Source organism: Antennarius striatus, chromosome 13, assembly GCF_040054535.1.
Source record: "Antennarius striatus isolate MH-2024 chromosome 13, ASM4005453v1, whole genome shotgun sequence".
NCBI classification, from domain to species: Eukaryota; Metazoa; Chordata; class Actinopteri; order Lophiiformes; family Antennariidae; genus Antennarius; species Antennarius striatus.
This window is the reverse complement of record NC_090788.1, coordinates 11,481,330-11,552,764: the sequence shown is the minus strand read 5'-3', so window position 1 is coordinate 11,552,764 and position 71,435 is coordinate 11,481,330. Positions and strand designations below refer to the sequence as shown.

Below are 71,435 nucleotides of genomic sequence, written 5' to 3'. Positions count from 1 at the left end.
GTGGAATGTCAACATCGACCACTTCTGTCTCAATGTGGCATTTAGTGTGCCCTATTTTGGCAGGCAGTTTCACTTTTCTGGTGGAAAATACTGTTGCCATCTCCAAAACGAAATGGTCTTGAACTGGGATTTTCTTTGTTCTTCATTTTGTTTGTCTGCTCTTGACTAAGGCAATTAACATAGCTGTCAAGCCATTTTTTTTCCACATACTGTACGAGTGCATGCAGTGTCTATGATGGCCGATCCCAGGGATTCAGTTACGAAAATCTCAGAGTCAGACATGGCGTTATTTGTCAACAACGTGATGTTAACTTCATCTACATTTTCGTCTTCAGTTAATCTCACTAGCTTGTTTTTCTTGTTGGGACAGTCCTTGGCCCCATGAAATGTGCTTTGACACACAGCACATCGTGACCGCTTACCAAACCTGTCCAATGGGTTGGTTCCCGGTAACGGTGTCCTTTCATTCCTTTGTTGAAACGTTGTGTTCCGTCTTCCTTGTCGTTGCTGTCCCTGATGTTATTCTGTGAAGAAAGCTGCATCCTGTTGGTTCAGTTGTATCCCGGGCGTCGAACATGTCACCGTCTTCCCTCCGAAGATCCGCTTGAGTGCTGACTTCATCGAGGCAAACTTTAAGTCGGGGCACGCCGTTAGTGCAAGCTGTCTGTTTTTCTCATTGAGGCAGGCCGTGTCCAACAGCTTGAACGCTAGCACCGCATCTGGAAGCTCCATGTTATACTTTTTCATTTGGTTGTATCGCTGCTCAAAGTCAATTATGTAGTCTGCCATTGAAACCGAACTGTCTTTCATTAAACGATCGAACTGCGCATACGCTTCGTATGCCAGGTCCTTTTCCTCTTGTTGAAACACACCATCCAGTTTGTCTAACAATGTCTGCATACCGTTATCCTTATCAAAGTCATCTACTGGTATTTCCATAGCGATTTCTTTGGCTCGTCCTTCCAGTCCCAAAGCCACGGCCAGTGCTTGCTTCTTCCTGTCGAGTTTGGTGACTCGCGCCCATATATTAACTTCATTTTTCCAACATTCATACGGCCTGGTTTTGTCAAACTTCGGTGGTACTCTGTAGTTTGCAGCCAGTGTGGTGGAAAGTTTTTAATATAATAAAATAATACAATAATATAACAAAATAATATCATTTAATTGAACCAAAGATCTGGAGTGTTGTGTGTGTCATATGTAAGATAAGCTTAAAGTATTCTGCTCAAAGTGTGCATTTCTAAGTGTGTAATCATGTGAAGTATTCTGCTCAAAGTGTGCATGTCTAAGTGTGTAATCATGTGATACCCCAACAGTTAACCGACACTGGATGCAACCCTTTGTGTCCTCGCTTCACCTTGTTTCTGTACTTTTCCATGATGAGCTATTTCCTTGTCTGATAAGGACAATAATAGGCAGAGGCAGAGGGGCGAGTGCCGAGAGTCGACGATGAGCCGTGAGCGAGCTAACTACTTGCCCTCTCTCACTCTCCCCGCTGCAGCTGGTAAAACTTACTTAAACAGTTCCCAAGTGCCTGTTGCTTTCTACAGTCAGCCCCTTTCTAGCTCTCCCACAACGTTCGGGCCTGATCTTAGACCCAACACATATTATTCAGCACTTGTGAAGGTGGCCCCAGGATGTCTCGAGGTCATGAAGACGCTGCATGAAAATAATTCCTGTTAGACCATATTTGGAAATGCTTGCATGTCTGTGGTTATCCTTGGAAGAAGTTATACACTGACAGAAGCGGCTAGCCAGATCATTTCATACACTGTACCTGAAATTAGAATGCATGTTTCTGCACAGGGTCATCCATCGAATGTCTGCAACAGATCCTCACAGGGTTTGCATGACTAATTATATTATGTCATCAAATAGTTTTGTGAAACTGTCTACTTGATATTTTTGGTAACGTCTGGAGGTCATGACGTACCAACTGAGAGCCCGTAAAGAATTGGTTGAATGCAGATGGGCCAAGGTTAATACCTCCCCCTAGTCACACCTGTAGGGTATAAAAAGAGATGTGATCCATTTTCTAGTTTGTACTTGAAGTTTTTTTACCTGTACCCAGAGTACTCTGCAACAACACACCGGAGGACTTTTTCATCATCTCCAGAGCTCTCATCATGCTTAGATAAGTATTTGTTGAACTTTTCCGTTTGTTGAACCTGTCTGTCTGTCAATATCATCGATCAGCACTTTGGTCGACTGCGGTTGTGGTAAAGTGCTCAACAAATAAAGTTTGGATTGGATTGGATTGGATTGGATGATGTTATTGAACTCATACTCAACCTATTGATGATATTATTGTACTACTTCTCAACCTAAACATGACTTGAATGGACAAATAAATACCTTGGATTTTACACTGTCTCCTGTCCTTAAGAAAAACAAAACCCCACCACACCAGCTTTAAACCATCCTCTGCTACCTATGTTGATATCCGCTTAGTAAAAATGACGTTTATTCAGTTTAATTGACTTTTATTTCTCCACAGCAGCAACCGACATACAAACAGGTTTCCTCTCAAGACCATCACAACATCAAACTCATGCGCTCGCTGCAAATGCGCACCACACATGCAATGCCGTAAAGGAGAACTACATGGAACTGTCATAAAGTGTGCAATATAGAACAACACATGTTAACAGTCATCAACTAAAGTGCATAGGACATTTTTGTAACACCAGATTTTCCTAAAGTTATTTAGGTCTTTTGTCATTTTATAGAAACCAAATTCTAGTTTTAAGCGACATCTGATGTTACAGCAAAAAACAGTAGCTGCTTCTTGAACAGTATTGTTTTCAATTCTCCTCCTCCTGGACACATAAATTGCGAGTTTTGCCTCTCCAGAAATAAAATTTAAAAGCTGCCACTTTCTCTGATTCGATTTATTGTACCCAGCACCGTAGATTGATTTCCTGATACTAAAATTTTCACTGAACAAATTAAAAACATTCATTAGAAGAGTGAAGAGCACTGCAAGTCTCCCACACTCACTGAAAGCATGAAAGACTGTTTCACGAAGGGGACAGTAGGGACACTGGCTGGACACAGCAGGGTTAAAAACAGAGATAAAAGCATTGAAACCGATGGCACCATGTAAAATCCTTCACTGGAGGTCGGCTGTTTTTTTCTTGAGGGGAGGATTGTATAAAAGTCTCCACTGTGGGTCAGGTCCATTTCCCGTCATCCTGTTGGCCCAGGTAGTGGGTGCTCTGTCACACAGGCTTCTCTTGTTGATTACTTTTACACATTGTTTGTACAGTATTTTTTTGTTGGCCGTCTGCAGGCTGATTTGTCGTTCATCTCCGAGGAGAGGACCCTCCAGTTCTCCAAACAGGGAACTGATGTGTACCTCAGGGAAAGGATCTTTGCTGTCTGGCACAGTCCCTGTACTATAGTCCAGGAGGAGGCTTCTCTCCTTCCCGGAGAGTCTTTGCCTCCACAGTTGTAGCACCCTCTGAGCCACCCTGGTGGACTGAATGTTCAGCAGGGAGCTCACAGCCTGGGCATCCGCCAATGCTGGCCCGGCGTTGTCCACCAGCTGCTGGAGGGTCATGGTCCTGGTTCTGCAAAGCACTGCAGACAGCCCAGGTGTGGCTCCGCTGCAGACATCCAGCCTGGCTCCATGCACTAGTGGTTCCTTCAGTAACCAAACACCATGATAAAACGGAGGCAAACCATTTAACTTTAGAAACTTAGAGTCCATTAAAAACCGTGCAGCATCCAGGTCCAAGTTACTCACACGTTTGAATATGCAGCTGGCCACCTCTCTCCACGTCAGATCTGCTGGTCTGGTCAGAAACCACTGGATGAACTGTAATCTGAACGAGGCTGTTCTACTAGCCAGGTGGATGAGGCCCTGTCCCCCCTCCTCTCTTGATAAAAACAACACTCCTTGAGGCACCCAATGCAGCCCATCCCAGAAAAAGTGAACAAGTTTGGTCTGGATTGGGGCTAGAAGCCCTGATGGAGGTTCCATACAGGTCAAGTGGTGCCACAGCTGCGAGGCCACCAGGTTGTTTATCAATAAAACTCGACCTCTGTACGACATTCTGGGGAGCTACCATTTCCATTTCTTAAGTTTCCCTTCTATTTTTTCAATGACGCCCTCCCAGTTCTTCCTGGTTGTTGTCTCATTTCCCAGGTATACACCGAGATATTTGAGACCATCAGTCTTCCAACACAAGTTTTGAGGAAGAACCGGGAGGTTGCCATGCCACTCACCAACAGCAAAGGCTTCACTTTTGTTCCAGTTTACTTTTGCAGCAGTTAAAACATTGAATGAGTTTGTCAAACCCACCAATAAATGCTGGTCTCGTTTCATTAGATCAGGAAAAGGCATTTGACCGTGTTGAGCACAGCTTCCTATGGAAAACTATGGAGTAGTTTGGGTTGAGCACCAAGTTTATTGCCAAGATCCAGGTGTACATTGAGAGTATACTGAATTTTAACGGCAGTTTGTGTGCCCCCTTCAGGGTGCATCAGGGCATCCGGCAGGGCTGTGCTCTGTCTGGGATGCTCTACGCACTCTCTCTGGAACCCCTCCTCTGTAAAATCCGGAAAAGCATCGACGGTTTGATTTCACCTGGTGTTAGAGAGAGCATTCTTTTATCTGCCTATGCTGATGATGTTGTTTTTAGAAAGAAAGAAAGAAAATGAAATTTTTTTGATTTTTAAAATCACATTTATTCATTAAGTCAGTATTACAAGATAGTTACGTTAACAACATCTAAGAGATTCACTCAAATATGAACACACACTTAAAAAATTTATACCATCAATTTATACATGTTTCTTCCATTACTGTCACTGAGGCTGATTGGGTCTGAGTCGTTCGAGCAAAGAGACAAACTCTCTACAGGGAAAGGGTTTGATGAATCGGGTTTCTTAGGCCTCTACAATAAGAATTTATCAAAGTCAATTGCTGTGGGGTGAGTTGGCTCTTCCAGCTCCTCAACAGTTTTCCGATGAGTCTCACTGGGGTCACGCCCACAGTCGAGGATAAAGCAGTAGTGCCATCCAGGGTGGGATCACAAATCTCCACCACACGTCCAAACATGGAGATTTTAGCAGCGATGAATTTGGACTCCACTGATGTTTCTGCAAAAGTTCTTACATTGAAAAGTCCTCCTTTGATAGATAGATAGATAGATAGATAGATAGATAGATAGATAGATAGATAGATAGATAGATAGATAGATAGATAGATAGATAGATAGATAGATAGATAGATAGATAGATAGATAGATAGATAGATAGATAGATAGATAGATAGATAGATAGATAGATAGATAGATAGATACTTTATTAATCCCGGAGGAAATTGTATATATCCACTGCTCAGGCATTACATAACGAATAATACTGGATAAACACCAGGAGAAAAAGAAACACTGACATCACAGGACATACCACAAGACATACACTACACTAACAGACACATGCAGCACTAACAGGACTTATATAATAAACTATGACTAAAATATAAACAGTATAAAATTAAAATATAAACAGTATAAAATTAAAAATAAATAAATGAATATATATATATATAAACAGTATAAAATTAAATTAAATTAAATCCATTCAACCCCGTGCTGACCTCGCCACCTCTCCCCCGCTCCTCCTGAGAGAGTCATTGTACCCCCTGATGGCACGGGGCACGAAGGAGGACCTCAGCCTCTCTGTGGAGGCGCTGTGTGACAGCAGTCTGCCGCTGAAGGTGCTTCTCTGCTGGGAGAAGGTGGTGTGTAGGGGGTGGCTGGTGTTGTTCATGATGGCCTTAATTTTAGACATGGTCCTGCTCTCCAGAAGCATATCCACAGAGTCCAGGCTCAGCCCGACCACTGAGCCCGCTCTGCGGATGAGTCTGTTCAGACGGTCCATATCTCTTTTCCTGGCCCCCCCACCCCAACACACAATGGCGTATGACAGCACACTGGAGATTATGGACTGATAGAACATGAGAAGGAGCTTAGGACAGATGTTGAAGGAGGCCAGCCTCCTCAGGAAGTACATCTGCCCCTTCTTGTACACACAGTTCGAGTTGAGTGACCAGTGAAGTCTGTTATCTAGCTGCAATCTCAGGTACTTATAGTTTTCTACCACCTCCACCTCACTGCCTTTGATGATCACTGATAACAGGTTCCTTTAAAAACCAATAGAGTGATTCAGAATCCTGTGCCCTCTTCTTGGACAAAAGTCCCCAGATTCCAAAAAATTAACCAATAACCTAACACAAGCTTCTCACTCAGCACAGAACACAATAAATTCTTGAGACACCACAAATTCCTGAAAGTTTCCAAATTGTTCATTGATTTGTAATAATTAAAATCAATCATAATTCTCGTTTGGACCATTCTGCATGAAACAGTTCCTCATAGAAACCTATGGCGCATGTGGTTGTTGGCAGGATCCTGTTCGTGACGCCATTTGTGGTGGAGAGAGGTTTTCTTAAGACAGGACAAGGTATGTAAGTACAAGATATTTATTTGTCAATTCAAATCATACATAGGTTGAGGAGAAGTTCAACAGTGTCATCGATGATGCAGAGAAACAATGTAAACAGATACTTATCTAATGAGATCTCTGGTAATGACATCCCGGGAGTTGAGCTAGCCCTCAACTCAACTGAAGTCTTTGTCGAGGTCTTATAGCCAAGCTGTGCCGTGCGTATGTACGTGGTGGCGGTCACTGGACTCACTGGCAACTGACCACATGTCAAACCAACCCTGTGTCAAACTGACATCAATACGTTATCTTTGCAAAACACATTATGCAAGTATGGTGATAAGTCTACTGCCAATATTCATCTGAAAAGCAAACACTCTGCCTATCATCAAGGTCAGATAGTCTCTACGACTCTGTCAACTTCTCTAACACATATGCATTTGCTATAGTGTGTATTTTATTATTTTTTATTTTATTTTAAACATTACACCACACGTTTCCACGGATTTCTGCACTGTTCTGCAGCACTGTACCATCCTTGAATTGCATAGAGTAGATCAACCTCCTCTGTCTGTTTTCCCTCTCCAGCCCAAAAGAGAGAGGGAGCATCCATCAGACTAGTGTTACTGAACTTACTGCGTACCACGGCGCCCCTCGGAGACAAGCGCAGCCGCTGAGCTAAAGCACGCTTTTGGTGTTTGAGGGCTGTAATGTGCCCTCTTTTTCCTGTAGACTTTGCTTAAGTCTGCAGTTCTGCCACGTGTCTCTCCAGATCTCTGATAGACCTGACCAAGTCACCGGAGACATTCTGAGTGTACTGTAGATACAAATTTGACTTCACTTTTGCCTATATCCCACCATTGCTGCAGTAAGCTAAAATCACTTTTTTGTTTTTTAAAACTATTCCAAAAAGCAATAAAAGCTGTTTTAAAACATCAGTCAGATCAAAGTGTTGTATTATAATCGGGGCTTTCAAACGGTTCATGGAACGAAAACAACAACCGGAAACTTTTGGTATTTTGGCAGGAACGAAAATGAAAACTCTATATTTTTTAATGTTCCGGAACAGAATCGGAACAGAAGGGGGTTTCGTATAGACCCTTATTTGACCCATGAATTCATGATCGCGTGATGATCGCGTGATTATGGCGTGTTGTTCCTACTAACATGGGAGGGGCATGGAAAAAAAAAAGGGGTGTGGAAAAACACATCTATATACAGTATATGGTATATACTATACCTGGCACAACTCATTCAGGGGAAAAAAGACAACATGGAAGATTTTGTGTTCAGGAAAAAGACTTTGCAGCTTGATGGTGGCCGTATATTGGCCATAGAGTTTAGAAGTAGTGGGCTGATCCCCTTCGTCGATCTATACAGCTTATGAAACAACGCCTGAAACCCTTCATCTGAGAATCTATGCAACTGAGTTTGAAAAACTGAAGACGTCTATTGAAGAATTTATCGATTACATGCGACGAGCCGACACCTATGGAAGTGTACTACTTGACTGTATGCCTGTGAGTATAGCCTTGAAATCAGATTCGTTGGCACGGCCTCTGGGGGGTGCTTTCCTCATTGACTGTTCCAGATCTCACTTCTAGTTGTTGGTGAGATATCGTGCCAAATACCATAACGGGGACAGACCAAAGACTGTGGTGGAGAAAGAGCACTACTATCCAATTCAACTAGTGTTCAAGCTGCTAGACTTCCCCCATCTGCACAGTCTCTTACAGGAAATTGATCAGTTTTTCAGTGGGGAAAGATTGAAGCGAAAACGTCAGTTGTTGGAAAAGCGTGTAACAGTCCGATCTGGAGCTGTTCTTAATGATATTTCGTACAAGCGACGTCTAACCCTAACGTCTAGGAGAGGTGGCAGTAGAGTTTCTGACTGGGTTGTTCAACAGGATCTTAGACAGTTAGAAGATGCCTGAGGAATGGAAGAGAAGTGTGCTGGTGCCCATTTTTAAGAACAAGGGAGATGTGCAGAGTTGTGGCAACTACAGAGGAATAAAGCTGATGAGCCATACAATGAAGTTATGGGAGAGAGTAGTGGAAGCTAGACTAAGGGCAGAAGTGAACATTTGTGAGCAGCAGTATGGTTTCATGCCAAAAAAGAGTACTACAGATAGAGTATTTGCTTTGAGGATGTTGATAGAGAAGTACAGAGAAGGCCAGAGGGAGCTGCATTGTGCTTTTGTAGATATGGAGAAAGCTTATGACAGGGTGCCCAGAGAGGAACCGTGGTATTGTATGAGGAAGTCTGGAGTGGCAGAGAAGTATGTTAGAGCGGTGCAGGACATGTATGAGGACTGTAAGACAGTGGTGAGGTGTGCTGTAGGTGTGACAGAGGAGTTCAAGGTGGAGGTGGGACTGCATCAGGGATCAGCTCTGAGCCCCTTCTTGTTTGCTATGGTGATGGACAGGCTGACAGACGAGGTTAGACAGGAATCTCCATGGACTATGATGTTTGCAGATGACATTGTAATCTGTAGTGAGAGCAGGGAACAGGTGGAGGAGAAGCTAGAGAGGTGGAGGTTTGTCCTGGAAAGGAGAGGAATGAAGGTTAGCCGCAGTAAGACAGAGTACATGTGTGAATGAGAGGGACCCAAGTGGAAGAGTGAGGTTACAGGGAGAAGAGATCAAGAAGGTGGAAGATTTTAAGTACTTAGGCTCAACAGTCCAGAGCAATGGAGAGTGTGGAAAAGAGGTGAAAAAGCGTGTACAGGCAGGATGGAACGGGTGGAGGAAAGTGTCAGGTGTGATGTGTGATAGAAGAGTTTCAGCTAAAATGAAAGAAAAGGTGTACAAAACTGGGGTGCGACCAGCGATGTTGTTTGGTCTAGAGACAGTGTCACTGAAGAAAAGACAGGAGACAGAGCTAGAGGTAGCAGAGATGAAGATGCTGAGGTTCTCTCTGGGAGTGACCAGGAAGGATAGGATCAGGAATAGTACATCAGAGGGACAGCACATGTTAGAGGTTTTGGAGATAAAGTCAGAGAGGCCAGACTGAGATGGTTTGGACATGTCCAGAGGAGAGATAGTGAATATATTGGTAGAAGGATGCTGAGTTTTGAACTGCCAGGCAGGAGGCCTAGAGGAAGACCAAAGAGGAGGTTTATGGATGTAATGAGGGAAGACATGAAGGTAGTTGGTGTGAGAGAAGAGGATTCAAAGGACAGGGCTAGATGGAGGAAATTGATTCGCTGTGGCGACCCCTGAAGGGAAAAGCCGAAAGGAAAAGAAGAAGAAACTAATTGCTTTAGTTGCCAATTTAAAAGTCCTTAAGTTAACGTATTTTGCGCACCATTCGGCTCATTGTACAAAGAGGCGCAGTCTAAATAACGGAGTCTATCTCTGTACTTTAACCGGACACACGGCGCACCTTATTGGTCGGTGCATGCTAGCTAACAAGATACACCGACATTATTTTTTAAATATGTTTTCATTTCTTTATTTTTTGATAAATCTGTGCTAAATCTTTCGAAGTCCTCATCTTCGGTCTGCATTGAATAGTTTGGCAATTTCACTATCGCTGACCGTATGGTTTCCGGGTGGCTGTCCGGTAATTTAACTTAATTTTTTATTTAATATAATGTTTTGATCCTCGAAGGGAAATTAAGAACGCACACTCTAGCTAATGATTCAAACGCATGCATATGTATATTCTGCATTATGCAGTGTGTACAGGCCCCTGTAGCACACACATACACAGAGGGGCCTGTAGGCATTAAAGGGAGGTAGAGTGGCAGGCAGCTCCATCTTGGTGCGCCTTAAATGAGCAACTTGTAAAGGGGATGGCACCTTGCTCAAGGGCGCCTTGGCAGTGCTCCAGAAGTGAGCTGACACCTCCCACTGTCAGCTCACTTTTGGGTGTTTTCTTTTTGGGCAGGAGCGGGAATTGAAGCGCTGATGTCAGAACATTGGACAACCTGCTCTACCGCCCCCTCTACCACTGAGCCACTGCTGCCCCCCTTTAGCATGTTGTTTTGTTTACCCTAACATGGAGCTTGCAACACTACTGCAACAAGCTCTAATGTTAAGAAGAACCTGGTGTAGAACAGGTTTGTCAGTCTGATGGTAGAGCCTGTTCTGTCAACAATGAGAAACTCAATAAATAAAAACATACAGATGCTGTAAAATAATTTGACAACCTGAACCTGAAGCTTTGTAGACCAGAATAAACCTGATCAGTTCGACTGAAAACAGGTCAGAGGAGGGTGAATGGCAGGTTGTTGTGAAGGTGTCACAGCTGCTCTGTCCAGACCCAGCAGATCGGGCTTCTCCCATTCAGATGGTGTGCGTCCTGATAATGTGTACACACATTATCAGGTCGTGTGTCCTAATAATGTGTGTGTCCTGATGTTTTTCCTGTAGGTGCTGCATTGGGCCCTCTGCTGGCTGGGTTGATCTCTCCCACCGGATGGAACCACGTTTTTTTGAACGGCAGCGGGAATCGAACCGCCGATCTTGAAATCATAGGACGACCCACTCTGCTGCCCGCTTTACCACTGAGCCACTGCCGCCCTTTGATGATGCCGGCTTTTGCAAAACATCGGACAAAAGTCGAAGCAGATACGTTAGTCCAGGCATCCGCAATCCACCACATATTGTGGGGGTGTAACTCGCTCGGCACTGCCTCCAGTCCTGGTAAACTTGTGTTAACGTCTCTCATCCATCACTCCACGACGCACACAGCTCAACTTTAAAGGCTGTTTACACCAATGTCCATGTGATCTGTAAAACCAGATGGCAATATGGAACAGTTCTTAAAAACATTAAAATGGTGGTTAAAACAATAAAATCTGTCTAGATCAGCAGTCCCCATTCACTAATCCTCATCATTGTAATTATTATTATTTGATTGAATTGTTCACCCTTTTATTGGAAATGATCTGTATTTCTCCTACGTTGAATGCACTAATTGTAAATCGCCATATTTCAAAATTAAGATAATCAGTGCAGTCACTTGAATCGACTTTTTAATATAATTATTTCTTACAATTATTTCGTTTACAGAGATGTTGATTATCACTTTATGAAAAAAAAGGTTATTATCTGTTGATGTCTGCATTTCACATAAAACCACTGCGGATGATTTATTATTAGACTACAGCTGTCCTGGCGTCATTAACGATTATCGAGCAAATGAAGGCCTGTCCGTGGAGATATTGTCTTAGATGTAACCGGTCCGTGGCGCAAAAAAGGTTGGGGACAGCTGGGTTAGTTTACGCTGTTTCTGACATGAATTTTCACAAATTCGCCTCCTGCCCACGTGGGGGCAGCAACACAGCGAGAATCTATCATACCAAGGAAGAAGTAAGCGATCGAGCGAAACTCAAATCTTTCTTTACGTAATTCTGAGTAGCGACTCTTTTCTTGTTGTCGTGAAACTTGTAAACTTTCCAAAGTATATTAATGTATCTTTCCATAAAACTGTGTAATTAACTTTAATCCAATAACAGTTAAGGTGGTCACTCCGGTAGTGAACTTGCATCATCCTGAATTAACCTAAGCTGTCGTACCGATGAGTGCTAACGCTCTGGGACCGTCGTCAAGGGGCCGGCATACTGAGCTAGGCGGCCGGAGAAAAGGGCACATGGCCTGTAGAGCTGTCGATGTGTTGGCCGGGAGGAACCTGGCTGTGGTTGCCGTGGGAGCCTGGGTGGAGGGTGGACAACATTTCTTGGACCACCCGTGTGTAAGTTTGGCAGCTAACTCCTTTTAACTACCGTGCGTAAGCTTGGCTGTTGGTCGGCTTCTGGTGAAGGAAGCTTGGGTTTGGTTTACATGCACCTTTTCTTCTTGATTTTGACTTGGTTTAATCCCCAGACACGAATGTAAGTCATAAACGCGAAATATCTTTGTCTCTTTTCACATTGTCATGTAATAACCAAACATGGAGGTGACTAACAAGGCTCTTTTCCTTTCGGCTTTGCCCATGGGGGGGCGCCACAGCGAATCTGTTGTCTCCATCTAACCCTGTCTAACAAGGGTTCCTCCCTAATATAACAAATTATATGTGAAATGTACAGTGCGCATTCGCGCATCAATGCTCGCGACTTCACATCATCGCGGATTTTTGGTAGACAGTCACGTGATACCCGCATTCTAAGTGATTCATGTACAGCACCGAGATGAAGGAGATAGCAATGCTAAGCTGCAGTTCTAGAGTGCCCCGCCTTCCTCCTCATCCCTTGGACTTCCTCTAGCTGTCCAGCCCATCCAAGTAATCAGCATCCTTCAAAGAAGCAGAGCCAAAGCTAAAGCCAAGTCAAACAGAGAGTGTGTCCTAATCACGGGCATGAAGAGCTGGACTTATGGAGCCCTCCCCCCACTGGGGGGGGCATTGCTGTGCAGCCATTGACTCAAGATTAGAGCTTTTTCTTCCGATAGCCATTCAAGTTCAGCTTTAATGGTTGAAAGCACAGAGAAAACGCCTACTCGTCATGGATAGATGAATATTTTATGGGAAAGAACTGTGAAAACATCCCCAGTAATATCTGAGTGGAGATGGTGTGTTTGCGTTTCCTTTTTTCACATTCAAATGTTGCAGTCAAAATGTCTCATCCACCAAAGCATGCAGAGAAGATAGCGCTTCTGATGTGTAAGTTCTGACAAATTAACATATCTTGGCTTGCACTAGGAGCGAGTATGACTAAGCCACTGTGGCTCAGTGTAAAAGAATTGAGAAAGCCACAAAAAGCCACACTGTGTCCAAGACAGTGGCGCACGGGCGGACGACCAACGCTCATCGCGGGGGGGTGGGGTCCTGGGGGCCTCCCCTGGGAAATTTTTTTGAAAATGGGGTTGTTTTCCTGCATTCTGAGGGCAAAATCTTCTGTTCAGTTTACCTACAAAAATACACTAAAGTCAACAGTTCAAGCTGAACTATCTTTATTTCTGTCCTACTTTATGCAGGTATGAATGTGAGATTCAACAATTGAAAACTTGCATTCACTATGTGAAGATACAGTCATACAAAATATTACTCAATGTTTACTTGTAAGTTTTACTTAGACTAGAAGACATTTTAACTTTGACCACCACCAAAACCATTGGTATGCCATAGTTTATTTTATTTAATTCAACATCATTTTTCATTTCAATTTAAAAAGGCATGAAAAATAGCAAGCGAGGTGAATACATATTTACATGCATCGCTGGTTAGTCCTGCCGGTCATAGGTATCAAAAGTCTAAGACTACAAACAAGTATTGATAATATCTTTCATTTACCTTCTGATAGGTCTGTCACCACTCCTATCCCCTCTCAGCATTCACCATTTGTTTATTAATGAGGACTTCAACACAAACTCTACTATAAAACACTGGATTCTTTTGATCGATCGCCCTCGCCTTGTTGTACACAAATTTGCAGGTTCAGCTTGTAAAAAAACAATATTTTGTTTTTCATTGGACGAGGGGTCATGACCCAAGTGCATATTTAATGATCAGGAGCGTTCGGGTCACTTCGGCTATTTCCGTCGGCAGGCGGACATAGCGGCACTAGCGCCGCTCGCTAGCGGAAATAGCGAAAGCCGCTCGCTAGCGGAAATAGTGAGCGCCGCTACCGAGCGACAAAGTTTTAAGTTTTAGCCTTTTTTCCGTAAAAATCAGAACGCCACTGTGGCTACACAGTTTAAAAACCTTGTAGCCAATCTGGAATTTACTTCGCCTATGGCGAAGTTGCGAGTGGCTAGGGCAAGCCCAGCATCTGGAAGTGCGCTCCGTTCCGTGAGTCTCGGACTTCCGTGAGACACCAAAGTGCTTTAAACAGTCGATAAGAGTGTGGGAAACGGTAATACAGATAGGAAGTGGTTTCATATTAGTATGGGGAGGGCTCATAAACATTTAAATTACTGTAATCAATAAGATGCATAGTTTGTCGCTATATCGCAGAATTCCTGGAACGCATTAACCGAGGCGCACTGTATCTATTTATGAAAGTAATTTCGGAGATTGCATGTGTGTATATACATGGTTATATGAATAGATGTGTGTATGTACTGTATGTCTGTGTATATACACACAAAGAAATGCATCTATGTATACAACTGTGTGTATAAGTTACATTCTGCATTTGCAGGATTGCAAATCCGTTTGATCTACTGTGTTATACAGCAAATTTCAGTGCAGATGGAGGTCTGACTAACTCTAACTTGCTCTAATCCTTCTTTCCTTGTCTTAATTTAGATTCTTGCTTCATTAACTGAGGAGATCCAAGCAATAAAGAGGAAAGAAAATGAAGAGAACCTTGAGCGATTTCAAGATGAGGTTCGCCGTCGTGTGACACACCAAGCTCAAGTCAACAAGATGAGACAGCAACTAATGGTGAAGCATTAGTGGGAGAGTACTAACGTCATAGGGGTCAAGAGTTGAGTGGGGTGTCCTAGGTTAAGTGTTGCTAATGTTTTACTTTTCATAGTTTTTATTGGAATAACAGTTGTCCAATTAAAACTGGTTCTATATAATCTTTCACCATCTAATCAATGAATTGACTGATTGTTTGCATTCCACTCAGTCATTGTGAAGCATAGATGACCGTTCTGCTGTTGCTACTGCCTGACTGATGTACTAAGAACAAAACTGTGTGTGTGTATAACTGTACAGATGAAACCTGACAGCTGGATTCCACTCCAACCAAATCAAGCAGAGTCTGGTGGTGAGAGGCTGATGTCTTCAGGTGCTTCACAACACACAGCCTCTCCTGAGGTAAGAAGGTTAATATATAATATTATGTTATATATATATTTGAGTTTGATGTGTGTACATGTGTGAAAAGTATTGTTTGTGAGATTTGGTTTTATTTTACAGATTTTAACCAGTACAGGTATTATCTAACATTTGGCATTCAGTGCAAGGCTTTATTTTGAAATGGAGCTGACCATTATGACAGGAAATAATATCGCAAAGAATAGTCCAAAGTTTTGATCGGAGGCCATGTTCAGGCTTTTGGGTGAATTACAGATTCAAAGTTTTGAAGGGAGAGGAGCCTGCTAGCTGCAGCCTGGGGCTTTTACTCGTCACATGTCGTTGAATATATAGCCAAATATGAAAGATCAGTGTCTTCAAAATGTCCAACTCTGCACATGTCTTCTTTGGAGTTCTCTGACGTTATTGACTGTTGTTGGCCAATACTGGCTTATTTTTTTCAAGCTTTAAATCACAAATAGTATCATCCTCAAAGATTCTGTATTTGTCTTGATCTTGTTTATATTGTGGAAAATCAAACTCACTGACCCAGACACACTCATTTTCAGAATGACAATATGTCCTCAATGCGGGAGTGATGAATAACAAGAGTACATGAAAGTGTGACTGTGATGAATCTGGAAGATAATATTTTACATCCCGCTTCAAAGCGGTGATGTATTGTAATTGTCAGTGTTCGTGTGTTCGTCCTGTTAGGGTTTTGCTCTGAACAAAATCCTCTTTGGTTCATTAGCTCGGTTGAGAGGTGTATCTTTAATGATGAGACAACTGGTATTTCAAAAAGGTTTACTGAAGAAGTTCAGCAGTTTACAAGTTTGTGAGGATACAGCTCTGGGCTCTCCCACAGACACAGCAACAAACCTCTGGAAAAGATCCTTGAACGTTCATTTACCGCGATCTTTATGGTGTTTGGGTTAGACTCTCCTTGAAGGATGAGCTCATCAGAATGTTCACTGACCATGATCTTGATGGTGTCTGCCATGGTGTCTGCCATAAGTTCTCTCTGAGAACTCATAAGTTCTGCTTGAGAACTTATGAGCTCACCAGCCACCTGACTTAGCCTCTTGTGTATCGGTTATCTGTGTGTTATGCATGCTCTGTATGTCTGTGTTTAGAAAACTATGTGGTAGACAAGGACTATGTGTTTTGCCATCTTTGTCTGTGTAAGCAGATGCGTTTTGGTGGCGTTTTAGTGGCAAGGTCAGCACGTGGTTGAATGGAATTTATTTTTATACTGTTTATATTTTAATTTTATACTGTTTATATTTTAGTTATAGTTTAGTATATGTCCTGTTAATGCTACATGTGTCTGTTAGTGTAGTGTATGTCTTGTATATCCTGTGATGTCAGTGTTTCTTTTTTCCCCCCTGGTTTTTACCCCATATTTATTCATTAATGCCTAATCTATCTATCTATCTATCTATCTATCTATCTATCTATCTATCTATCTATCTATCTATCTATCTATCTATCTATCTATCTATCTTTTCATTTATTTATTTATCGTGGTTATTTCCATGGTTAAATAGAAATTCCCAACAGTTCGTTAGTCTGTTTGTTAGTCCACCAAATATCTTTGCAACTGTTGCAGATAGAAAGATGAAACAAAAAGCGCATTACTCAGGCGGCAAAGGGGATGAAAATGAGATGATGATCTTGACCTTGAGAAAATTAGGTCATGGTCAAATTTCAACTTTTGTGCACTCAGGAACCGAAAAAGATAGAAAGACAAGGGAGAAGGCCAGTGTAAGACCGTAGATCAAAGCTAGTGCTTTGATCCACCTATGCACTAGCTTTTGATCTATGGTCAAAGCTAGTAGGTCAGGATAAGTTGTGGGACATTGCAGTCTTTGACTGCTTTGTTTCCATGTATTTCCAGTCCAGGGAAGGCATGAAGCAGGTCAGACTCAGACTGGCTGCCTGTCAGATGATCCAACTCGAGGGAATGAAGGCCAACCTTCCTGGAGGCGAATGGAACTTTTGTCCAACCAGACATGTGAGCATCTGTGTTTCACATAAGTTCCCCCTTCTGACAGCTCCAGTTTCTATACTTGTCTGTTTTTTCTCACGTCGTGTGGAATAAAATACATTTCCTCTACATCAACAGAATGTTGGAGCTCACATGGCAAGAACAGATCCCGAAGTGGAAGAGGAAGATGATGGTCATTTAAGCAGTCACCACAAATATCCCCTTGTTCAGCAAAAGGTTGATGAATACCCACAACGCATCAGTGTGGTGGCTGTATGTTATAACCAGTTTTATTTTCTTTTTTATAAACTCACTTAGGATCCATGCAGATATTTACGAAAAAGTATATTTGGTCCCATGTCAGCCAACAGTGGTTCAGAGAGTTTTCTATTTCATTTTAGTTGCATGAAATCAAGCAGTAATGTAATACATGATAACATATTGGATATTTTGGCAAACAGATGTAGAGACTTTGTTTTGGACCAGAGTCAAACTCCAAACTTCTGTGGCGTTAGTTTTTCTGCACCTGCATCAAACGTTCCCACTAGGTGTCACACTCGACTCAGCAGCTGTAACCTCTGAACCAATAAATGAGAGTGTAGACAGATGTCAAGTGTATATTTGCAAGTCAGTGAGTTTTACAAAAGACATTCCTGCAGTTGTTTCACAGTTAAATCTGTGTTAATGAAGGTGTTCAAACAGACACAGAAGAGTTGACTATGTATTGTTTATTGTAGGAACAAACCAGAGCTACATTACTGAAGTATTGTAATGTGAATCATAACCTCAGCGTAATCTGCACCAACCTGATACCCCTTAGTGTTTTGTCTTAGTTATAATAGTGCTGTGTACACACCTGATAATACAGGTCAGTCAGTCATGTTCAGATTACCACCGCTATATCCGCCGCAGCGGGTTACTGAAACGCATGCTCTTGGAGGTGGGAGGAAGCCGGAGAACCCGGAGAGAACCCACGCAGATACAGGGAGAGCATGCGAACTCCGCACAGAGTGGGACTCGAACCCGGGTCCACTGTGTTGTAACCACTGCGCCACCGTGCCGCCACATAATACAGGTCTTTCCAACAAAGTACAGGAAGGTACCACCCCCGTGGTGCTGCAAGCCAATCAGATGTTCCTCCTCACTAGCTGCATGCTGCTAGCTCTCTAAACCTAATAAATGCTGGTTAGCATGTTGATTTTCTAGTTTACATGATATCACATCAGTTTGTGCACCAGAATCCAATGAACAAACACAAATCTTCCCAAGCATACAAACAACATACATATTAGTGATGTGATGCCGTTCAAAATAAGTGACCCCCAATACACACAACTGTTTGAAGTAATTGCTCATCGAAATTTCAGATTTTGACTTAATCCACAGATTTAGAGTTTTTCTTCAGAATCAAAGTAATCCTGCCTTCCATGTTTAAGAAAAGAACAACTTATAGCTGCCAGAGGGACATCGCTGAAGCACATTTAAATAAAACAATGTGAGATACGGGTCCCTGAGATGTACATATCTTTAACCTTGACGTGTTTTATATGTGTAGTTCAGGATACAACTAGGCTGAAACCTTCGACGTGCTAATACTTCTTTCAATCTTACAGTAGATGAGAAATCAGTTCAATGTGAGACAGACACTCTATGATAGGACTACTACTATAGTCCAGAGTAGTCGTGTCTGGAGGGATGTGTGTTGAATCAATAATTACAACAGTTCAACCTTTAAACTGCTTTTATACAGTCAAACTGTTATATCAGCTTTAAAAGAAGTGCGATGATTCATTTACCCCAAGTCTGATGACATGATGGAAAAAAAAAAAATCGAAGTTAATGACACCTTGTGACTCACTACATGTCTAGGCTGCCAACAGGGAATGACTACAAACTTGGTACCTGTCCATGCATTGTTAAAAGGCTGTGTGTCATTTAATTCAGATCTATGGTCATGAATGTTTTTGGGATTCAGTTCTGAAGTGTCTTAAAATGTGGTCCAATGGAAGTCACTGAATCTATGTATGCTCTCAGTCCTGTCTGGTTTAAAACAATGGGACCACATCCATTATTATAACCTGACACTCTCCTTGACTCTTTCAGTTTAGCAGTCCTGTATTACAGGAGTCTGACAAATCCCAGCCTGAACCTGGTCTCCAGCCTAACGTAAGCATCCCGCGGATCCTGTGGCCTCTGTCTGACCCAGAGGAAGCGAAAAAACAGGTAGAGATATGTCCACCAATTTTTTACTTCACTCTTCAATCCCAGTCAGACTTAATGTTCCGATAACCCTCTGTAGCATCAGTCTCAGTTCCTGATGCACCGCCGTCGCCACATGAACATTGAGAGGGAGCAAGTAAAGGAGAACAGGAAACACAGGAAACACCTGCAGAGATCGGCGAGGTAACTGCAGCATTCTCTCTGAAATCACTTATTTTTTGTACCTCAATCTATGTTTAATGTATCAAATAATGAACCTCTGTAGTGTGGCTGTGTAAATTTGTTGCAAGTGCTGAGTACAGAAGCTATATTCTGATATTAGATTTCAAAATGAGAAAAAATGTGCCTCAGCATAACTTTCATACTATTAAATACTTATCTGATTGAATCTGCATATGCTTGTAAGTGAGCAATTCCTTTCAAATGTCTTAAACATGAAGAATCAAAGCAGAGAAGGAGCAGCTTCGTCTGAGGGAGGAGAGAAGGCTTGAGAGAGTTCATCACCTGACTGAGGCCAGACAGAGGCTGGAGGAGAGAGACATGCTGATTCTGGAGAAACTGAAGCTGGAGGAGGAGGAAGAGAAGGTGGCAGAGCTGCAGCTGAAGAAAAATGAGCATGAAGGGAAAGAAGCAACAAGGTAATTCATGGATGAATTTGTCAAAGCAAGGCTGATTTTACAGTCTTCAAGTCAGAAGACTATCATTATTATCATTACAGCTGAATGTTTCCATTCAGCTGTAATGATAGCAAATTTTACCTAGCAACAGGAACATGAATTGAATCTCTTCTCTACTCGAGAAGTTACTTGGAAAGACTAAACAAAAACTTGAATTGCTAATGATCTTACTGCCCCTCCTTGGAATTGGTTGGGCTTCAGCCAAAGCTTACCTGTGCACCTCTAAGAGAGTAACAGGTGGCACAAGTGTGTTTGGTCTGTGTAGGGAAGGAGGAAATTTCTAATTGTGATCCAGACTGAGCACCCAAAAGCTTTGCATGAAGATAAATGTAGTTGTTCTGACATGTACATTTGTATAATGGTAACCACAAAATACTCATTTATTTAAAAATGTCATAAACTTTTTAAGCTAGGAGTCGTGTGTCGCCACCTCTGAGTGACTTGTCTTGACCAATCAAATGAGGGTAGATGTTAAATTTGCTGCGCTGTGTTTGTGAAATGTGTCATCCACACACTGTAGGAAGCAGTGTCGTATTACAGCCCAATTGATGTCTAGTTCTGGTTCCGTCTGTCTGTGTGTATTGAAATGAACTGAACATGTGTATGAGATGTGGTTGTTTTCTAGAATTTTTCTGCTTCTGTCTGTTATTTCCTGAGCCTCTTGTGACATCAGTGTTTATTCATATAGCACCCATCAGATACAAATGTTTTATTCATCCATGGACGTACATGAAATATAAGACGTTACGAGTCATTAAGAAAAACAAACCACAGCATTTATATTCATGTTTCCAGACATTGAAATAAGATAAGAGTTTAAGCAAACCTCAGATATTCAGGTCTGCTGTATGGAAGCAAATTCTGCTCCTCCTGGTTTGGTATGAAACATCAAATGGCTGGGCTGAGGGCTCTGGAGGCTTTATAACATTTTAATAAACAATAAAACTGTAAACTGAATCGTCTAAATAATTGCTCGTCGGTCCATCCATCTAGTTGTTATGAGTCGGCATGAAGCACTGGCACGCCCTCAAAAGCAAACAGCCTGAGTGTACTCTGCAGGTTCGTGGAGGCTCTGAGAGCACAGGTGAAGGAGAGGCTATCCCAGGAGAAGCTGGAGTTGCCTCCTCTCTGCTACTGTGCCTCCTCTTTCTGGGACTCCCACCCCGACACCTGCGCCAACAACTGTGTGTTCCACAACAATCCCAAAGGTGATCACAACACACACTGTCATCTGCCTCAGCACTACTCACTCTACCAATGAGCTTCAGGAGAACTGAACATGAAAACGTGCCTGTGGAGTGCCTCCTCCATCAGGTCCTTGTCACCCTGAAGGATAGATCTAAGCAGCTGGATGCAAAACAAACAGCTTTACCATCAGCAGCTGTATTCCAGAATAGTTGTCTTGACTCAACTGTCAATGTGTGACCTTAATGCCTGTGTTTGTATTCACAGCCTCAAGAGATTTTTATTTATACTGTACCTGAACTTGTTAGAACTGAAGTAGCTTCTTTGATAAACCGTCTTCAGACCCTAGACACAATCCAGCCTTCAGCGACTTACATGAAAACATTAACACAATATTGACACTCATCTCTGTTCCGCAGAATATGCCAAGGCGTTGCATTCAACAATGATGAGTTTGGATTTGCAATAAAGGGAGAACTGTGGTGGTCTGGTGGAAACATTCTGCCTCGGAAAGGAAGAGGCCAACATGTTCGAAGAATAAAGTGTGAGATCAGAGGAGATGATTGCGATCAGAGTAGCCTCATTCTAGACAGAGGCAATCGTGTTGTTGATGCTGTTCTAGGCTGACTGAAATATCCCATCAGATATAAGGCAGATCACCAGGACATTTTTATCCAGCACTACCCACGTTGTTCCAATGGAAAGCACAGATACTACGATTTCTACAAAATGTCAACTATACTGACCAAAGTGGAAAAAGAAAAACTTTTTGAAGCAGCTGACAGTTCCTGCTGAGCAAAGGCTGTACAATAGCCCTGAATGTGATGCATTGTTTGTATGATTTATATTTTTTAACTGCTCAGGTCCAGGAGGCTGACATCTGCTCATAAATGGTAGAAAACCTCATCATTTTAAAGATGCCCAAGTTACAGAGTAGGGACTGATGACACGGAGACCTTTTGCATATTAATTAATGAAAGATGGCTCCATTAATGCACAGCTAATTCAGCGTTACTATTTATGCTATTAGCTTTATTACATCCCGCTTCAAAGCGGTGATGTATTGTGATTGTCATTGTTTGTTTGTTCATTTTTAGTATGTCCACCAAATATCTTCACAACCCTTGCAGATAGAAAGATTAAACAAAAGGCACATTACTCAGGGAGCAAAGGGGATTAAAATGAGATGATAACCTTGACCTTGAGAAAAATAGGTCAAGGTCAAATTTCAACTTTTGGACACTCAGGAACCTGATAAGATAAAGAGACAAGGGAGAAGGCCAGTGTGAGTAAGACCATAGATCAAAGCACTAGTTTTGATCTGTGTACTAGCTTTGATCTATGGTCAAAGCCAGTGCACAGCTTTGACCTACCCTGAAAGGTCAAAGCTATGCACTTGTCAGATACTACTTTCAGGGTACCCTGACCTACCCTTCGTGGGACGTTGCAGTCTCTGACTGCCTTGTTACATCCCACTTCAAAATGGTGATGTAATTGTCAGTGTTTGTGTGTTCGTCCGTCCGTTAGTCCACCAAATATCTTGGCAACCGTTGCAGATACAAAGATTAAACAAAAAGCACATTACTCGGGTGGCAAAGGGGATGAAATGAGATGATTACCTTGAAAAATCTAGGTCAAGGTCAAATTTTAACTTTTGTACACTCAGGAACTGGATAAGATAGAAAGCTTTACGAGGGAGGCCAGTGTGAGTAAGACCGTAGATCTTGCAGTGTGTGTCTCTGATGTCTTTTCTGTTATAAATGTACATTTTGTGCATAAATTTATTTGATTCAACCTCACAGGAATTCACTTGGTTTATTTATCAACCATACATTTGCAATGTTTGTTGGTGTGCTTCTATAAGTGATTATTCAAGTTAATTCACATGATCAATGTATATTTTTAAAGTTTAAAGTCAGGCTGCCTAATGTACCCTTCAGCTTATGATCAAGTCACATCACATGATGTCCAAAATCCAGTCTGAAAGAGGTCTGAAGTAAATCTCTTGACACCACAAAAAAGATGTCTTCATCTAGGAGAGACTATCAGGGAAATTCTAGAAGATTTCCGGGAGGATCAGCCATTGGCGGTTCGATTCCCGCTCCAGCCAGACGTCTTCGGAGTGCGAGCTGACAGTGGGAGGTGTCAGCTCACCTCCCAGCCACTGCCGAGGCGCCCTTGAGGAAGGCGCCACCCCCCCCCCCCACAAGCTGCTCATTGGGGTGCACCCCCGAAGTCGCGACCCGTCCCTCCACGTCTCTTGTACTGGTTGTCATTAACTGCATGCCTACAGGCCCCTAGTGTGGGTTGTGTTCAGGGGCCTGTATACGATATTTGTGTGTGTGTATTCTGACTAACACATATATACAGTATATACTGTATATGAATGTACAAAAAAAACGAGTGGAAAACATAATTTCCCCATTGTATGGACGAATAAAAGTGGATTTGATTTGATTTTTTTTTTGGTATTGTTTGATTACGTCCCGCCTTGAAGCGGTGATGTATTGTAATCATCAGCGTTTGTGTGTTCTTAAAACCGTCCTTCCATATCTTCGTAACCGTTGCAGATAGAAAGATGAATGAAAAAAATGTATTACTCAGGCAGCAAAGGGGATGAAAATAAGGTGATGGCCTTGACCTTGAGAAAACTATATCAAGGTCAAGGCCAATTTTAACTTTTGTAGACTCAGGAACTGGATAAGATAGAAAGCTTTACGAGGGAGGCCAGTGTAAGACCGTAGATCAACTGCTTTGATCTATGAAAGTAGGTCAGAGCAGTAGCTTTGATTTTTGACCTACGCAAGTAGGTAAATTTTGAATTCAGGTGTGTTGCGGGATGTGTCAGTCTCTGCTTTGGTTCTTGATTTAGATTTTTTTTTTGTTGCATCAGTGTGACTGCTGGATAAACTCAAGTCAAGCACATTACGTGATACAAACTTAGCATTTTTCGTGTCTCATTTGTGTAATTATATAAAAAGTGTAAACATGAGCTATTTCTCTATAATAGGTACCATTTTTATCGTCATTAAAAAGTAGTGCCAATTCTTTTATCCAATAGTGAACCCCTGACTATCTCACGTAGTTTTGATACAGAGCAGACATTTAGGGAGGAACTTTTCTTCGGAACAGGAACAGATCTGTTAATGCTAAACTCGTGCACTGGTCGTGGGGTGTCACGCTCCCCCCACGTCGAAGGGGTCTCTGTTCGTGAGACCTTCAGGAACTAGCGGAAAATTCAGCGCTCTCACCCTCAGCTGTTTCCGTCCACCATGACCGTCACGTGGTCGCCTGGACGCTTCGTGTGGAATTTTGTGTGGCATATTCTTCGTCTGCTATTAATAATTCTACGTCTCGCGGACCTGGCTGGTTAGAGGCAGGCCGTCGCCCCCCCCCGTCCCGTCCCGCCCGGACCTTATAAACAACCCGTACAGTATGGAGAACTGCTAGTCTTCTGCGGACCGTGTCACCCAACAAAAGACTGCATGGCTGTTATTCCATTCGTGTAGACCTTTATTTACCGGACTTTGTTACACGAAGAAACACGGATCGTGGGCGCCCCCCGCAGCCGCAGCTCTCTGACTGCCGACTTCGGTTGTTTCAAGTACTGTACAAGAAATTCTCTACAACCGGTTCGCGGAATGCTGTGACTACGGGAAATGCCTGGAACCAAGATTTAATCTGAGGCGGTCTACAAATTTCACGATGAAGTCGAAGTCGAGCCTGGCTCCCGGCATTCGACTGATCACGGCCTTTTCTCGGGACAGTTGGTAAGTTTCCTCTTCTTTTAGTGAGTCCTGTTCAGGATCCAGTGGACACACTGCTGCTCTGACTTATCGCCCTTCGATGAATCATTGACCCGATCGCCACAAAACCCTATTTAACATTGTTAACACAGTGAGTTCATTATGAGTAACTTCATTATCAGTGTCACACAGCGTGTAATAAACACGTTACCACCTCGGTTTCTCCCGGACGTCTACGTCTGCTTTGTGAGATTCGAACCAAAACGCTCAGAAAACTTCGGTATCATTCAGATTTGACCGATTCCAGCATGTTCGGAATCGGTCAAACAAGAATCACGATTTTACTCACAACTCAGTTTGTAGTTGTGATCTGGTGCTATAAGAATTAAAGTCATGGTGAAAACAATAATAATAAATGGAGAAACTGATTAAAATTTAATAATCAGTTTCTCCATTCCGATGAGATGAGCCTTAACATTATTTACTTAACTTTTCTTCACACATCTAATATCTTTCTTTTGCTACCAATAAACTTTTAATTACAGGAGAGGAAACAAGTCTAAATTCTGATCGTCTTATCAATTTGATTAATCAACCTATTATCACCAGTGATTGCAGTAATTTAATCTTAAAACTAAAGCTTTGTTATGAGGTTTTTAACATATTTAATGGCATTACACGTCTGTTACCAAACACTTTGAATCACAGTATGACGTGCCTATGTTAATTACAGCCCTTTGTCTCGCTGCCCTGCCATGTTTCTGATCTATGTGATAAAACATGTACTGAAGCAAGGGAAGCAAGAGGAGATCATAACCCTGGTTGTTGTTTACACTACCAGTACTAAACGTACTATGCTACCAGTACTGAACGTACAGTACTACCAGTCCTATCACGTTCTTAATTTCCCTTCGGGGATTATAACAGTATATATATATTTTTAAATTAAACCTAGTCTACCCTCCTAAACTAGCTGGAGAAGCATTTAATAGATAGATACTTTATTAATCCCAGAGGAAATTGCACATATCCACTGCTCAGACATTACATAATGAATAAATACTGTACTATTTGGTCTAGAGACAGTGTCACTGAGGAAAAGACAAAAAACAGAGCTGGAGGTAGCAGAGATGAAGATGCTTAGGTTCTCTTTGGGAGTGACCAAGATGGATAGGATCAGGAATGAGTACATCAGAGGGACAGCACATGTTTGAGGTTTTGGAAATAAAGTCAGAGGCCAGACTGAGATGGTTTGGACATGTTCAGAGGAGAGATAGTGAATATATTGGTAGAAGGATGCTGAATTTTAAACTGCCAGGCAGGAGGCCTATAGACGACAAAAAAGGAGGTTTATGGATGTCGTGAAAGAGGATATGAAGGTAGATTGTGTGAGAGAAGGGGGATGCAGACGACAGGGTTAGATGGAGGCAACTGATTCGCTGTGGCGCCCCCTGAAGGGAAAAGCCGAAAGGAGAAGACTCCAGAAATGTAGAGGCTCTTTTGAATGGAAATTGCAACTAGTAAAGCATAAGTAGCTGTGAGTACCTTAAGTAAATATGTAAATACAGCTTGATTTTTTCCTCTCAAGGATGGTAAAAATTTGTCTACGTGATCTAAAACCATCATCAGTTACCTTACATCTCCCAGTACGACGTTCTGGTAGCAGCTTGTCTTCTTGCTGGTGTGTGTGTGTGTGTCATTCATGTAGTTTAAAGGCATTTATAAATCAGTGCATAATTCAAATTATAGTCGTTTCTATGCATTCTGAAGTCTTCTGTGTCAATAATGCTGTGTTATGTCGCATGAAGTAAACAGATGTTTTCTGTGTCTTAATCCTGTCGTCTTTAATCTGTATTTTGCAGGTATCGTGGTTTCATTCTCCTCTTGACCTTCTTGTTCTACACGGCCTACCATCTGTCTCGGAAACCTATCAGCATTGTCAAGGTGACTGCAGCTCTTATCTACTTGTAGTGTACCCGGTTCACACCGTTCTGATGGAAACCTGCCAAATACAGGCAGTGGGTTTCCTGCTGACTGAGCTGCTGCCTGGATCCTTCATGTGCAGAAATAAGGAATAGGAAAGGTCATGTTCCTGTTATTGAAGCGTTGCGCCAAAATCAAGCTGCAGATTAACACCAGATGAAGTTTGAAATCCAGACCCCAGAGCCCCGCCCACACGATGACAGATTTGTTTTGAAAACGATTCGCGTCCACACGACAGCGTTTTCAAAGAAATCTCCTTCCACACGTAAACGCATCAGTGCGTTTTCGAAGACTGCTATAAGCCGTGGTGGCAGTATTGAGTCAGATTTTATCCAATCAAGTGTTTTGTTGTCACAACCACACAGGCCCATAAATATGACGTCACAGAGGTTTTCGTCGAATGCAAAACGTCAGCGTTTTTAAAAAGTTGCGGATGTACCATCCACACGACAACGCAGACCCAGCGTTTTTTTTAAAAATCCACCTAGGACAGCGTTTTCAAAAAAGTTGCGTTTTCGTTCTGGATATCTGCGTTGTCGTGTGGACGGAAGGCTTAAACGCAACAAAAAAGTTGCATTTTCAAAAAGTTCCGGCATCGCCTAAGTTTCTTTTTTCTTGGTGGACATTCCTGAAGTTAAAACCTCAGGCTGTGACAGGCAAATGGCTGCTTTAAATAATGTCATCAGAGTTATTATTCCTAACACAGCAGGTTTATCAGGCTCTGCTGAATATCTGAAAATAGAAGTTTTGTACTTGATGTCTGTTCCTTAACTTCAGTATGTGTTGAAGCGCATATAATGTTGTCTGGTTACAGTGTAGCATTGTAGCCTAAACCCTCATTCCATATTTCATGCAGGCCCAGTGTAACAACACAGTTGTGTGGACTTCATGGCAGCTGAGTGGGGCTGTATTAATATTTACTATGCATTAATAAGAATGAATATGTCACGGCTTCATCTGCCTTTCTGTTTTCCCTGGTGATCAGAGTCAGCTGCACAGGAACTGTTCTACCGTCATCCATCCTGCAGACCTCAACATAACCAACAATGCGACATGGTGTGACTGGGCTCCCTTCGGTAAGTCCTTTACTTTACACTGGTTTGATGATCGCTGTATGAGAGCATACCAGAAACATGTTGTTCATCATACTTGTAATGAAGCAGATAAATAAAATCTAAAACTAAATTAATATGATGAATCAAAGCAGAGGAATAATTTACAGTGTACTCCTCCCCACACACACACCCTCCCCCCTCCTAATGAGTCTCCCTGGAAAGTTTCACCATCGTTCACACCTAGAGTACAGTGAAACTGATGCTAATGCTAGTGAGTCACATGATGCCTCATCAAGCAAACAAACCACTTATGTTTACAATTAAGGTAACATGCCATAATAGCCCTTTTCATTCAGCTCCTCAGCTCTAGGTGTGTCTTTAATGACTGTGGTTTAGATATCTGATCTTGTTAGAACTGAAGCCTCAGTGATTAAATGTCTTCAGACCCCGTTCAGAATTCTCTAATCAGATCCCACCTGCAGGGCTTTCACAATGGAAAGGTGTCAGAAGACTGTATAAATGAATAGATTTATGATTAAATCTTGTTGTCAGGTACAGAAAGTGAAGAATTCCACTCAGTGTTTCAGATTTTCTTGTTTTCATGAAACAACAACTTTGGTAATCGTCCCCAGTTTCCCAAGGCTGAATCCAGAGGACATCAAGAGCTCTGAGCTCTGTGGAAGTTATTAAATTCACTGTGTGCATCATGTTATTTATTATTCTCTGTTTATTTTGTTAATACAGTGATACATCTACTTACGAATGTCTCTACTTATGAAATTTTTTACTTACGAAATTTCTCAGCAGGAAAATATTACCTCGACTTATGGAAGAAATTTCGACTTACGTAATGTAAAAACACAGTATCGGCTGATACTCGAATACTGATTTTCTACTTACGTAATTTCTTCCGGAACCAGTTAATTTCGTAAGTAGAGGTACCACTGTACTCTCTTTTCTTTACACTCAAAGACACATCACACTGTAACAGATGGATTAAATTAACTTTAATAATTAATGTCAACATACTTAATGACGAAAAACATTCAGACTGCCTCTTCATCCTGACACAAATATATTCTTGTTTTGACAGATAAAACTATCTGTCTGTCTAATAACAAGATACATGCAAATATTTGTTTGAAATGTGTTCTGATAAACTCCCCAGAAGCAAACCGTCCTTCAGTAAGGTGTTGCTCTCAGACTTTGACATTTTGTGCATGTATTAGTACGAGGAGCTGAGTTCAGTGATTAACCTCACCACACTGGGAGTATCTAGGTTTGGGACAGTGTCTAAGGGCTTTTCATTTAAATTTTGCCCTGATGATCCAGAGCTGATCCATTGGTTCATCTGACTGAGCAGCATCACGCTGTCGATCATGCTGCACCTCTGCCCTTAAGGGTTCTGTCAAATTTTAATGAAGCGGGAATTGAACTGCCGATATCTGATCAGAAGGCGTCCTCTCTACCACTGAGCCACTGCCGCCCCAATAACAGCAATAATACAGGAGAAACAAAAGGAACAGCATAATAATACTTAAATACATGGTATAAAGAAATCAATAAGACAAAAAGAAAATAAAAAATTTTGGCTTTAAGAAGATTTGCGGTATTATTCACACTGGCCTTCTCCCTCGTTCTTTCTATCTTATCCGGTTCCTGAGTGTACAAAAGTTGAAAATTGACCTTGACCTAGTTTTCTCAAGGTCAGGGTCATCATCTCAATTTCATCCCCTTTGCCGCCCGAGTAATGTGCTTTTTGTTTCATCTTTCTATCTGCAACGGTTGCATTAGCTAGGCTGCCTGCCGGCAGAGTTGTCTGATGGCAGAGCAGCGGTACCAGGCTTCGATAACGTAGCGAAACAGGGAATTTAGAACAATTCTATTCATAAAGTTTGACTGACTGACTGATCTCACTATTTCCCAACTACTTTGGTGCCAGAAAGAACCCATTTTAAACTTAATTGGTCCAAAAAATGGCATTGTGCTGTCATCTGGATTCTAGTGACGGTCCATTCTATTAGTTTGCGGAAACACACGGAGAAACTTGCATAAAGGTGAATGAAAACCCCCCAAAGCTGAACTTCCAGCCTTTTCTGAAATTTCAAGAGCAGAGTAACTGCTAGACAAAGGTGCCTGGTGTGCTAATTGATTTGTAAATGCAGTTGATACCTGAAACAACACGTTAGAGGGGGGGGGGGGGGGGGCATTTAGGCTTGTGTATTCTGTCTGCAGCAACGTGCTGTGAGATTCAGGGCGGTGAGACACCAACGTGAAAGTCAGTTCTATGAGTAAAACAGTGTCGCATTTGCCAGTAAATTAGCAGCCTGACATTAAAAACTAGTTTAAAAAATAGTTTAGGACACATAGCAGCAAATAGCTGCACCTCACCTATGACTGGACCACCGATCGATCGAAACAGTATTTAATTAATATACGAAGGCGAATGTAGGAACTTAAATATCTGCTTCGGACTTCCATTCGTAATGAATTTAACCAGTTTTTAATGTAAGGTTTTTTAATATGCGTGTTGACTTTTTTCTAAAATGACAAAGTGATCAAGCGATCAGGTTTCCTTGATGAGGCGCAGAAGGGCTTCATTGAAACAACTATAGGGTCATTCACAGCTGACTTAGGCCCCGTCCACACGATGACGGATTTTTTTGAAAACGCAACTTTTTGAAAACACATTGAAAACAATTTGCGTCCACACAGCAGCGTTTTCAAAAAAAATTGAACTTTTTGAAAACGCTGTCATGTCGACGCGAATTGTTTTCGATGTGTTTTCAAAAAGTTGCGTTTTTAAAAAAATTTGTCATCGTGTGGACGGGGCCACAGTCATGAATGCTCTGGTTAGTGGACGGATAGCGCAACTACAGCCAGTAGTTTTTTCAAATCTATTTTAATTTTTTTATGCGCCTTATAATCCCGTGCGCCTTATATATGAAATAAATTATAGAATAAACAATTCATTAAAGGTGCGCCTTATAATCCAGTGCGCCGTATAGTGCAGAAAATACTGTATTTGAATAAGCTCACTTGAAAAGTCTCACGCTGTCACCAACTCCACCTGTCAATCAAGCGCCCAACCAATCACAGCGCATCTGCCAGAAGGAATCACGTGAATAATGTAGCATAAGGCATCTGCTATGAAATAAATAAACATGGACTTCCCAGTCAACATAACTTCAGAGTGTCATAACTGTTCCAACAATTTTCATATTTTTGAGCAGAGACTCCAAACTACAGGAACGACACAGAAAGTGGCAATGACTTCTGAGTGAAACATGCTGGCTAGCACGAACGGTCTGTCCAGCTATGGTTTCCGTTTGGAATGGTACAATCGATGATGTACTGGGCTTGCGCTAGCCATTCGCCACATCGCCATAGGCCACATCGCCATAGGCTTGTAAATTCCAGACTGGCTACAAGGTTTTTAGCCTGTGTAGCCACAGTGGCGTTCTTAGTTTTAGGAAATAAAGGCTAAAGCTTACAACTTTTTTGGACTCGCGAAATCCCTGAGCGATAACAAAGTTTTTCTCTCGCTAGCACCGCTATTTCTGTCAGCAAATAGTGGACAATGAAAAACAAAAAGATTGGGGAACAGGTTCTGAACAGCATGTGTTACAACCCCACCCCCATATATCACACATAGGTGACAGAGGGCCATAAACCCCATACATTAGAGTTGCACTGGTTTCCATTGATACCAACACCTCCCATACTTCATGTGTGACTGTGGGACACTAACAGCCCTCCATACATCACAGGTATACAGTTCACCATCAGGCACTAACCCTGTGTTGTCTGTCTAGACCAAGACAACTACCAGACGCTGTTTGGAGTCCTAGATAACTCATTCCTGGTCGCCTATGCCATCGGCATGTTTATCAGGTAAGTGTGACTTAATAGAAATTATCTCATCTTCCTCTCCCAATGCTTTTTGTTGTGAAGAGTCATCATCGCCTCTTGTGTTCACAGTGGGATCTTCGGAGAGCGTTTGCCTCTGCGCTACTACCTGAGCGCTGGGATGTTGATGAGTGGATTGTTCACGTGTCTTTTTGGCCTGGGCTTCTACTGGAACATCCACTCGTTGGGGTACTATGCCCTCATTCAGGTAAAGATGAGGGCATAGCACTGTCTACACCTGTATGCACGTGTAGACAGTTCTTTATTCTGTTTCGACTGGCCATACCCCCCCCCCCTCGTACTTGCTGTCCCAGTACCACACGGAACAAACACAAGCCCCCTCCTGACCCCATGTACGTTGAGAAGTTAAATAGAGAGGATAAATTAGACCTAAAACACACAGATTCCTTGAGGTAACATTTGAAGTTGTTGCTTGATACAGAACTTATTTTACTTACAAATATTTCCCTCGGAACTGTCAGCGGGTTGACATCCTGTCTGTGGTGCAGGTGTGCCCCCCCCCCCGCTTAAATCTGGAATTGGAACCTTTAAACCTCAGGAGCCTTTGAACAGCTCTCCACCTGCAGAACTTCTGCGTTTGACCTGATCTTATTAGAGATGGAGGTCTCAGCAGAGTGTCAGATTCCCAACATGCAGTTATGTTTTAAATACTTTTGCTGACTACTGATACAGTTGATGCTGCCGAACAATTTAAAGAACCCTCAGATCATGTCTGCTATGATTTGCTGATGGGAACCAAACTGGAGATTTTGATTTATTTACTGTGAAAGGTTGCCATCATAGAGCAAAAGTAAAATATATGAAATTTACAATGATGTAAACCAAAAAAACTGGAAGTAGAGAATGTTTGAATGTCATCCACCACCAAAACTGTCAAGCTGCACTCCTGTGTCCTCTCCTTCCTCTTCCATTAGCTCTGTAGGCCCATATTTTGGAGACTCTATCAGCAAAAAGTTGCTTTTTTGCAGCAAACTAACACAAATGGGTTTCTCCCTCTCTGCAGGTTATGAATGGCCTCATGCAGACGACAGGCTGGCCATCAGTGGTGGCTTGTGTCGGAAACTGGTTTGGGAAGGGGAAGTGAGTAATGTATGCTTCCTGCTGACTGTGCAGTCTAAGATAACCAGCTGACTGTATGTATTTGTTGCACAGACAGCATTTGCATTTTTGGGCTGACACACATGTGTATTTATACCAAGCTAGATTCCATATTGTACATACAGTCATGAGATTGATATAAATTTATATCTCATTGTCAGAAAAGTATCGTATACGCTGAACTGTTCCTCACACTTGGTTTACCTTAATAAAATGTGCTTTATGAATAAAACTGCCCTCAACTCATGCACTTGTGTTTCCATCATCAGACGCGGCCTCATCATGGGTGTGTGGAACTCTCACACCTCCGTGGGAAACATCCTGGGCTCCCTGATTGCTGGCGTCTACGTCTCCTCTGCGTGGGGATTGTCCTTCATTGTCCCTGGACTCATCATCGCCTCCACCGGCATCTTGTGCTTCTTCTTCCTTGTTGAAAGTTAGTTTTACCTGATCAGTGACACTCACTTAGTAAGCTCACAACTGGATGTCTTTCACAGCCACATGATGTGTTGCTTAAAGGAAAACAGCAGGCTCTACGTGGTTCATTAATCTGAGCAGTTCCACATTTAAGGCTGGGAGGGTTTGTCTATTGTCCAAAGTGATCGCTGAGGCAGTGCTTCACTAAGCAAAGGCCTCTCCATCCCCTCTCTTTGAGTTTTAGTCTCTGTCGGTGGTGCGTTTGCTGCAGTTCAGCAGTGGATCAGAGCGTGTCAGCTGCTGTTTCAGGATGTGTGTGTTGTGTGTTCAGCATCTGCCACAAGCGCTGGTAAACAAAAAGTGGACGGTGGAGTTTTACTCCTTGCAAAGAATCGCTCAAAGATATAGGTCACAACATGAAAGTATTCACCTCTTGAATTGATTGTTCATTTATGTTACAAATTTCCAAGTTCTAAAACTCCCACATGATTAATGTACAACAACATAAGAGGAACTCCAAAAATCTTCACATTGAAAAACCAAAAACAAAATGATGTTCCTGATTAAATAAAACAGAATAGACTATTGAGCATTAAAAGGCTTAAATGGTAACATCAGTCATTTCAGTCGGGCGGTACGATGGCGCAATGGGTACTGCTGTTACCTTCGTAGGTTCTTTATGGGTTCTCCACCCCCCACCCCCCCAAAAAAGCAACCAGGTTAGGTGAATTGGTCATTTTAAATTGTCTGTAGGTGTCAGTGTGTGCGTAGATGTTTGCCTTTTGTGTGGCCCTGTGGTGAGCTGGCGCCTCATCCAGGGTGTACCGAACTACAATCGTCTTGTGTACAAGAAAATGAATCATTCCAGTTCAGAGTTAACATTGAAGAGGTTTAACACAAGAGCATATGCTGGAACCTGAGTCGTTCTTACAGGCTGTATGTTAAAGCTTACTTTTAATATCATGTTCCTTCTTGAGCCTGAGTGATTTCAATCATCAGTTGCTGTTTCAATGTATATTTTCCCTGTTTCTGTTTGTTCTTATATTTAAATGCTACTGTAACATTTAAATTTACCAGTTCTATCCGTCCATCCGTCCACCCGTTTGCGTCTCAGTTTCACCTCTTCCTCTCTTCTCCAGAACCTGAAGATGTCAACTGCTCCCCTCCGCAGCATCATGTGAGTTCAAACAGAAACATTACTCTCTCTAGTTAATCTGTATCAAGACAGTTCAAAGTAATGCAGGTTTATCTTGTAGAATGATCAAGAAAAAGGTGAGAGGGAGCCTCTTTTGCAGAACCGTGTTGACATACCCGTGAACGGTGACGCCATCCATGAGTCAGTGGAGGTTATGGAGGAGAACACCAAGGCCATCAGCTTCTGTGGAGCTCTCTGTATACCAGTAAGTAGAAACCGTGACAGCTGGATTCTCTTTGATGAAATTTACCAGGTGACGTATTTGGTGACAGAATTATTGATGGTGTATTTCATGATTTGAGTTTTACTCTCAAAGAATGTTTCATATTGTAATTTGGCACAATAGCTCTGAACCTTTTTCAGGGCGTGCACTGCCTCTCAACCAATAGCTGATCAGCTGGGATCAATCCTAGAAAGTATGAGTTGTTGTAGAAAAGATGGATTTATAAGGTTGTGCCGAAGAACTGCAGCAAGTGTCTACAATTTGGATACACATTCGGCGCCCTCTGGTGTTAGAATTATGAATGACATGCTATTTTATGAACAACAGGATTATTGACATTTTCCTTGAAACTAAAACAAGATACTGTTATTAGATAAAAATAGACCATAGATGATTTTTATCCTGACCAAAACTAGATTTACAAAATCAAATTTGTGAAATTTGGCAACATCATAATTATTTTTCTATTATTTTCTCTAGTCAGTACAAATGAAAATGAAATAATAACTTGAAAATCTAATAATTTGACTAGAACAACAATGATACTGTACTCTGTGGTAGAGGCCACAAATTTCTAGAGTGAGATGATAGATCTGTTTACTGACAAAGGGTGGTACAATACTGCTCATCGGTGCTTAGTCACGTCTGACCCGCTGGCACAAAGCTTAATACACATTTTAAAGTGTGCATGTTAAATGTGCATGTTTTAATATGCATGTTTAAAGTATTTAATATGCACCTTTAACATGTGCATGTTAAATTCAAATTTGTATAAAAATTCAGTAAACTTTTTGTCTTATCTCTTCATTTTTTTGTGACACCAGTGCCTGTTTGGATAGTTTTAATTTGAAACTGGGCTTGTGGTAGCCATTCACCACTTCGCCATAGGCGAAGTAAATTTCATATGGCTACAAGGTTTTTAGCCTGTGTAGCCACAGTGGCGTTCTTTTTTTTAGGAAAAAAGGCTGAAACTTACAACTTTTTTGGACTCGCGAAAATCTCCGAGCGATAACATAGGAAAACAAACTTTTTCTCTCGCTAGGCGGAGTGCATCTTCTTCTTCTTCGTCTTCTTCTTCATCGACGCGCATGCAGACAGAAATAGCCGAAGTGACCCGAACGCTCCCCATCATTTTGAACGCTCCCGATCAATATGCACTCGGGTCATGACCTCCTCTCGTTCAATGAAAAAAAGGATTCTATTTTTTCAAACTAAACCCGCGAATTGGTGTACAACAAGGCGAGGATGATTGATCGAAAGAAAATTAGAATAGTGTTTTATAGTAGATTTTGTGTTAAAATTGTAATTGAACAACAAATGGTGAATGCTGAGAAGGGGGTAGGAGTGGTGACAGACCTATCAGAAGGTAAATGAAAGATATTATCACTACATTTTTGTGGTCTTAGACTTTTGCCGGTCATTCCTATGACAGGCAGGAATGACCAGTGATGCAAGTAAATGTGTATTCACCTCGCTTGCCATAATAGCAAGTAAAACTTGCAAGTAAACATTGGGTAATATTTTGTATGACTGTATCTTCACATAGTGAATGCAAGTTTTCAATTGTTGAATCTCACATTTATACCTGCATAAAGTAGGATAGAAAAAAAGATAGTTAAGCTTGAACTGTTGACTTTAGTGTATTTTTGTAAATAAACTGAACAGAAGATTTTGCCATCAGAATGCACCAGAATGCAGGTAAACAACCCCACTTTCTGAAAAAATTCCCAGGGGAGGTGTGTAACTGTCACTAGTGAAAATGTAATTTCAGCTACAGTAGTCCCTCGTTATTAGTTAAAGATTAATTTATTCATGAATGTTGCGTAAACATCCAATATTTTCATAAGATTTAAGAGGATGATGCTGAATAATAATTGTTATTAATATTTAGCTCTTTTGTTTGTCTGGGTTTCTTGGCTGTGTCTGTCGTGTGTTGATGAAACCCATGTTCTTTCTGTCTCACAGGGAGTCATGGAGTTCTCTCTATGCCTGCTGTTCGCCAAGCTAGTTAGCTACACCTTCCTGTACTGGCTTCCTCTTTACATCTCCAATGTTGGTCAGTCCTGACACACAAGTAGAAATAATCTGAATATTCTTTCAATCTAATAATGTCTCCTGTCCAAAACCTCACGTTTCACTGAACATTCTTTTTGTTTTTCATTGGCAGCACATTTTGACGCAAGGGAGGCAGGAGACATGTCAACATTGTTTGATGTAGGAGGAATCGTGGGTAAGCTTTGAACTGTGGCCAATCAAATATACCATGTGATCAGAATGTTAGTAGCCTGTTCGTGATGTCAGGTCACAATTTAGCCTGTGGCTAACATCAGTATTAACGGTATTACAGAGCCACTGCATGTTGTGTGTTTTTAGAAACTGAAGATGATGCTTTCTGTGTACAGGAGGCATCATGGCAGGTCTGGTGTCTGACTACACCGGTGGGAGGGCCACAACTTGTTGTGCTATGCTGCTGTGTGCTGCTCCAATGGTGAGTGTCCCAAAGGTCCTTATGTCATGACGGCACAGTTGTCGTCTCATGCAGGAGTTCACTGGAAGTCAGTAGGATGATGGAGTCATTTTCATCACTGCGTATCTTTCTATAGTCTGGGTGAAACAGGCTGATTGTTTCCTTTAATTACTTTCCAGCTGTTCCTCTATAATTACATTGGGCAACGAAGCATCGGCACAACCATCGGTAAGACCAGTTTCATTATTTCTTGTTTTAGTCCTGAATATCATGCTTGTTTTGTTTTTTGTTTTGTTTTTTTGCTTTAGTTAATTCTGGTGGCTGATCCTGAATTGATATTTGCAGTTAGATCATCATCTCCATGTTTACTTAACTCTGACTTTGCTTTAGTCTGCGTGCCGCATTCAGAGTTAGACTCTCCTGAATATGTGGAGTTCAGTGGCCGTAACAGAGCTGCACGCAGAGTAGCGAGGTTCACACGAGCACAAACACCACATTTATGACAGCTTACATGTACACTGTTAGTCATTTTGGCACACTGAAGAAATCCTGGTTGTAATAGTTCAGCATGGAGAGAGCGAAGCCCTTCCTCAAGCCTGTTTAATCTCACGGTTGGTTTTGTGGTCCAGGCTGGTGTGCCGAGCAGAAAGAAACACCAGAGGTTTGGTTTTTCTTTCCATGTAAGCTAATTACACCCACCCACATATTTCACTTTGCTGGAGGATGAAGCAGCAATTAAAAAACACTCTGAGTCACTGCGGTTGCTGAAAAATAAGTCACAATACGTTGAGTCGCAAAATGTGACTTCTATCAAATTGCAGTATAAACAAATTACATGACTGTTTGGACAGCTCAGTTTTTCCATCATGAGTTCTTGACATGTTGCTGCTCTCGAGCTTCCTCAGCTTGACGCCTTTAAGCGATTGATTGCCCACAGGTCCTCAGAGATCAATCTGTCTTTATAACGCAGAAGTATTCATTACAGTTTGTTCCTGCAGGGATGCTGCTACTGTGTGGAGGCCTGGTCAATGGCCCGTATGCCCTCATCACCACTGCGGTGTCTGCTGACCTGGTGAGGATTGAAGCATCATGGGAGGCTGTCATATTTGATGCACCTTTCTCATCAGTTACACACACACACACACACACACACACATTAAAGCACGCCCTCTCTACTTCCAACAGGGGACGCACGAAAGCCTCAGGGGGAACTCGAGGGCGTTGTCAACGGTGGCAGCGATCATTGATGGCACTGGTTCCATAGGTTTGTATGGAGCGTCTTCATCGTCAGGATGTCTGTATTTGTGATACGCCGATAGTTGAACCAATCCTAATGCTGGCCCTTTTAAAAAATTTTATTTAATTTTATACACTGTAATAATCTCCGAAGGGAAATGAAGAACGCACACTGTAGTTTTTTTATTTAGTAAATCACACGCATGCATATTAGTGTGTAAAGGACCCTGTAATACACACAACCACACACAAGGGGGCCTGTAGGCATCAGTCAATCAACTTTTATTTATATAGCGCTTAATCACATCTGAAGACATTTCAATGCACTTTACAGATAGAAAGCCAACAGTAGTCATGCAGTGGGAGGTAGGGTGGCGGGCAGCTCCTTCGTGGTGTGCCAAATGAGGGGCTTGTGAGGGGGACGGCGCTTTGCTCAAGGGCGCCACGGCAGTGCCCCGGAGGTGAGCTGACACTTCCCACTGTCAGCTCACTTTTGGGTGTTTTCTTTTTGGGCGGAAGCGGGAATTGAACCGCTGATCTCAGAGCATTGGACAACCTGCTCTACCGCCCGCTTTACCACTGAGCCACTGCTGGCCCCCTTTAGCATGTTATTTTGTTTACCCTAACATGGAGCTTACGACACTACTGCAACAAGCTCTAATGTTAAGAAGAACCTGGTGTAGAACAGGTTTGTCAGTCTGATGGTAGAGCCTGTTCTGTCAACAATGAGAAACTCAATAAAAACATATAGATGCTGTAAAATAATTTGACAACCTGAAGCCTTTGTAGACCAGAATAAACCTGATCAGTTCGACTGAAAACAGATCAGAGGAGGGTGAATGGCAGGTTCTAGTGAAGCTGTCACAGCTGCTCTGTCCAGACCCACCAGATCAGAAGAACGGGCTTCTCCCATTCAGATGGTGTGCGTCCTGATAATGTGTACACACATTATCAGGACGTGTGTCCTAATAATGTGTGTGTCCTGATGTTTTTCCTGTAGGTGCTGCGTTGGGCCCTCTGCTGGCCGGGTTGATCTCTCCCACCGGATGGAACCACGTCTTCTACATGCTCATCTCTGCTGATGTCTTAGCCTGCCTGGTAACACACTCCACCTTATGTGTTCACTCTTTCTTTTGTTGTGTTGCTCAGTGCAGTTTTTTGTAGGCTGATTATCTTATCCTGACCAATGATTTTGTCCCGTTATGCTTCTAACAACACTTGTTTTTACCTTCAGTTTTTGTCCAGGCTCGTTTATAAAGAAGCTCAGGGTTGGTTTGGGCAAAGACACCAAAGTAGAGGGTAAGTGTCATCATTTTGATTTTGAACTTTCAACTCATTATTCATACAGAAATAGTTTACGTTGAAAAACATAAGTTTTGTGCTGGTGAGGTTGAATAATTTCAAATGGGGTGGGGTTCTCAGAGGTGGAGCAGGTTAAGGCTTGCTTTCTTCTTGCCAGGGCCGCCCCCGCTGTTACAGCATTTATTGTTTATGTGGGTCCAAAAATTTCAACCCTCAACCCAGTGCCACAAACACATGACCCTCACCAGATGGGGTTGAACACAAACATCAGACACACTAATGGGCTTATCTGAGCCTATCCAAACAACAATACTGAGGAACACAACAGCCGATCAACCATATTTTTATTTATTAAACATGGTGAAGTTCAAACACTCTTACTACACGTCTGCTATATATCTATCTTTCGAATAATTTTTAAACATTATTACGTCCCGCTTCAAAGCGGTGATGTATTGCAATTGTCAGCTTTTGTCCGTTCATTAGTTCACCAAATATCTTCGCAACCGTTGCAGATAGAATGATAATACAAAAAGCACATTACTCGGGTGCCAAAGGGGATGAAAATGAGATGATGACCTTGAGAAAACTAGGTCAAGGTCAAATTTCAACTTTTGTACACTCAGGAACCGGATAAGTTAGGATGACGAGGGAGAAGGCCAGTGTGACCATAGATCAAAGCACTAGCTTTGATCTATGGTCTTAGATATTTTCTATCCTTAGATATTTTTGCACATATCTCGGGAACCGGATGAGGCAAGGGAATGAAAATTAGATCACAACCTTGACCTTGAAAAACTAGGTCAAGGTCACATTTTCACTTTTATACCTTTTTAGGTACACATCTATGCAATTTCCTCCGGGATTAATAAAGTATCTATCTATCTATCTATCTATCTATCTATCTATCATCTCTGAAACCTCTTGACAAATAGAACTCACCAGTTACATGTTGGATCATGGGTTTTTTATTAAGGCCCTGTTCAGACTGCAGGCATATCAGATTTCCTTCCATATCAGATTTTTAGGGCTGACTGTTCACACTGTTTTTAGCAAGTGTCAAAATGCGATCTGGCTCTGTTCAGACTGGGCCACATTATCGGCCGTTCTGACCAGTTGCCCTAACAACGACGTCAGGGTTGAGTCGTCATTCCTACCACATTACCGTATTGGCAATATCACTGCCTGGTTAAGGTGGAGAAAATCTCACACACACACCAGACCTTGTCAATTTCTTCTTCTGTTTTTTTACTGCTTCGTAATGCGCAACGCTCTTCTGTCTGCTGTCTTGCTCTTGGGTTGCGGATATGACGTCACGGTCCGCCATATCCGATTGGAGTGTTTGGAGCTGTTCAGACTGCAGAGGCATCTGTCCATGTCTGACATGAAACTACCTCCCGAATGTGGTTTCAATCCGTCCCGCAAAAATCAGATTTCATGTGGTATGGGACTTTTCAGACCACAAACGAGATATGCGACATCAATCTGGATTGGCTAAAAATCAGATATAGGCGACTAGTCTGAACAAGGCTTATATGAACCTGACCTATGAAAGTAGGTCAGGGTAAAATTATGAATTCAGTGGTGTCGCAGGATGTTGCTGTTTCTGATGGCCTTGTTTGTTTTCTGGAAAAATGACCCATGGGGTCAAGATCCCCACTTTGGGAAACCCTGGTCTACAGTAAGCTATCAGTCTGGCTGTGAACAACCTTACAAAAGTGTGTCTCCTGAGATGTCACACAACCTCAAAGAATCGTTTAATAATGACATTCATTAATAATTGTATCTTTGTCTAATTATTATTCTCAAACCAACTGTAACATTGTATGGATTCCTTTTATACCAGTTTTAAAGAATTCTGAAGCATACCAGGAACTTGGAAATCAGACACACGACGGAGGGAAACAATCCTGAAAACTTCAATATATGGACAACTTCAATATATGCTGAACTGGAAGGAAGCTATTGATGGAGGATTTTAGGCACTAACACAATGATTAAAGCCTTATTGTTCTTGATTAACAGAGAAATATACTTTCATAGAGACATTTTTATGACTAATTTATGAATCTTGGCTTGTTTCTTTTAGTATTCTAATGTGCACGCTGTACATTATGTTTTCATTTTTATATTTCATTTGCCATGCTGCATCCTGCATCTATCAGGGAAATGTTTTGGTACTGCAGCGACCAGTGTGATATTTTGCATTGTGTTTAGTCTTTGAAAGGTGTTGATATATGATGGAGGAAGTTTTCTTTCCAGCTTCATTTTATCTTTGAGTTTTCTGGATGGAGGGAGTCCCACATGTTCTCTCACTTAAACCAGAAAATAAAAACTCAAAGCATCACTCATGGATAAAATTATGAATGTCAAAGAAAAGTTAGTATGTAAATATTTAATGTATATAGTAAGACTAAAAACAACACAGTAGAAAAATAAAATATCTAGCGTGAAATGTCCTTATATTTTCTTTAAAATTCTTTAAATGGTTTATTATTAAGTTATAAAATATTTACACACGTAAAAATTATACATGCACGGGGTAACCTCATAGCTTTTAATAAATGGTCCTGTCGTGTGATTGAAGCCTTAAATAGTTATGTATTAATGCTTTTTGTGGTGACTTTTTGAGTATCAGGAAAATGGGAGGAGAAATAAAGCATTCAGAGAGATTACCAACTGGTTTTTAAAGAAGGCATTAGCTTTCTTTATATTTCCAAGGAAATGACATCTATACAACATTAAAAAGAAAGAAATGAAAACCTGTGGCTGGCATGGCATCAACCATGTGCTTAAGGGTCGTAAATAACATCAAATGCATGTAGACAACACTTGGTTCCCTGAAACCTCCAGGTCACATGGCAAGGTTCTCACTTTCTCTTTAAGGAGTTCCTGTTGTATCCCATTGCTGTTGTGATTTGTTTGGTTTATTGGATAAGTAATGTTTACCAATGCATTATACTGCTGTAAAATAAAATGTACAACAAACTTCAAGGTGAAATGGATTTCTTTAAAGGGTTGCTAAACAACAGGTCACACTAATCAACTAGTCTGCAGAAGATGCTCTTGTTCTGACCAGCAACCTGACTTTCCTGGGTTATTTGGAGAATATTTAGCATCCTGCTGCTTTCAGGGATCAGCCCTTCAGTGAAGAGATGCGCCAGCAGGTGGCACTCTGATTCCCCAACTCCTCCAAAAAACATGAAACTTTCAGGATTGCTGTCATTAAAATCCACTTATGTAACAATGTGTGTAACAATGTGGTCTATGTTTCAGTATTTCTGATCCATCGTTTTAAGAGTTCTACTCTTTATATCTTGTTAAACTATCGAACCGTGAGCTTTCCCGAAGTGTTTTACGATCTTTTCATGATTGACCTGGAAATTAAAATACGCAAGTTTCCTTTGCCCAAAGAATTTGACTTGTTGTGTCCAATTTGCATGAGAGTGAAATTGTTGATTTTCTTGAGCAGTCTCAGTCTAATTAAACGTATTCCTGTTGCACTCTCTGTGTTTGAATGTTTGAACGGGCCAAAGCCTTTTTCTTTCTTGGTATAGCTAATTCAGTCACTTGATGGAGTGTGAGGTCATGACAAACAGCTGTTTGTTTTTCACTGCATTTAAACAGTTTGAATAGATGATCACAGATTAACTCAGTGCCACTGAAGGGTGCCTTAAAAATTGCATTAAAAATCGTATGCTCATCTAAAAAGTGAACTCGACTGGACCACTTGTCGAAAATTTACTTCAAACCAGGACAAAGACCCAAATACAGAATTCTGTTGTGTAAATTAACCTTCACAGTATGACGTGGTGGGAAACAAAATGTTCTGACAGGGCCTGTCATGATAACATTTTATTACATCTCTTTTTTTAAAAGTTTTTGCATCATTCCTACCAATGCTAACTTTAATCAGAGAACATTCAGGAGAAAGAAGTCAAACAGGTAAAGAAACATGAGCTGATGTTCAGGCAGATTGCAAACAAACCCTCAGGTGAATGAAACTTATCTTAGAAGAGGAAAAAAAAAAGATTCGATTAAAGCTTTGACTGCATCTGCATTTAGACAGGCTAGCAGTACACAATATACTACTAGATAGAATTTCAAAACACAACACTAACTATAGTATGAACAATGAAGCGTAGAATAAAAACATTTGAGATTATGGTAGTACAATATAAAGCAGGAACAGCTTGGCTTAGTGAATCAGGACCTGAATCCTTCAACATTCAGATAAACTTTGAGTTTTAGCAGTTCTAAATCTTGGACATAAGCATAAATATGGGTGTGAACGTTCCCACTGGTGTTTATTCTGTCATGTCAGTTTTCCCTGTGTTCTTTATCTTTGTAGCTGCAGACTAAAAAGTCACATGAACAGAGAACAGAACAGCTGGAGGCTGTTGACACGGAGTAATAACAGTGCTCTGGTGTTTTGCTAGCCTCTTCTGCAGTTTTTTTTTTTAATTTTGTGGGTCCATTTCGCTTGTAATTTTAAACCCTGTTCATAACAGGGCTATCATGATACTACACCACATCTTCAGTATGCATCCTTGTCCAAATAAATCAAAAGCGTCGTATGATACAGTTCATGTTTCCTAGTGATGATATGCGGCATGATTCCATGTGCGGTACCAGGAGCTGAAAGGTCACAGAGGGGTTAGAGTTATTACACTGAGACAAAAACAGGTAAAACAAAAGCCCATTTCATCCAAGTGAAAGAGGGCACGTTGAAAAAAATAGTAATTTATCTTCAGAGGTGCTGATGGGCCAGTTTAGTTAGCTGTTTCTATTTGCTGTTGTTTAGTCTACAGACATGAAGATATTGTCATCTAACTCTTGACAAAAAAAGACAACATGCATAGTTCCTGAAATGACTGGTAATTCCATTAATGAGTTGGCTTCTGAAGACCTGACGATAGCTTCTGATTTAAACAGTTTGATTTAATTTCCAATTGAGAGTCTGATGTGAAAATTAATGCCACACTCATGTTTGTATGGCAACTGAGTAGATTAGCTTGTCTTACAAAACACTAGCCGTACCCTGTCAGATGCTATCAGCCATTTTTAATCTATTTTGATGAGTAAACCCTAACAAATTGCAAAAGTGACATCTTTTTGTGGGATGGTCAACTGCGTCTTGTCTGGAACCAGTAGCTTCTTGGTTGCTAGCAACTGCTCTAACCCACGACACCATCCTGCAATGCTAACGTGCTGACTGCAGGTTGAACCCGAGGCCCCAGGGTTGGGGTTGCCCATCGACCCGTCCAGTTTGTTCATTAATATTCTGAAAGTAAAACTATGTAAACCCATTATGTCTGAAAAAAGCCTGTTAACTGCACAGATGGACAAGCCAGTTTTACAAAGCCTGTTCAGAGTTGGACTGTTGCCCCTCAGTGTTCTGGATAAATGTTCAACTACATCTTCATAAACATAGCGCTCTTGCAAGGGGGTTGAACAGGGTGAAGGTGGTGGGTTTTGATGATTTATTCTTTCTGCAATTCAAAACTAGGTCATTTAAAAAGCAGGGCACATAGCCGTTAACCCAAGAGGACAACTATTAATCAAAACTGTCTCCAAACTGGGGAGACAGCAGAAAGAAAGAATGAGATCAGCCCTGTGATGGGGAAGGTAATGGACTGATTTTGCCATGTATCTGTTTGACTGTTGCATTTTTTAAACTTTATTTTATATACTCGATTAATCACCGAAGGGAAATTAGTGGCACACTCTAGTTTGTCCAAACAAATCACATGCATATGTTGGTGTGTACAGGCCCTGAACAAACAAATACACAAACAAGGGGCCTGTATCCATGTAGAGGGAGGTAGAGTGGCGGGCAGCTCCTCCTTGGTGTGCCCCAAATGAGCAACTTGGAAGGGGGACAGTGCCTTGCTCATGGGCGCCTTGCTCATGGGCGCCTCAGCAGTGCTCCAGAGGTAAGCTGAAACCTCCCACTGTCAGCTCACCTTAGGTGTTTTTTGGGTGGAAGTGGGAATCGAACCGCCGATCTCAGATCATTGGACGACCCGCTCTACCGTGCGGTCTACCACTGAGCCACTGCCGCCACAATATTGCTTATTTTGTCCCATGAGATTACAACACTGTTGTGTCTGTATTTTATCTGCAAAAACTGAACTGGCCTCATGCCACCATTGTTCTGGGCTGTAGAGGGGTAAGGAAACCTGTTCTCATGGTCCCACACCCACAAGGGCAATAACCCACCTGGACTTAAGAACGACATTAACACATTTAACTAAGTAATGTAAATAAGTTTATAGTGATGGTAGATAATATATGAAGATAAATACAATAAAAATTAGTCAACATTTTAAATGTGACGTGTTAGATCAACTTTCACAGCACTCTGCTGTTGAAGATGTGTGCTACTTCTTACCCCGCTGTGTTATAGGAAGCTGGGTTGACCTGAGACGTTAAAGAGGCAGAAACAGCCGACAAACTGTTGGGAGAAGCTTCACGGCTCACACTGCTTGGAGACGAATTTGATGAAACTGGAATGGAAAGGACAAAACATTGTTGAATGTACCCACAAGCAGAGGTTCATTCATAAACCCCCGACGAAGATGGATCACAACTAGAGCTAAATCAGACTGGACCATCACACTAATCTTCAACAGTGCAACACTAATACATTGGTGCAGCAAATAGTACTTGCCTCCACCTGAAGCCAGGGGGCTGTATGGTCTGGATGCTGAGGCCTGAAACAGTGTCACAATGGATGGGAAAAAGCATTCAATTTCCGTTTCTGATAGTATCACAACACTTCTTTAAGATCTGCTATCAGCTCATTTCAATTGTGCTCAAGGGAAAAAGGTGTGTCAGTGTCAGCAAAGATCAACCTCAATTTATCAAGAGCTAAATGTCTGCTCACATCAGAAAACTGACTTATTATGATGGTGGACTCTGACACGTAAACTCATATAATCTCTTGTAGCCCCAAGTATAGTGGCTAGCATTCTTACTATGAGGTGGTAAAATGAGGGTTTGGCTAAGGCACCAGCACTAATGGTAACAGTAAATTGTTACCAAACAAGACATAGTTGTGGTGGTTTGTTGACTGGTTACTCTTTCTTTCTGTTTGTATGGTAAGCTAGGCTAACGACATGCTTGTAAACAAGTTTGTAAATGACAATGCTGAGAAAAATCTATTCATCATGGCTCCAAATTAAAAGGATTATGTATTTAATATCTAACCAATCTGGAATTGTAGGAGTGTGATTTGACTGATAAACTAGCCACTGGGCAGTAGATCCTTTTCTCCTTTTGTCGCCGATTACAGAACCAAACTCGCACAACCTCTTTCTCCATGGACAGCTGCTCTGAGATCATGGTTATCTCCTCAGAGTTAGGCTTCGGGTTCTGAAAAAGAAAATATGTTTGTTTTATTCTTCTGACTGAATGAGATAACTTCAAGGAGATTTATGTCAAGCAAAAACTGGTGGTATTCATTAATTAATTAATGCCACCATTAAACTAGCCTCACAACAACATTATAACGTTACATTCAATGAAACCCAAAAATTAGAGCTTTATAACATGATTATTGAATTAAAAATTAAAAACAATGTTTAACAGTCTCTGAAGGTAAAACCCATTTACAAATCATAAAACACCCACAAAATGCCCTATAAATTACTTAAAACAAGTGCGTGAAAGAGACAATGTTCACTTTTAAATACTTGACAGTTTAATGAAATTCACACTAATCACATAACTCTGCTAAGGCCGTAGGTGTTGTGACTCATTTTATTAAGTATTTGGCCCTCCGGTCTTGGCCTCCGGGTATTTTGAGTAATTGATGCTGATGTTATGCTAATATGCTTTACTTGTTATCTTAGTCTATCAAACGAGCATGTTAACACTTGCTTATTAGCATTGGCCATAAACTAGGTTACAGATAAAGGTGATGACAAAAATAAAAATTTTCCTCAATCTTTTACATCAGCAAATTCCATGGAAAAGACAGATGCAGGTAAGAGGGTGACTCTTTCTTTTTTTATACTAATACAAAGGCTGAAAACTGTGATGTCTATGATAAATACATAAAAACAGGAAAAAGTCATATTTTCATAACTTTAGAATTTGAAAGATGGTAAAATCATTCTACATGATTGACATTTAGTTACTAGTTGTAAACGATAAATGCTTTTTGAGTTGGATGAGTCACCTATACCTGTGTGCTTTTATGTGGACTTGCAAAATGTTTCTGCACACAATATATTTTATAACAGAAATTCAAAATCTCAAATATCACCATAAAAATTACCTTGTGTATTATATTAAATTTTCTCTGAATTTGAACAACTGGAATAATTCTGAAAATCAAAAAATATGTATAAAGGTACATTCATTTTACATGTGATTAAACAGAGTCAGTTTTAAACTCACATCAAGGAAACGTTTCTCTAGGGTCAACTTGATGTTCGTTTCAATGCTTGTCCTCTTTTTTCTTTTGCGTCCATAGCCCTCAATCAAGGCCGGCAGAGAGGTAGGATTGGTCATGGAGTCAGACGGTGAGTTCTCTAAAGTATAAACAGGATATAGATATACTCATTCTATTTATTATCACATTTAAAAATCACATTAATTATCACACACACACACACACACACACACACACACACACACACACACACACACACACACACACACACACACACACACACACACACACACACACACGCACGCGCAGAGGTTTAGCAATTACATTTTAGGGGAAATAACTGACCATAACATATAATTTTTTTGGTCTCCATAAGGCTGATGTTTGGCCAGGCCATCATTATAAATGACACCTGGCTCTCAACTGACCTATGTGGTTAAATAAACTTTAAATTAAAAAAAAATTTCTTTTATCCTCCTTCAGAAACAGAGTCCACACAGAACCATACACTTTTCTTTTGTGAATATAATTTAAATCTGTTTTAAAGTAGTATTCTCTGTGGGGCGGCAGAATTACCTTACAAGCCATTTTACATGATATACTGTACTTTCCACACAGTTGGTTTATCAAGCTTACAAATTATTTTATTTTATTTTTATTTATTTAGTTCATTGTTTTTTCAGACAAGTTAATATAACAGACTTCACACCTTCATCACGTTTACAACATCAACAACAACATCCAGGGGAAAAAAGGGCTGACAGGTAGAAGCCAATAGGCTTGTGAAATCCCATTCCCACATAATCAACAACATCTCTCATTACAATATGTTGTCAACAAACTCAGACATGAAATGTTTTCAACCAGTTCATCCATTGAATTTTGACAGATTTTCATACTTCTATCCACTTCCAGGTCTTTGTCCCAGATACAACCAAGAGCATAACCATGTTTATATTCTTCCTAGAAACAACAAGGTTTGTTAAAATCATAGATAGTCAAAACAAGAAGTTGACCTTGCCAGTGTTCCCCACAAGGATATAATGATCATATTAACCTCTTTCAGCTTGCAGATAGTGTTTATCCAAGAATTTACCAGTTTGTTACAGACACTTTAACAGTTACACATTATATTGTCAATAGGTATCAACATGCACTTTAAAGTCTCAAACTTAATGTTATCAGTCCAAGCAGAAATCCATTTTTTTTTTGTTCATTAATCCATGTTTCTGACATTGATGATGTTGAATGGCTTTTCAACTGTTCCACGTAACACTTGATGTGTCAAAAATTGGTGTAGAGACTACCACTATTGGAGTGATTCCGTTGTATTCATCTATGGTATAATGATTACTATTGTCCATCGTTATTGCTCGTATGTCACCAACTCCTCTGCACTCCTGATCACCACTGTTTTCATCTGCTCCAGAGAAAGCCCCTTTGTTTTGGTGAAGATCCTGCAGTTGTTTGTCCAGGTGTTGCTGATCAGCCTATTCTTCAGTTGTCAAGCTTTTTGAGCAATATCAGCATTCTTTTTAGTGAGATTCTGATTAATGTCGACATTTTTTCCTACCAGTTTGAAGCCTTGTTTCAGAAGAACAATTTTGTGTTTACTATTCTGGAATTTTATCAGCACTGCATGCGGTCTCCTACCTCCACATGGTAATGGATAACATGTCTTAATTTGGTCTGGATCTATAGTTATTTCCAAATCCCTCAGTTGAGAACTCACTTGTTGCTCCACAGTCTCGATGTCAGCGCTGTGCTGTGTTCCATCTCCCCTGCCACAGCATGTGCGTAATTCCTCAGCTTGATTTTGATGCCAGTGATGATCACATCATTCATACGAAGGCTTTGTTTCAAATCATCCATTCTTTGTTGTCCCTATTCTAAGACAACAATTCTTCGGTCTTTTTACATCTATGTCTTTCTGCATTTTCTTCATTTCGTCCTTCATTTCTTCTATGGCGTCTAGCCCCAGTTTTAGCTTTTCTTCCATCTTTTTATCAAAGTCACTCCTTAACTTATTAAAGCCACTCTTTAATTTATCAAAGTCGCTCTTTAACATGCTCTTTAACTCTTTCATAGAACAGATCATCTGGTCTAGAGTATCCTTCATATTTTCTTCCCATCCTCCTTCGATTTTCCTCTTCCTCTCATCATTTTGCAGAGAGTCAGTGAGAGTCAATATGAGTGAGTTAGAGAGATAGCAACAAAAGGAGAAAGAAGAAAGACATCCGTTCCTGTGAGCCGGATGTCAAACTCAAATTAATTCTGTTACCGAGAAATAAATATATTCTAAGTTGTCTAATGGGTTGCATCATCTATTAAATGTATGCCATTTAGTCTGTGAGGTAAAAAACAGATTGAATATGTGTTATTTTAAGAATGTTAATCTCTCTATTAATCAATTATTTCTGCAAGACTGACGTTTGAAAACGTTTAATCCCTTAGGCTTTAGTTTAAATGATGAGGAGTTCATACATCAAAAAAACAGTTATGAGACTTTACACCAAAGATTTGCGTTTCTTTTCTTTTTTCTCTTTTTTTTGCTGATGGGAAATCACGTGAGTCATGTGTCAGCAACTTCAAAACCTAAAGAGAGTCCAGTTCCTTCATATTCAACTTTTAATGGCTTAATAAGACCCGATGGATGAGAATGTACACCACTGTTAATGTTGGTAACTTTGCATGGCGAATAAAAGAAACAGATAAAGTTTTCTATGCTCTTTAAGGGGTTACGTGTAAGGTGTGGCCCACCTGCATCACTCAGCCATTTCTCCAGCAGAGGTTTGAGCTTGCACATGTTTTTGAAACTGAGGTTGAGGGCTTCAAAACGGGAGATCGTGGTCTGGCTAAAATCATTTCCGTATAGTTTTCCCATGGCGAGGCCCACATCTCCCTGTGATACAACACAAAAAGTCACAAAAAAACATCAACTCTGACACCCTCTCATGCAAAAGTAAAACTGTCCCAGTTATTCTCAGTTGATCACATTTGCCTGAAGTTCTTTTTTTTGCAGGACATGCAATGTCAAGTGAGCCTGAGATAAATCAACTCACAGGTCATGCTGCTTGATACAAGGAATATCAGTGTCACATTTCATCAGGTATCAGTGCTGTTTTAATCGGACAATAAAATGGGAATCCTAAAGAGATCTTCAGAATGAAAATCTAGTCAGAAAACAGTAAGCATGATGACAACCTGAAGAAAAATTAATGCACTGTCAATGCAAGACAAATGTAATCCAAATATGATAATTTAAAAACAGCATCATATTTGTGTTAAACTTTTTCTTAAAAATCCAGATTCACTCCTAAATTATTTCACTCATTACAATCAAACAGTTTGACAAAGTTCCATCTGTTTAGTCAGATTATATGACATGCTTTATTTAGATGAAAACCTGATGATAAGCATGCAAATGTGGCTAATAATATTCTAGATGTTATGAACTATGATAGGTGACTAACACTTAACGGCGTCGCACCAGGAGTTTCCCGAGCCTCATGCTGTAAGCCAGCTGGGATAGGCTCCAGCTCCCCGTGACCCATGACAGCAGTGACAGAAAATGGATGGATGGATAAAATGACCGAAATTGCTCCAACTTTGGCAGAAAACAATTTGCTGATTTTCTGTATTTAAACAGAGTGGTTATATCTTTTATCTAGACCCGACTGACTTTGACACCCATCCATGAAAACCTGCCCCTAGTCTTTGGACCGTTGGTCCGATTATTATTCTGATATTCTACAAAAATTAGATTTCACTGACAGAGGTTTTCTTCAGTATCGAAATCAGGAACTTTAGAAGATAAGTTTGACTTTTAACTAAATCAGTCAGCTCGCTAGATTCAGGTGAGACTGATGTGCTCTACATCTGATGGAGATGTCACAGTGTGGTTTTGTTCATTCTCCCTTAGAGTTTCTGAACATAATGATCACCATAAAAATGTAATGAATTCTTCCTTGGATCACAACCCACGCCATCAATATGATATCAAAATCAATTCAGAACATTTCGAGTAATAATGATATTAAGCAGAAAAAATTAACCGGCAGCAGCAAAAACATGACTGCCTTCGCAGATCAAAGTACCTGGGTAAAGCCGAGTTTGATCCGTCTCTGTTTGAATGCTTTTGCAAACTGCTCCAGTTCTTCCAGATCACTGGGTTCTTCTTGTGGTGGTACTGACATGTGCTTGGGCATCTGTAGATGGGACATGTCCATGTGGTTCTCCATAGAAGGTCCTGCCAGACCAGAGCGACTCATAGCCTGAACCAGAGAGACATAAGCGCAAAAACAAAATTATAGATGATTTAAATGCTTTTTACTGTCTTATAGTTCAACAATAACTGCATCTGCAAAACTGCTGTGCCTAAGACAATAGCCTCCATCAAGCTAAAATAACAAGGGACCCAATGGTGGAGTCAGTATTTACACAATTTCTACCAAATGTACTGTAATCTTCATTTGTCATTTGGTCGTCGGAAAAATATGTAAATGTGATACTGACATAATATCACCTTTTAAGTGGACATGCCAAAAGTTTTATCAAACTGCTTTTTACACATTCAGTTGTAGAGGATGTTTACGTAAAGTAGCATGACATCCATGGTGCATTCTCCACTGTGGTGATGTATGTATGGACAGGTGGGAGTTTACCTGTGGAGTCAGAGCCAATCCAGGCTGGTGCTGAAGGAGACTCGCTTGACTCTGACTAGGGAGAGAGAGCAGGTTCTGCTGCAGAATGGCTGCAAAGGAAAACAGCAAGATTTGAAGGAACAACCTGTTTTGTCCAAAAGAAAAGATGGACTTAGAGCTGTTGAGATGAGTTTATCATACAGAAGTGTGGTTTAAAGACAGAGAATGGAGGAGGTAGATATGTTCTTCATTATAAAGCAATACTTGAAATCACCTTCATTTTTCAATCATGCATCATTTTTAACTGGCTTTTCTTTGGCACATCTTGATGTTCCACGCATCCTGGACATGATGGGTTTTTCAGAATTCAGTGAATTCAACTGTCCTCTGAAATCTGCTACCATGTCCCTCCACACCATCGCCTTGGTTACTATGGTGATTCCAGCCTTTAATGGTTCTTGTTGTATTTTATGGAACATTGTTCATTGTTCTTGCATGTTTAAATGTGGGGTTTTTTTTACTTCTGATCCAAACATTTCCAGACCTAAGGAGACTGACTGAGCCTCTTCTCCCTTTCTGACCTGTTTGGAACGACAGAGATGCTTCCGGTTGCACTAAACATCCCAATACTGAGGCTGCATTCAGAAAAGCTTGTTGGCAATAAATTAGCATTACAAGACTTTTTGAAGTTGAATCTTCAATCCAACCTATTTCAGATAGGATGCTTAAAACTGGTGCTTAAACATCTACTAAAGAATAATTCAGATGTGCTGGAAGCTAAGGTGTGTTGTGCTGCATTTGTTAGACCAGCTGGCATCAACATCCGCATCTGCTTATTATCATTTTATAAATCACAATGTACTGTCTGTCATAGACCTGTATCTCATTTACCCAGCATCCATGGGTAAGGCTGCTGTTAAGGTACATATTGCGTAGGTCCACTTGTGATCTATACTTAACAAGGCCACTGAAACTCCTTACCAATTCGAGTCCATCAAAATTAACTTCATTTTCAATATACTCCGGTGGCTGTTATGCACCAGAGTACAATGACAGTAACAAAACTAAACCCTTATTGTTAACGGAGTAATTCATAGACAAAGAAAGCCTGCTGCATATTGTTCTGTCTGAGATGTCCGGCTTTTGTCAGGGTCTCTACGGCAAAAGTTAGTGAAAGTGGCGAATGGTAGCATGAATGACTTATCTGTGTTTATAACAGCAAAAGCTTCTCTGTTACAGATGAGCTATTTTACAGTTTCCTGAACTGCATTCTGGCTGATGATGATGATTCTGACCACTCCCATTTTGCATCTTTTTTTGCAGCAACCATGTAGGAGTCATTGCGAACGGGGTAGAAATGTCAAACAAATTTTCAGTGTTCCTCAATTTTTGAGGTCATTGGTTGGGGTGGCAATTTCTCACATTTTTCTTGCATTCAATAAATTTTCTATGTATCAATGTGAGATCCCAAACATGACACAGTGTGTTGGAACAAGGCAAAGTTTTCACTCTTATTAATCTCTACCACAAATAACTATTTGGATTCCTCAGAACTTGAGTATACAGTATATTGTGTATAATAACCTCTTCAGTCTCAATTTAGTCAAGCTAGGCATCTACTAGCAAAAAGATCCAGGAGGCATCCCCCAAGACTATTGGGGGATGCCTCTTGGGGGACAAGACTATTACCAGAATCTTGACATATTGATGTAATGGCATCACAACAGAGCTTTGTGTACAGAGAAATGTTTGTTCAGTCAAGGTAAACAAAAGCAGGATAGGCTAGCGGCTAGAGCTAACAGCCGCCGGCGGGTCAGACCCTCGGTTCCCTCAGTCATAATGGGGAATGTGAACTCGCTGCCCAACAAGGTGGACGAACTGACGGTGATGTGCAGTACTGAGCAGCGCTACAGGGAAACCAGCTTGTTGGTGTTCTCAGAGATGTGGCTGACGGACTTAATTCCTGATGCTAACGTCGGACTGACTGGCTTTTCCTCCGTACGAGCGGACCGGGACACCAACACTGCCGGCAAGAAGGGAGGTGGTCTGATCATTTACACCAACAACAGATGGTGTCATCCTGGACATGTGACTGTGAAAACTACGCTGTGCAACCGGAATCTGGAGCTAACAGCTGTTAGCATCAGACCCTACTACCTGGCGTGCAAATTTTCACACGTCATTGTCCTCGCTGTCTACATCCCCCCACGTGCAGACCCAGAGACGGCAGGAGAGACCATCTGTACGACCACCTCTGATCTTCGGACCCGGCACCCGGAGGCGCTTGTTATCATCACAGGCGACTTTAACCACGTCACCCTGGACTCATCCCTCCCCACTATGTCCCAGTTTGTAGACTGCCCCACACGGAAGAACAGAACCATCGATCTGTTTTACACGAATGCCAAGGAGGCATACACCGCCACCCCCCTCCCCTCACTAGGCAGATCAGATCACAACCTAGTATACCTTCAGCCCACCTGCATCCCGCTGGTGAAACTGCTGCCAACAACAACACGGCAGGTCAGGAGGTGGTCCCCAGAAGCAGAGGAGACGCTGAGGGACTGCTTCCAGACCACCGACTGGGATGTCATCGTGGGCTCACATGGGGAGGACATCGACGGGGCGGCTCAGTGTTTAACGGATTATATGAACTTCTGTGTGGACACAGTGGTCCCTGTCAGGACAGCCAAGTGTTACCCAAACAACAAACCCTGGGTAACCAAGGAGGTGAAGGCTGTCCTGAATAGAAAGAAGCGGGCTTTCAGGAGTGGGAATGACGATGAGATGAGGGAGGCCCATCTGCCTGAGGGAGGCAAAGGACAACTACAAAAGGAAGCTGGATAACCAGCTTGGGCGCAACCAGGTGCAGGAGGTCTGGAGTGGCATGAGGGCCATCACCGGCTATGGAGAGCTGGTACAGTGGAGGGGAACGTGGAGTGAGCTGATGAACTTAACAGCTTTTTTAATCGGTTCAGCTCCCCCACCACTCCATGCCCCTGTCCCCAGAGTTCCCCCAGAACAGCTGACTTGACTCTGCATGTCTCCTTCTCCCCCTCTCCGTCCAGCTCACCTGCCTCACCCTCTCCGTCCACCTCATCCATCTACCTTGGGCCAAACCCAGACCCTTCCCCCACCTCAACTGCGAGACCCCCCGGCCAAAGGGATCGATGTGCCAGGCCCCCACACACGGCCATCACTGTAGAACGAGTGATGTCTGCGTTGATAAGGCTTCGCCCAAGGTAGGTGGCCAGACCAGACCAGGTCCCCCCAAGACTCCTCAAGGCCTGTGCTGCCGAACTGGGTGAGCCCCTTCTTTAGCGCCTTAAACACCATCCAACCCCGGCTCCTGCAGGAGAAACTGTCATCCATGGCTGTAGACCCCTATCTCGTGAGCTGGATCATGGTTTATTTAACAGACAGACCCCAGTAGTATGGGGGACTGTCTGTTATCAGTGGTGACCAGCAGCACAGGGGCCCCGCAGGGAACAGTACTCTCCCCCCTTCTCTTCACCCCCTACACGACGGACTTCCAACACAACTCAGATACGTGCCATATGCTGACGTTCTCAGATGACACTGCAATCGTGACATGTATCAGGGAGGGTGACGAGAGGGAGTGCAGGAGAGTGGTGACGGACTTTGTGGGGTGGTGTCAGCGAAATGAGCTTCAGCGAAATATCTCCAAGACAAAGGAGATGGTGCTGGATTTCCGGCGGGCACCCCCCTCTCCACAGCCAGTAGACATTGGGGGTAAGGAGGTGGAGGTTATGGGGACTTACAAGTACCTGGGGCTGCAGCTGGACAGCAGACTGGACTGGTCACACAACCTGGACTGTGTATACAAGAAAGGTCAGAGCAGGATGTACTTCCTCAGGAGGCTGGCCTCCTTCAACATCAGCTCTGACCTGCTCAGACTGTTTTACCAGTTCTTTGTGTCCAGTGTGCTGTTTTACGCCAGTGTGTGTTGGAAGCGGTGGTGCCAGGAAATGGGACACCGAGCGCCCAGACAGGCTCATCCGCAGGGCTGGTTCTGTGACCAGTCAGGAACTAGACACTGTACAGACTGTCTTAGAAAAAGGGCTATGTCCAAGTTTAGAGCGATCTTGGGTAATTCCACCCACCCGTTGCACACTACCTTTGCCCAGCAGAGGAGCTCCTTCAGTGACAGACTGCTGACACCAAGCTCCTCCACTGAGAGACTCAGGACCTCCTTTGTGCCCCGTGCCATCAGGGGGCACAACCACTCTCTAAGAAGGAGGGGGTCTGAAGTCGCAGGGTCATCAAGGCCGGCGGAGAAGGGGTAGAGTAGGGGGGCACTGGGGATGCACTGTGGGATACTTTGTGGGGGTCCTTAGTGTCGGTTTACAGCTTGGTTTACAGCTCAGTTCATCCATCCTTCTGATCCTACATCGTCTTCATCTCACGCTTCTTTCATGTTCCTACACTTCCTTTTTATGTTAGGTTCCCCTGTTTTTTCTGCTGTATAACTATGTCATTATGCTAAATTATGCGACGTCTTTGTCAGTGCCAATTTCGTCACTGTTATGTGTATTTATTTGTATCTCTGTGAGCAGATTAAAGTATCTATCTATCTATCTATCTATCTATCTACAACAAACTCAAACTTCAAATGACCAGGTCGTTATGTTGTCGCTGGGTCCTGAGACTCCTTGAGCACAACCAGAAATGGATGCAGCAGAAGTCCAAGATCTTACCATTGATAAAGCAGATCCAGCAATTCATTATGAAAAATGGTACTTGAGTTACTCAATAAGAATAAATAGAACAATTTTTAAAAATGAAAAAACCGAAAAAAACAAATAAATGTATGGTTTGCAGGAAAGGTAACGGCCTCAATTTTCTGAAAATAGAGTGCTACCCAAAAAAGCACCAGACAATTACAGAGGCCTTATATGTTGGTGTTTGGAGACTTACTGAAGAAAACAAGGAGGTTCAGGATAGGAAGGTTTGCAAGAGACATGCTCTTTCACCAGAACAGCCCATAAGTTTAAGCTGGCAATGACAGTCATCCATGAATGAAGATTTGAACACACCCAAAACTTGTCCCTTTTCAGAAGGAGTTCAGTTGTCAATGTTTTGTCAATCTCCCATAAAGAAAGCTGAAAACTTTGCACTGCAGAAATGTTTAACTGGAGTCTTTAACCCCTGATGATACAAAAGTCCCCTCTCAGTAAAATTAGAGACAAGCCTTGTGTGGAGGGTTTAAGGACCTTGTTGGCTGGTGGGACTCTGGGACAGCAGGAAGGGGGAAGGAGACGACAAGTGAGATGGGGGCATCAGAACCAGCTGCTGCATGGTGTGAAGAGAAGTAAGCTCCTGCAACAGAAACACAAAGTACACCAACTAAATTTACTCTTGGCTCACATTTAAATGGAAACCCAGCCTCAGGATAACTAATAAGCTACCGATACTTAATGTGATTTTTTTTTTAGTGCTGCTTCATGTTTCTATATGTTTCTATTCCTATTTTAATCAATATTGTTAGTAAATTCCTTTGCATTTAATTGCAATCTCTTTTTACCAAGCTGATACAAAGTTATTTTTGATGAAACAGAAGAAGTGGCTATCAGTTATATATTAAATAGCAAAAGCTTTAAATAGCAGTTAACAGTTCCAGTAATGTTTGAAGTTTATTGCTTACTTATTTAACTTTGACTGTTAATCAAAATTGCTTTCTCTGTCAATAAATCAATTATTAAATCAATTATTGTTTTAAATAATCATTGTCCGTTTCAGTACTAAATATATGGTTTAGAACAGTATACACAATGAGAAACATAACTTTTCACAGGTTAATAAATGTATTTTGTTTTCAGTGGTGTAATGTATTCATACTGTCCTCCTGGAAACAACATGAAGTTTGTGAACCTTGACGCAATGAGCAAAATATGAAAGAGCCGCTGTCAACCAGTCACAACATTGTAATCATGCATAGTCATTACAGAATTTACTTAAGTAAAATTATCAATACCATATTATAATACTGCATAATTAGAAATTCATTCAACATACCACATAAAAGTATTTTTATTATTATTAGCAGCAAGTTTTACCAGAAGGTACTACAGATTAAAATGACCTATTTTATCTAGTATTATATTAATGGATTTCTGAGGTATTCGTGTAGCATTTTCCTGTCATAGCTCACTGATGTGGAGAAATATATTTTTCTCTCTGCTGCACATTTTAACAGTTTAGTCTTTATGTCTCAGTGTACAGAATGTGTGGAGACGACAGCAAATAAAGCAGACCTAATGTCCCTCCCAAAGATAGTAGTTACATGTCGTATGTTAGCATCAGTGCTCCCACTGTGTGTGTTTGTTTTATATATATATGTATATATATATATGTATATATATATATATATATATATATATACTGTATATATATACTGTATATATATACTGTATATATATACTGTATATATATACTGTATATATACATATATATGGGGCAGCACGGTGGCGCAGTGGTAAGCGCTGTCTCCTCACAACACAGTGGTTCCGGGTTTGAGTCCCGCTCTGTGCGGAGTTCGCAAGCACTCCCCGTGTCTGTGTGGGGTCTCTCCAGGTTCTCCGGTTTCCTCCCACCTCCAAAAAGCATGCACTTCAGGTTGATTGGCCGGTCCCAAAATTGCCCATAGGAGTGAGTGTGTGTGTGCATTGTTGTTTGTCTTTGTGTGTGTGGCTCTGCAGTGCACTGGCATCGTGCCCGGAGTGTCCCCTGTCTCACGCCCTGTGCCAGCTGAGATAGGCTCCAGCTCCCCGTGACCCGCTACAGCTGATGAATATATATATATATATTATATGTGTGTGTGTGTGTGTGTGTATATATGTATATATATGTATATATATATGTGTGTGTGTGTGTATATGTACATATATATAGTTATATAAATATAGATATAATATAATATTTATATAATAAAGCAACAAATAAACAAAATGTGCAGAATGCAGAAACTGAAGTGCCCTTGAAACAGTTGTTTAGAATCATGGAAGGTTTTAAAGTACAATGTGGTCTGGTTATTTAGTTGAATTTTGTTTATTATATAAAATCAATAGTAACATGACACTTGTTTAAATGTTAAAGTGTTTAAGAGACAATATAAATCTACTGTTTATAAAGTAATGATATAGTATTAAATGAGACCATGCTATGGACTGACTCAGACAACATGTTCAGATACAAAACAACAATAGTGATGAAGAGAGAGTCTTACCCCAGTCAGCTGACCTCCAGGCATCTGAGAGCTCTGTGCCAGGTGACATGCCCTCAGTGTGGAGACTGAGTGAGGTGAGTCGTGGATATCTTCTGTTTTTATCTAAGAAAGTACGACCAAATTGTATGAATTCGTTATTTTTATGAATGTATTGAATAATAACAAGGATCGGGTTCTCCAGTTTGGTCAGTAGAGGTGGTAAAAAGAGTGATACACTCTCTCCCTCCCCTTGGGCAAGCCGGTATTCAAATACCCTCACACACCACCTCCCAGCCCTTGAAATGTAGCTTCCTGAAAATGCAAGCACTGAAAGAAGAGTCCTCCCATGCCAAAAACAATGTTTGGAGAAGTATCCAAATAGCTGGAAACTATTTGAGGAAATTCTGAAAAGATGGCACTCTTTGTTGACATCTGTGAGGAGAGCAGGTAGTTTATCCTGAGGATGTTAGCCATCTAAAATTCAGTTGAACCTTGTGTCCTTGGTAAAGGTTCAGTACCATTCACATGGCTCCAGGATATTTATATTCCATGCTCCAAATGAGTTTCGTTATTGTGACAAAAGACACAGGGAGTCTTGTGATATTCAAATCTTTCTCATCATCAGTTGCATGAAGAAGAGAGAAAATCAACACTAAATAAATTACATGAATAAGTATTGTCTTTGTAACCAAAGCCAGATATTTCATATTCTTCTGCTTCATGGAGCGCCACTGCTAATTATTGTTATTAAAAATGAATAATGAGCCACATTGTTGAACCGGCACGTGCTGATCAAGGTGATGATCATGACCACAGTGGTTTTCTGCCATCAATGCCACATACTGTATATTGTGCTGCTGTGACAAATTCATAGAAAAACTGATCTCACCTCGTTCTCTCCACCTCAACAGTGCAGGTTTCTCTGTTGTTTTATGCGTAAAAGAACGACATAAAAAAATACTGACTGGAGTTCCATGATGGGAGGATGGGGCATAAGCTTGGAAAAACAAATTTAACTGATCCAGATCAATTTAAATTGGCAAATCCAATAATTTCCCCCTCATCTCTTCAAGATTTCAATTTGTTTTTGGCATTCAACCTAATTCTATTACCTGAGTTCCAAACTTTGTGGAAGTAAAACTTTGTGGAAGTAAAACCCTTCCTCAAAGTAAAACATCTCTTCGAAAGTAAAACAACAACTCAGCAGATGTCAAACTGCTCAAAGGAACCAAACCAACTCTCTGATGAAATTCTTTGAAGGGGTCTAAAGACAAGGTCACCAAAGCTTTATCCTACAAGATTTCCATTGACAAATGTTTTTACTTCCTCCAGTTTGAGTGACATTTGGTAAGTTACAAGAGTTAATAAACAATTTGTACCACTGTCTAATAAGGTCATGCTTTAGTTTGCGCTGTTTTTTTCTGTTTGTCTGTAGGATTCCAAATGAAATGTTTTATTTCCATGTATTCTGCATTAACAGCCTCCAGAATTTTGCTAAAACCTGGTGAAAGGGTTGGTACATATGGGAATGTTTTATAATAACAATGTTTTATCTTTTTAAAAATTATATATCTCTTTAACATTTTTTATTTGAAAAGTTAGATTAATAGTTTAAAATTTGGACTTAATTTAATTACTAGGCACATTATTATGAGAGTCAGTTTATTCAATGGTGAGAGTTGCAGAAAAGTAGGACAGAAAACAAGTGTTGGTTTTTCCTTTGCTTAGAAATTATTGATGATACATATATTCTTTAACGCCCTTACAATAATACCCCAGATAGTTCAACACACATCTGATCAAGAAGGATGGTGGGTCATCATGGATAAAAGAGAATTTATGAAAATTCATCTTCTTTTCCTTTCAGCTTTTCCCTTCAGGGATCGACATAGCAAATCAATTGCCGCCATCTAACCTAGTCTTTTGTATCCTCTTCTCTCACATCAACTACCTTCATGTCCTCTTTCACTACATCCATAAACCTCCTCTTTGGTCTTCCTCTAGGCCTCCTGCCTGGCAGTTCGTAAATTAAGGAATCTGACTGCTTGGTCAGAAAAGATTATGAAAATTTCATCAATTATGAGAATCTTAACAATTGTTGCAAAATTCTAAAACAACAACCCCAATTCTCATTCATGAAATCCACAGGAGGTAAAATAAATAGTACATAAGATGTAAGAATATGATATAATAGAGTATTATAGAATGTAATTTAATAAAATAGAATATAATAGAATAGACAGCATTTTTTACTCACCTGTCGATTGAAGTGGATCCCATTATGCTCTAATTGTTGGAGAAGAGAAGAGATTATTAAAATGTTGCTCTGTCTCATGATGACATTCAACATTGTCAAATTTAAAACTCAATGAAGATTAGCATTCAGTGTCAGCTATTGATGTATTAATGTGATTTCATCTTAGTTTTGTCTTTTTCACTGTCTGTTCTGTATTTACAGCCCCAAGTGCCCATTCAGAACAATAAATTTCATCTGACTGTATTTGCTGAAAAACTACTGAAAAATAAAATAATGCCTGTTTTGGTTTGTTTTTAGTTTTTTTTACTTAATTTATTTCAGAACATATAACACATCACTCCAAGTGAATGAACTAACATTTATTTTGTATGTATGAAAACTTTCTAACCTAACTTGTAAAAAACTTGAATTACAGTACTACATTGAAACACCTAAAAAACAAAACAAAAATCCCAAACAACTCAAACACAACGATAATAAAATTCACTGAATTATTATTGTTACTCTTCTTCTTCTTTTCCTTTCGGCTTTTCCCTTCAGGGGTCGCCACAGCGAATCAATTTCCTCCATCTAGCCCTGTCCTTTGAATCCTCTTCTCTCACACCAACTACCTTCATGTCTTCCCTCACTACATCCATAAACCTCCTCTTTACCTTTTTTAATTATATTAGTAGAAATTAATTTTACAAAGAAAGAAATTAAGAACATAGAAAAATAAAAATAAACAATACACAACAAGGACGCAGTGATTAGCGCTGCCGCCTCACAACACGGCGGACCCGGGTTCAAGTCCTGCTCTGTGCGGAGTTCGCAGGCTCTCCTTGTGTGTGCGTGGGTTCTCTCTGGGTTCTCCAGGTTCCACCTCCAAAAGCATGCGCTTCAGGTTGCTTGGCCGTTCCAAATTGCCCGTAGGAATGAGTGTGTGCGTGCATGGTTGTATGTCTTTGTGTGTGGCTTTGTGTACTGGCGTCGTGCCCGGAGTGTCCCCCGCCTCACGCCCCATGCCGCCGAGATAGGCTCCGGCTCCCCATGACCCGCTGCGGCCGATACAGCGGTGGTAATCTGAAGATGACTGACTGATTTAGAAGGACAGACAGAAAAACTGTGCTGAAGTTCAAATCTGTTTTAACCGTCACAAATATGACAAGCAAACAGATAACGAGGAGCTGTAACAGTGATCAGGAAAATAGAAATATCCTAATAAGGGAAAAGTTGTATAAGTGAAAAAGTAAAAAAAAAGAGATAAAAGAGGCATAATATAATTCTACATATTGGATGTGGTTCCAGACTGGTTGAGTTCTTTACACTCTGAAGTGTCCTCTGCTGCAGTAAATCAGGCAGCGAGGAAATAGGAGCATGAGTAACAGAGTCTTAACATTTAAAACAGTTCTTATTTTAGCAAAGTCTCATAACTGTTAAAAACACAATTGCATATGTTTAGTTATAAACCCATAATGTAAATTACCGCATAAATTATAAATAACCTGCAACCTTTTCCTGTAAATGATCTTCATTCTGAAATTTTTATTAGATATTGGGATGAATTAATAGCTAAATATTAAATGACAAACTAGGGCCATACCATAAAGACACAGAATAAAACTATGTGGAAGAGACATTCTGTTATTTAACTATGAAGCTATACATTTATACACGGTAATGACTTACACATGTGTGTTTTGAAGACGTGCATTGCTCAGAGAACACACGTGGAGATATGCAGGAGAGCTTAAAGGTGTGCTGAATAAGCTACCATCATTTGAATGTCAAATGGAGCCTGTGGACTTTGTGTGTGAGCGACAGAAGCCATGAGCTGCTGGAAACACATAATGCAAATACACCTATAAACCACCTACACACACACACACACACACACACACACACACACACACACACACACACACACACACCACCCCCTTGCACACCGCCCCCCGGCACAGCCAGCTTCATGACCAAACTTCCAGTATGAAAATGACCAAATCATGCAAATCAACTTTGAGCACAAGAAGCCTGGGTTAGCACTCCTGCACACACGCAAACACACATAATGCAGGAAAAAGCCAATTGTTTTAATGTGTCTGGGAACAACTTGAGTTTTTCTGTTTTCATCCACAGAAGCTGTTTCCACTGCTGCCGTCTGCATGTGACTGTTGGGCTTAACTCTTGATGAAGTTACATCTCCTTACACATTTAGATTTCCTACCAACAGTAACTGATGCAGCACTAGCATGAACTGAATTCAGAAACAGGATGTTTGCTGTTCCAGTCAATGTTTTCTTATTGTTTATCAAATTCCACTAAAGGCTGACCGGCAGTGGGTCATTCTAATGATGCAAACACTAGAAATGTAGCTCTATGTCATAGGGGAAAGATTAAACTGGATTAGGTCCTTAAATACCACATTTAAATACTGAACTTTAAAAACAAAAAGCAACATGCAGTGACAGACATTGGTCATATGGTTTCCATAAAGAAATGTTTGCAATTATCATGTGAGAGCAGCTACTTTGCACCTCCAACAATTGTATGTACTTACTGTTCCCACTTTTCTGGTTTGAACATAAAACATTTTGAAGAATGACATGTTAAGTTACACGGTTACAATGTCAACCCAAAAATAAGAACTAAGAGTCACAGATTTAAGATATATTAATTATTAATTTCACAAAGTCAGTCTGTTTTCATTTTCAGTGATCACTTTGATAATTTTTATTTCCACATTAACAGCGGCACAAAGCCCAGCTTTAGACAAACTCATCTGCTTGGCGTCAGAAGGCTGCAGGACTGTCTCAAGAGCTAAAAGGAAGCAGAGATGCTGATCTTTGGCAGTTTGACTGTATTGTCTTCGGTTTCTCGAGCAAACAAGGCTACCAAAGCACTGCTCAAAGTTACACTAGATGCAAATTTAAAAAATGCTAATTCTCTAAAATGTTTTTACAAAGAGCTGCATAAATGATGATTTGCATTTTTGTTGTCATACATGTGAGTGAAACTCCACAAAGCAGCTCAGTCTTTGGGACACTAGGTTTAAATACCTCTAATTACTCAATTTATGTCTTTAATAAAATAATCTGCAGTTTCTTCTAACATGTTCACTTATATTACCCTTCATGCATTTGCTCAGAAACTCATAGGAGGGAAGGACTTATGTGTAAGTCAAGTCAGCCCCCCCTCCCCCTCCCGCGCCCTCCAGCCTCGACCGCCCCTGACACACATCCTGAAGAAATGCTGCAGACTCTGCAGGTTCTTCTATTTGATTTAAACCCTTAGCATCACATAGCACTTAGCTCAAGTGGTTTATCATCATGCCGATAGACTTGTTTGTATTTGTTTACATCAGACTCTGAGATTTAGGCCTGCATGCCAGTACAATGGAGGGACTTTTAGTTCAGCAAGGAAAAATTCAAATAGCAAAAAAGATCAGCAGTAAAATGCATTTTGAGAGAAAGTGTCATTGTTATCATGAATAATCAAATGTGTGTCAATAGAGAAGCGGGTGTCATCTGTGGTTTGTCCAAACTAACAATTAAACTCAAGCAATTTAATTCAAAGAAACATTGCTGCGGATTATTTTAGCTATTTTTTGTAAAGCCAAGAACCCTGCAGACTAAACTGCCTTGTATCAGAGCGGAGGCAGAAATTACAGATGGATCTCTCAAAACTTGAGCAAACATCAGTCAAAGAATCTGCATGAATGATCCTTACAGAGCAGAAATAAGACTTTAAAACAACCAGACGGCACTGGTATGGCAGCCCATCTGCATCACATACAGGCTAAAAACTGATCTTAGCCTGACTGAAAGACATTCAGCTCTTCCATGAAGGGAGCGATTCACTTCTCTCCAACAGCTATTGTCTGAAGAAAAGTTCCACTTTTTCTGTTGCTGCTTCCTGGTTTTGTTTGGTGACTGGCTGGCGTTCTCAGGCCCCAGGCAGCCAGTATTACTCAGCAAACAGCCCCAGGTGCATCCTGGTATGGCAGCCAACTGCCACAACACACACACACACACACACACGCACACACACACGCACACACACACGCACACACACACGCACACACACACGCACACACACACGCACGCACACACACGCAACTCCCCATAAAATAGGAGCAGGTCAAAATGCTGCTTGTTTAGCTTTTATTTGAGGGTCGGGCATCCAATGACAAAAACATTTTGATGAACCTGTCATTAAAGTCCTTGGGTTAGATAAAGCTGCTGGTATGGACAGTTATATTTTAACACAGTAAAAATTTAAAAATTATTTAAAATCATCCGTATGAAAGTGAACAACTGAAAAACGGTCAAATCTAAAACCAAAAATTCAACGTTCTAAAGTTAAGACGAAACAAGATCAAAATAAGTTTTGCATTCAACAGAAACCCTCTGACTTAACTCCAAACAATTCCATAACTCAATGACTTCTTACAAACATTTTACACATTAAAAGACAAGCAAGTTTCTAATTATGAAAGAAAATTTCAAATAAAACTAGAAAAAGAAATTGAAATTATCCCCTCCTGTAGAGATCCAGCAGGACAGGGCGCCTTCCCGAGTCACGCTTTTCGTGAATTAGTGTGTTGACATGAATGAGCCGTGTTTACATGCACCATGAGGAAAGTGAAAGATCCTTACCTGCCTGTTCAGCTCGAGCTTCTGTCTGCTCCACTGTGTCTGCGCTCATCTTAATATCTGTAATGATAAATATAGCTGATTTTCCTACAGGATTGTAACTTTAACCAGGACAATGAAGCGCTCAGGCCACCCAGGAAAATGATCTTCAGTTTATTCTAATGTGACCTCCCATTCACACCACCACGCAAAACTGTGCGCTCTCCTGTATGATCTCTGGTTATGATAATTTGTAAGCGAGGTAGATACTCCCATGAAGCGCTGTCATCATCACTAAATGAAGCAAGCACACAACATGCAAACTCCTAATAACACCTGTTCTTGGCTTGAACAAATACATATTTATCTGTGTCCTATATGAAGAGCGACTCACCTTAGACACAGTGCTGCTCCAGCTGCTATCTGTTTCTTTAATAACTAATTACGAAGCTTTTATTGTAATTAAAAGTTTTTGAAATCCACAGCTGCTCATCAGCATTTTCCTAAGTGCAGAAACGTTCACCTCTGCAGTACACCTTGCACTGCCTGATGGGCTAATTTGCATATGCCTCAGTGTGTCCTATCCAGGTTCAGACTGTTTGCATAAAACAACAATGGGGTTGCTGCAAATTAAAGCGTGTGAGTGTTTGCGTGTGTGTTTGTAAATGTGTGTGCAAGTGTGTGTGTGTGTGTGTGTGTGTGTGTGTGTGTGTGTGTGTGTGTGTGTGTGTGTGTGTGTGTGTGTGTGTGTGTGTGGAGGGGGGGGTTTCTTTTAAAATGGTTGAAAAGAATCATCCTTGGAGTGCTTTGGATTATCACCTGAGATAACAGTGTATGTTGCTGAGGCCAGGAGACATCAATGATAATGTTCTCAATTTCAACATCAAATCAAAATTCTGGATAAGCACTAATTCATCATTTTGGTTAAATTAGGGCTAAGGTCAGGCTAAATTAATTTCCTTATTGACCTGTCTGAAAGTCAATATTGTAACATTTCTTCTTGAATTTTTGACCTGACATGAGTGTCATTATATTTGTCTTCTGTTTTGTTTTTTTTACTCACATGACTTGACTTCCAACAAAAGTCAAGAGTGTTGTCTTCAAAGTCAGCTCTTACCAAAAGACCTAGAGAGAAACAAGGATTGTCTCTAAATGTTGGATTGACTGACTAGAAATGTAAGGTGCTGCTTTAATGATGCAAACCCAGGAATACTTGGATTCCATATGTGTACATCCTGTAAAATGTTCAGATACTTTACCTATTTTTGCTGCCTGACTCTGTTACTGAGGTAAATTGTGAGTGACCTGCGAGGAACATCTTCTTTTCCTTTCGGCTTTTCCCTTCAGGGGTCGCCACAACGAATCAGTTGCCTCCATCTAACCCTGTATTCTGTGTCCTCTTCTCTTACACCAACTACCTTCATGTCCTCTTTCACTACATTCATAAACCTCCTCTTTGGTCTTCTTCTAGATCTCCTGCCTGGCGGTTCAAAACTGTGCACCAGTCTAACAATATATTCACTATCTCTCCTCTGGACATGTCCAAACCATCTCAGTCTGGCCTTTCTGACTTTATCTCCAAAACCTCTATGTAATGTAATGTCCCTCTGATGTACTCATTCCTGATCCTATCCATCCTGGTCACTCCCAAAGAGAACCTCAGCATCTTCATCTCTGCTACCTCCAGCTCTGCCTCCTGTCTTTTCTTCAGTGACAATGTCTCTAGGCCAAACAAAATCTGTGGTCTCACTAGTTTTGTACACCTTTCCTTTCATTTTAGCTGAAACTCTTCTATCACACAACACACCAGACACTGTTCGCCACCAATTCCATCCTGCCTGTACACACTTCTTCACCTCTTTTCCACACTCTCCATTGCTCTGGACTGTTGACCCTAGGTACTTAAAATCCTCCACCTTCTTGATCTCTCTACATTTTCTTGTCATACTTCCAACATTCAGTCCTATACTCTTGGCGTTCCTCATTTCTACAAACACACTTTCCTCATCTCCTGTTCCACAGGGCACTGTCTTGTCCCCAATCCTCTTCACCCTGTACACGGCAGACTTCTGCTATGACTCAGAACTGTGTCACATCCAGAAGTTCGCAGATGACACAGCTATTGTTGGATGTATCAGGGACAATGAGGAGGAGGAGTATACAGTAGATGCTTGGTGAGGGACTTTGTTGACTAGTGTCACAGCAACAGCCTGCAGCTCAACACTTCGAAAACTAAAGAGCTGGTCATTGACTTCAGGAGGGACAGACCCCCAACCTAGACCAGTTCTGATAGGAACGGAGGAGGCGGAGGTTGTGCAGACCTATACATATCTTGAGCTGTGGCTGGACAAGAAGCTGGACTGTGCAAGCAACACAAGGCAGCTGTACAAGAAAGCACAGAGCAGGATGTACTTTCTAAGGAGGCTGAGGGCATTCAACGTCTGCAGAAAGCTCTTGTGGATGTTTTATCAGTCTGTGGCCACCAGCATCCTGTCGTACGCTGTGGTGTGTTGGGGAGGGAGTGTGACTAAGGTGGATCTCTCCAGGCTGGAAAAGCTAATCAGGCGGGCTAGCCTAGTGGTCGGGATGAAGCTGGACCCTCTGGATAAACTGCTGGACATCATGGACAATGTCAGCCACCCTCTGCACACCGTTACCAACAACCAGAGAAGCCTGAGAAGCCTGAGCAGCCAGAGGCTGCGCCTCCCAACATGCAGGACCAACAGACTTAAGAACTCCTTCACCCCCCTGAGCCATTAAACTGCTCAACTCCTCTCTGGGGGAGATGAAGAAAAAGAGAGTCCACACGAGAGCTGAGGGATGACACACATAATACACCAAAAACAATGCAAACGCTATAGACACTTCACTCTCTCCATGTCTAACTGGGCCTGTTTATTTATGCCTTTTTATTCCCATGCCTATATATGCCTTTCTATTTGTATATTCTTAATGGGTTATTTATTACTCTTTCTATTTGGTGTTGGTAGTACTTTCTATGTGCTTGTGCTTTCTGTGCTTTTTCTGTGTTTTTGTGTACTCACTGTGCGACAGTGAAATTAATTTCACTGACGGAACCTCCTTGAGGGGTCAGTAAGGTCCTACTCTACTTTCTACTCCTTCGACTAACAGTAGTCCAATTTCCACTGGCACCCTGTAGGTGAACAGCACTGATGGCAGTTGTTAACCTGGGCCTCGACTGATCCGATATGTAAGTTATAGATTTGATTTGCATGTTTGATTTGGCAAAAGTTTCTTCTGATGCCCTTCCTGACACAACCCTCTGCATTGTGCCGGCTTGTGACCGGCACAATATGACACTGGCTTGTGCCCCCTTTCGGCCACATTTTATGATTATGATTAAAATCTGTATCCAGGCATGGTGGTAGAACATCATGGATTTCTATTGTTTATGTTTTTATTTGGCATTACTTTAGTGTTTTCATGCCACAGGCAACATGTTATAAAAGCTCACAGTGTTGAAGAAAACAAAGAAGTACTGTACTGGTGTCTGTAGCGTTTGATCAACACTTTCTTTATTGGTTCAAGACAACAAACAAAACAAAAATTAAAGGAATGTGGGTGGTTAGTAAGTTACTAATCACCCACATCCCTTTAATTTTGACATCATGACATTAGTTTACTAATAGTATCCTGATGTCATAATATAAAAATTAAATTATATGTTATTATACACTTGTAATGGACGCATACACGGCTACTCAACTACAGAAGCTGACGGCATCCTGGACAAGCTAATTTTAGTTTGTTGGTTTTGTACTCGCATGCAAATGCTATGATACATAATTCTCCATTTAGTACAACATGCACACAGTTTATTGTGAATTAACAGAAAGTGTATGAGTTCTATTTGTAGCTGAGGTCGTCCATCCAGGACTAGGATGGGATCCACAGTAAGATATTGATTTTAATAGACTAACTTGTTTCTGCCTTAAGAAGTTGGTATTTTATGTTGCCCACTTTTTGATTGGTCTGAAAAGCCTATATACATTTCCATTGTGTTCTTTGTCGTGTCAGTTGAATTGTTAATTTTCATTGTTAAGAAACCCTGAGTTTATTTCTGGACAATTGTTTTAGGGACCCAGAACTCGTGAATACAATCATGAAATTTTTGGCATTATCAGGGAGCATTTTTAAATCCTGCTGTGACTCTTTATGTCCAGTACAGACCCTGGCAATACTTATGCTCGTTCCACTCTATGTCTACTCAAACCAAAATCCACTCTTTGGCTCTACCTCAGAAAATCGCAGCGTGTAACATGATGAACGATTGATGATGAATTCATAGTGCGTTATGCAGTAGTATGACATCTGATTCTGCAGTACTTTTATTTTTAACATCAACTATATTTATGTGATGTACTATATGTGTGTACATTTATGAATAACCTTTCAAATGCAAGGCA

General features: G+C 41.2%; 3 protein-coding genes across 8 annotated transcripts; 2 read left to right on the top strand and 1 right to left on the bottom strand.

The window, feature by feature from the left end:
- Positions 1–11,616: 11,616 nt before the first annotated feature.
- Positions 11,617–23,656, top strand: ccdc15 (coiled-coil domain containing 15). Of its 3 annotated transcripts, none has more exons than XM_068331271.1 (10): positions 11,617–12,157; positions 14,651–14,788; positions 15,068–15,169; positions 17,049–17,165; positions 17,277–17,375; positions 19,242–19,361; positions 19,438–19,541; positions 19,799–19,996; positions 21,095–21,243; positions 21,640–23,656. In XM_068331271.1, the coding sequence occupies exons 1-10, from the start codon at positions 11,984–11,986 to the stop codon at positions 21,687–21,689; spliced, it is 1,251 nt and encodes a 416-aa protein (XP_068187372.1). In that variant the 5' UTR covers positions 11,617–11,983; the 3' UTR covers positions 21,690–23,656. The 3 variants fall into 3 exon arrangements, with proteins under 3 accessions (XP_068187372.1, XP_068187373.1, XP_068187371.1); XM_068331270.1 differs by having other exon boundaries at positions 11,620–12,157; positions 17,277–17,411; XM_068331272.1 differs by lacking the exon at positions 21,640–23,656 and having other exon boundaries at positions 11,618–12,157; positions 17,277–17,411; positions 21,029–21,229.
- A 726-nt stretch (positions 23,657–24,382) lies between these two features.
- On the top strand, positions 24,383–43,283 carry slc37a2 (solute carrier family 37 member 2). Of its 2 annotated transcripts, none has more exons than XM_068330887.1 (18): positions 24,383–24,990; positions 26,829–26,910; positions 27,935–28,025; positions 31,820–31,898; positions 31,986–32,121; positions 32,938–33,014; positions 33,302–33,468; positions 34,589–34,626; positions 34,745–34,849; positions 36,833–36,923; positions 37,035–37,097; positions 37,270–37,355; positions 37,514–37,562; positions 38,333–38,406; positions 38,520–38,598; positions 39,571–39,668; positions 39,805–39,869; positions 41,719–43,283. In XM_068330887.1, the coding sequence occupies exons 1-18, from the start codon at positions 24,926–24,928 to the stop codon at positions 41,732–41,734; spliced, it is 1,461 nt and encodes a 486-aa protein (XP_068186988.1). In that variant the 5' UTR covers positions 24,383–24,925; the 3' UTR covers positions 41,735–43,283. The 2 variants fall into 2 exon arrangements, with proteins under 2 accessions (XP_068186988.1, XP_068186987.1); XM_068330886.1 differs by having other exon boundaries at positions 24,385–24,990; positions 34,706–34,849; positions 41,719–43,279.
- Positions 43,284–43,722: 439 nt separating this feature from the next.
- pou2f3 (POU class 2 homeobox 3) lies at positions 43,723–67,529 on the bottom strand. Of its 3 annotated transcripts, XM_068330889.1 has the most exons (13): positions 67,403–67,529; positions 67,033–67,089; positions 62,399–62,427; positions 60,163–60,264; positions 58,151–58,256; positions 52,938–53,026; positions 52,371–52,547; positions 51,034–51,175; positions 48,279–48,412; positions 47,085–47,249; positions 46,546–46,588; positions 46,267–46,381; positions 43,723–44,510 (listed from the first exon to the last, which is right to left on the bottom strand). In XM_068330889.1, the coding sequence occupies exons 2-13, from the start codon at positions 67,079–67,081 to the stop codon at positions 44,468–44,470; spliced, it is 1,194 nt and encodes a 397-aa protein (XP_068186990.1). In that variant the 5' UTR covers positions 67,082–67,089; positions 67,403–67,529; the 3' UTR covers positions 43,723–44,467. The 3 variants fall into 3 exon arrangements, with proteins under 3 accessions (XP_068186990.1, XP_068186989.1, XP_068186991.1); XM_068330888.1 differs by lacking the exon at positions 67,403–67,529 and having other exon boundaries at positions 67,033–67,225; XM_068330890.1 differs by lacking the exons at positions 67,033–67,089; positions 67,403–67,529 and adding an exon at positions 64,067–64,085.
- Positions 67,530–71,435: the final 3,906 nt, after the last annotated feature.

Bases quoted from the DNA above. Each gene is read 5' to 3' on its own strand.
- ccdc15 (XM_068331270.1), top strand. From the start codon at position 11,984: ATGAGTGCTAACGCTCTGGGACCGTCGTCAAGGGGCCGGCATACTGAG. The intron at 12,158-14,650 runs GTAAGTTTGGCA...GTCTTAATTTAG, and splicing joins ATTTCTTGGACCACCCGTGT to ATTCTTGCTTCATTAACTGA. The intron at 14,789-15,067 runs GTGAAGCATTAG...ATAACTGTACAG, and splicing joins AGATGAGACAGCAACTAATG to ATGAAACCTGACAGCTGGAT.
- slc37a2 (XM_068330886.1), top strand. From the start codon at position 24,926: ATGAAGTCGAAGTCGAGCCTGGCTCCCGGCATTCGACTGATCACGGCC. The intron at 24,991-26,828 runs GTAAGTTTCCTC...TGTATTTTGCAG, and splicing joins GCCTTTTCTCGGGACAGTTG to GTATCGTGGTTTCATTCTCC. The intron at 37,356-37,513 runs GTGAGTGTCCCA...ATTACTTTCCAG, and splicing joins TGCTGTGTGCTGCTCCAATG to CTGTTCCTCTATAATTACAT.
- pou2f3 (XM_068330889.1), bottom strand. From the start codon at position 67,081: ATGAGCGCAGACACAGTGGAGCAGACAGAAGCTCGAGCTGAACAGGCA. The intron at 53,027-58,150 runs GTCCTTAAACCC...TTTCCTTTGCAG, and splicing joins GAGTCCCACCAGCCAACAAG to CCATTCTGCAGCAGAACCTG. The intron at 47,250-48,278 runs GTGAGTTTAAAA...TTTCTTTTTCAG, and splicing joins TAGAGAAACGTTTCCTTGAT to AACCCGAAGCCTAACTCTGA.